The 72089-nt window shown below is 36.8% G+C and overlaps 2 protein-coding genes across 10 annotated transcripts; both read left to right on the top strand.

The window, feature by feature from the left end:
- Window positions 22586-38125, top strand: LOC109223868. Of its 4 annotated transcripts, none has more exons than XM_019388337.1 (17): window positions 22586-22649; window positions 23389-23548; window positions 25643-25846; window positions 26043-26224; window positions 26607-26733; window positions 26820-26987; window positions 27108-28181; window positions 28306-28398; window positions 28576-28668; window positions 28835-28924; window positions 29215-29297; window positions 30489-30540; window positions 30791-30877; window positions 30975-31015; window positions 33337-33388; window positions 36928-36965; window positions 37047-38125. In XM_019388337.1, exons 2-17 carry the CDS (start codon window positions 23426-23428, stop codon window positions 37768-37770), a joined length of 3231 nt encoding a protein of 1076 aa, XP_019243882.1. In that variant the 5' UTR covers window positions 22586-22649; window positions 23389-23425; the 3' UTR covers window positions 37771-38125. The 4 variants fall into 4 exon arrangements, with proteins under 4 accessions (XP_019243882.1, XP_019243879.1, XP_019243881.1 ...); XM_019388334.1 differs by lacking the exon at window positions 22586-22649 and adding an exon at window positions 22660-23090; XM_019388336.1 differs by lacking the exon at window positions 22586-22649 and adding an exon at window positions 22660-23122.
- Window positions 51626-63276, top strand: LOC109223867. Of its 6 annotated transcripts, XM_019388329.1 has the most exons (20): window positions 51626-52213; window positions 52876-53079; window positions 53245-53423; window positions 55050-55176; window positions 55250-55417; window positions 55904-56323; window positions 56455-56544; window positions 56903-56988; window positions 58670-58721; window positions 59252-59335; window positions 59429-59481; window positions 59658-59726; window positions 59821-60037; window positions 60141-60184; window positions 60346-60411; window positions 60505-60721; window positions 60824-60867; window positions 61050-61118; window positions 61185-61499; window positions 63002-63276. In XM_019388329.1, the coding sequence occupies exons 1-19, from the start codon at window positions 52088-52090 to the stop codon at window positions 61462-61464; spliced, it is 2595 nt and encodes an 864-aa protein (XP_019243874.1). In that variant the 5' UTR covers window positions 51626-52087; the 3' UTR covers window positions 61465-61499; window positions 63002-63276. The 6 variants fall into 6 exon arrangements, with proteins under 6 accessions (XP_019243874.1, XP_019243873.1, XP_019243876.1 ...); XM_019388328.1 differs by lacking the exon at window positions 63002-63276 and having other exon boundaries at window positions 61185-61781; XM_019388331.1 differs by lacking the exon at window positions 63002-63276 and having other exon boundaries at window positions 51627-52213; window positions 59438-59481; window positions 61185-61781.

Raw genomic sequence — 72089 nt, 5'->3', positions numbered from 1 at the left:
GTCGAGGGCCCACAACGACCTCAGTTATGATTCAAGCGCACAATGGTCCAAGAAGACCACATGATGATTGTTTGGTCAACACAAGAGTCTCAAGGCCACGACTTTCACCATCCTAACACAACATTATGTCTTTGATCATTGGATCAAAGGCAAATGTGTTAGGCCCAAGTGAAGCTTTGCCTGAGGTACCCTGAACTACGAAATGACAAAAATAAAAGAAAAATTAAAAATGGACTCAAACCCTTACGAAAGTAGTCACTCCATCTATCATCGGGAAGAGCCACCCGGTTCACACTATACTCTACCCTTGGAAAGAACCGTGGCATTAAGAAAATCAAGGGCTTATTGAAAATGCCAAAAATAAAACAAAAGGCTACGAGCCTATCTACTAAGCTAAAAACGAAAAATTTTGCGAAAATAGAAAAATCGAATGAATATGTACAATAGGGGAGTAGAATATACAATGAGGGATGAATATATACCAAAAGTACTTTATATACAGACCAAAAGAGAATAAAAAGTACGAGAAAAGTAGCTAAAATGTGAAGTTACATACAGACCAACTAGAAAATCAAAGCAACAAAACATAAAATAAGAATCCAATATGTACAGTTATCCAGATAATCCAAAAAGTAGGGCGCACCCCCACGAATAAGAGCTGGCATTGTCCCCAATGCCATGTACACAAATAAGCACAAAATAAGATCAAAGGATATAGAAGGGCTCCCTAAGCCTGATCTGTCTGCATGGGCTCCTCAGTGGTCCCCTGGTCCTCTATATGGGCGGGAACCTCAGACTGGCTCCCGATTTGCTGCTGCTCTGCTGCTGGGACAGGGGCCGGGTCATGGACCGGCTAGATAGCAGGTGCAACACTGGAGGGACCCTCCTGAACCTGTGCTATCTCGATCACTACACCCTCTGTGCTAGGAAGCTTCCTCTTCTTCTTTGGATGCCTAGGCTCCTCCTCCTGCTGTGGCTGAGATGCTGCTGGATCTAGGGCTAGATCCCCAAATAGCAAGTCTAAAGGCATCTGGTCTTCCAATAGCTTGTCCACGTCCGCTCTAAGCTTCTTCACCGACTCCCTAGATGCCCTTGACTTTCTCATCTTTTTGTGCTCCTTGGCAAGCTCCTTCAGAGCTTTGCCATGTGAATCTACCGCCTTAGTCAAGGTGGCCTGAGTCTCCAAAATCTTCTCCTGGTTGGCCAGGAGCTTCTGCAATGTAGCCTCAATAGATGGAGGAATCTGAACAGAGACCGGTGCTGACTGGGCCTCAACTGAAGTAGCCAAGGTGGACAACTTGGATGTCGCAGCTGACATCCAGTTGTTCAAACTAGCTAATGACTGACTCAACTGGTGGGCTGTGAACGGATGAGTCTTTAATGATGAGACTGCTGGGTCAGCTGAAGTAGAAGGACCTGGGGGCAAGGGCTCACTGGTAGTAATAGCAGGAATGGTGGATGGCCCGGTAGAAGGCTCTACCGCAACTGGCTCCTTAGACTGGCCAGTTGGGGCAGAGGTGGGTAGCTGGTACTTCTTTGACTTTGGGTTATCCGAACCCAACTGGCCATACCATGAGTAGGGGGCCACCAGCTTGGTTTTGACATCAAAACATTTCCTCTTGACCTTCAGATCCCTAAAGTACATAGACAGGGTGTTGGGGAAGGGGTAGTTTGTGTTCGTCTCCTGTCCTACAGCAGAAATCACCCTCAAGATGATATTACCCACATTTATAGGAAACCCGACCATGATGGATGCCACAAGAACAGCCCGGGCAAGTGGGACGGAATGATCATGGGTAGAAGGGTCAAGCCTACTACAAACAAAGGTCAACCATCCTTTAGCTTCAAAGTTGAATGTGTTCCTTAAAATCTTCTCTCCCGCTTTCGACCATTTTGGAACAGTGCCTGGGGCTGCCAAGTAGTCGGCCAACCAAGGACGCACTTCCTCACCCATTGCCAGCTTAGCTAAGTACTGCGACTCATCCTCCTCCTTGAACCCCAAGTAGTCATTCAAGGACTTCCCATCAAACACCACCATTTTATCTCTCACCTTCGTCACCTTCATATCTTTGACTATGTGAGAAACATTGCAGTAAAACTCTTTCACCATATGTTCATTGGCATCAATACATCTTTCCTTGAAGAAGTCCCAGCCATATCTAGTTCGGAACTGCTTTTGCACGTTCGGGTTGAGGGGTAAAAGGTCTTTGTCAATGAATGTTCTCTCCGGGATCAACTTCCTCAAGGGCCACCACTCTCTAAATTTATGGAATGCCAACTCACTAACAAATCTGTCTGCCCAAGCTTCAGGATTTCTGGTTCGTTCAACTCCCCCGACTTGAGGCTCACCTCCCTCACCATATCCTGCACTCTCCCCAGATAATGAAGCTGTGGGGGAGGTGGAGTATTGTTCACCACTACCTGCTACGGACTCATCAGACGAATCCGAGACTACGTTGACTGGTCTTTTGGATGAGGGTGAAGGTGGAGGAGTGTCATGTAATTGGAGTGGGTCAGTTATGTGAGTGGGAGCCGACTCTGAGGAGATGCTCTGGGAGGGTGCATACTCACTCCCCGAAGAATGAGAGGCAGCTCTGTCAGCTTCCTTTATTAGTTTTCGGGTCTTTTTGATGTTCTCCCTAGCCTGGGGAGTGAGTTTTGCTACTTTCTTTCCTTTACCCCCACGGGAGGCACCACCTCTCCCGGGTTGTTGTACTTGTTTACCTCCTCTTTGTTTAACCATGATCTGCAAAAACACACATCTAACATTGTTAGTTTAAGCACATGCAGTGAAATAGATGAATAACACACGAGGAGGACTCAGTTAATTGCATGAAACAGAAACAGGGCACAACAGAACATAGGAGCGCGGACCGCGCAAAACAGTCACGCGGTCGCGCTTAGCATATGCCTCCAATAACACCTCTCTGAATCTCCCCAACGCGGTCCGCACTGATATGGACCGCAGCCGCGTTGGGCCAGCGCGGATCGCGCAAAAATGCGACGCGGCCGCGCTAGTAAAAGGTTAAGCTCACAAAAAATCCTACGCGGACTGCGCAAAAATGTCACGCGTCCGCGTTCAACTATGGTCAGGGATTGAGTTAGGATTTGACAATTTTGTCCATTTTTGTTCAAGATTTTGGGTCCTAGTTGTCCCTACTCAGTTATCCATATAGAAAGTCATGCTCAACAGTCAAAACTAACAAGAAAACTACCCTAATCATTAACCTAAGAAAAATGGGAAGAAAGAAGAAGCTATACTATTGGGAAGCAAACAAAAAGTAAAAAAAATAAAAACTAATTAATAAAATTTGTAAGAAATGTTACCAGGAATTATGAAGAATGAAGACACTGATGCAAACACACACGTATTGATCACAGTGATGAACAGTAGAAAAGGGCTCAGGATGCCAAAGTGCGAAAAGGATAAAGTGAGGCCTTGGGTCTCTGTTTATGGAAAACAGTGGGGCCCCCTAACTTACCTACCAGCGCGGTCGCGCAAAAGTGGCCGCGGACCGCGCTGGGTTTGTATCCATCAGCAATGAATCAAGCTGCCCACGCGGACCGCACTGTTATGCGACGCGGCCGCGTGGGAAACTTCAGAGAGCCTGAGATATTGGTCCTGCCAGCGCGGACCGCACAAAAGTGCTACGCGGCCGCGCTGGTAACTTCAGAGACTTAGATACCCTTGCACATGCCAGCGCGGACCGCACTGATATGTAGCGCGGCCGCGTTGGCAAACTTCAGAGACCTGTTATTTTGTACTTTTGTTTTGCACTACTTCAACATTATCCCTGCAACATCTCATAAACCATTAGCTCAAAAATCCTAGTCTACAAAGAAAATCAAAGAAATAGAAAAAGACATGGGTTGCCTCCCAAGAAGCGCCTGATTTAACGTCGCGGCACGACGCATGTTACCATCTCATCGTTTCAAATGAAGGAGTGCCACCACGTGGCTGTCATCAAACTTCCCCAAGTAATGCTTCACACGATGCCCATTGACCCAGAATACTTCACCATTCTTGTTTTTGAGATCAAGAGCACCAAAAGGAGTCACAAATACCACTTCAAAAGGGCCACTCCACTTTGACTTGAGCTTTCCCAGAAATAACCTCAACCGGGAGTTGAAAAGAAGAACCATATCGCCCACCTTGAATTCCTTTCCCCGAGCATATTTGTCATGAAGGTACTTCATCTTGTCCTTGTACAAGGACGAGCTGGAGTAGGCATGAAATCTAAACTCATCAAGCTCATTCAATTGCTCAACACGGAGATTGGCTGCAACATCCCATTCCAAATTCAACTTTCTCAACGCCCACATAGCCTTGTGTTCCAATTCCACTGGAAGATGACAAGCTTTACCAAACACCAACCAATACGGAGACATACCAATTGGGGTCTTGCAAGCCGTCTGATAAGCCCAAAGAGCATCATCCAATTTCTTCGACCAATCGGTCCTAGTAGCATTTACCGTCTTGGACAAGATACTCTTTATTTCTCGGTTGGACACTTCCACTTGACCACTGGATTGAGGATGATAGGGAGTGGTCACTTTGTGATTTACACCATACTTAGCAAGCAATGAATCAAAAGCCTTGTTGCAAAAGTGAGACCTCCCATCACTAATGATAGCACGAGGGGTACCAACCCTTGTGAAGATACTCTTTTTCAAGAAAGCTACTACACTTCGGGCTTCATTGTTGGGTAAAGCTACGGCTTCCACCCACTTTGAAACATAATCCACCGCCACGAGAATATAAGTGTTGCCACAAGAACTCACAAACGGACCCATGAAATCGATGCCCCAAACATCAAAAATATCCACCTCGAGGATCGTGTTGAGAGGCATCTCATCCCTTTTTGAAATTCCGCCGGCCCTTTGGCATGCATCACATCTCTTCACCAAATCACTAGAATCTTAAAACAAAGTTGGACAATAAAAACCGCAACTCAAAACCTTTGAAGCCGTCCTCACCCCTCTGTGATGGCCACCATAGGGGGATGAGTGACAAGCCTCCAATATGCTCAATTGATCACCTTCCGGGACACATCTTCTTATTACTCCATCCATGCAAATTTTGAACAAGTACGGATCATCCCAATAAAAATCCAAACTATCCCATTTGAGTTTCTTCTTTTGGTTGGAAGAGAGCTCAGACGGGGCAGTTCCAGTCACAATGAAGTTGGCGATGTCCGCAAACCATGGCATGTCCCACATTGACACAGAAAGAAGTTGCTCGTCGGGGAATGCATCATTTATCACGAGATCGTCACATGGCCTCCCTTCTTCCTCTAGCCGGGACAAATGGTCCACAACTTGGTTCTCACTTCCCTTCCGATCCACTATCTCTAAGTCAAATTCTTGCAGAAGCAACACCCATCTCATCAATCTTGCTTTGGAATCCTTTTAGGTCATTAGATATTGAAGGGCTGCATGGTCCGTGTGCACAATCACCTTGGCCCCCATAAGATAGGGCCGAAATTTCTCCATGGCAAATACAATGGTCAATAGCTCCTTCTCCGTCACCGTGTAGTTCTGTTGAGCCTCATTCATAGTCTTACTTGCATAATACGCGGGATGGAACATTTTGTTAACCCGTTGACCCAACACCGCCCACAATGAAACATCACAAGCATCACACATTAATTCAAAGGGCAAACTCCAATTAGGCGCGGTTATGATAGGGGTTTAAGAGCTCAAAAGCCTCCATGCATTTTTCATCAAAAACGAACTTGGCATCTTTCTCTAGTATCTTGCACAATGGATTCACAACCCTCGAGAAGTCTTTGATAAACCGCCGGTAGAACCCGGCGTGACCAAGAAAACTCCTCACCCCTTTGACAGAAGTAGGGGGAGGGAGTCTAGAAATCACCTCGATTTTTTCCTTATCAACCTCAATCCCATTTTTTGAAATCTTGTGGCCCAGCACTACACCTTCTTCCACCATAAAATGGCATTTCTCCCAATTGAGAACTAGGTTAGTTTCATCACATCGAGCCAAAACTCTATCCAGAATCACCAAACATGCATCAAAAGAGTCACCAACCACACTAAAGTCATCCATAAAGATCTCCAATCTGTCTTCCACCATATCGATGAAAATAGCCGTCATGCATCGTTGGAAGGTCGCCGGAGCATTGCACAATCCGAACTGCATCCGGGAGAAAGCAAATGTTCCATAGGGGCATGTAAAAGTAGTCTTCTCTTGGTCCTCCGGGGCTATTAAAATTTGATTGTAGCCCGAGTACCCATCCAAGAAACAATAGAATGCTCTCCCCGCGAGACGATTAAGCATTTGGTCGAGGAATGGCAAAGGAAAATGATCCTTGCGGGTCACCTTGTTGAGCTTCCGGTAGTCCATACAAACTCTCCACCCGGTAATGGTTCGAGTGGGAATAAGCTCATTGTTGTCATTGGGCACCACCGTCATCCCTCCTTTCTTTGGCACACATTGGACTGGAGAAGTCCACGAACTATCAGAGATTGGATAAACCACACCGGCGTCAAGCCACTTGATAACCTTTTTCTTTACCACTTCTTGCATTGCCTCGTTGAGTCTCCTTTGATGTTCAAGAGATGGCCTTGCATCCTCCTCCAAGATGATCTTTTGCATGCAAAATGCGGGGCTTATTCCCCTAATGTCCGCCAAAGTCCATCCTATTACCCTTTTCCGCTTTTGAAGTACCTCCAAAGTGGCCTCAACCTGCAAGTTAGTAAGGCAAGAAGAAAGAATAACTCGGATTTCATTTACTCCTTTAGATTTTATAAATGATATTTGAGCCGAGTACCTATTTTACTGTTAGCCCGAGGGGCTTGATTGAGTTCTGACTGAGTGAGGTCGAGTGCCTGTGTTGTGAGGATATCATAGGATCGGGCTGCGCGCCGCAGCAGGTTGTACTGATTTGTGATAAATGAGAGGCCGAGGGCCTGATTTATTATACCACGAGATGGCTTATGTTAGCGCTTGGGCTGTAGGAGCCCCTCCGGAGTCTGTACACTCCCAGTGAGCGCGGGTACCCAGTGTGAGTGATGTGATATTGCCCGAGGGGCTGTTGTTGTTTCATGTTGTTGCTCGAGGGGCTGATTACGAGTGATTGTGAGGTAGCCCGAGGGGCTGGTTCTGTTGATATTTGGCCCAAGGGGCAGTTTATGGTATATGTTTTGCCCGAGAGGCTATTTACGTTTCTATCCTTTTACTCACTATTTTCATAACTCGTTTGAAACTATTGAAAGATGATTTAAAAAGGTTTTTACTGAACTGAGTTGTTTTTAAGAGTTAATTGATTTATTGTATTGTTCTGGACATATAGTATTTTGCTGTATTGCTATGACGTGGAATTACCCGTTTTCTTACTGCTCGGCTGCTTTTACTTTTATTACTTACTGAGTTGGCGTACTCACATTACTCCCTGCACCTTGTGTGCAGATCCAGGAGTCTCGGGACGCGATAGTGAGTGCTAATTAGTCTTCCAGCAGGTCTCCGAAGTTGACTAGGTAGCTGCTTGGCGTTCGCAACCCTATGCTTCTCCTTCTTATCTTACTCGGATTGTCTTAGTATTTTATTTTCGAACTATGTTGTCCTTTTCTTGTTCCTAGACGAGTTTGTAGTTGCTCATGACTGGTGACACCCCGATGTCGGGCTAGTGTTATTTTTCTTCCGCACTGGTTATTTGAACTTACACTATGAGATTTTAGATAATTAATGACTTAAATTGACTTTTCATGATTTTCTGGTTGGTTTTTGGTTTGTGTCGGCTGGCCTAGTTTCACGATAGGCGCCATCACCACCGGGTCCGTTTTAGGGTCGTGATAAGTTGGTATTAGAGCCTAGGTTACATAGGTCTCATGAGTCATGAGTGGGTTTAGTAGAGTCTCGCGGATCGGTACGGAGACGTCTGTACTTATCCTTGGGAGGCTGTAGAATCTTTTAGGAAAAACTTCATATTCTAGAATTCATGTCGTGCGGATCTGTTGATTCTAGTACTAATCTTTTGTTATTCTATTCTCTAACAAATGGTGAGGACACGTGCTACCGGTCAGGATGGACGACCACTAGTACCACCAGTTGGGGCCACTAGAGGCCGAGGCCGTGGTAGGGGCAGGGGTGCAGCCCGCACAGCAGCTAGGGCGGCACCTGCAGATCCACCAGCCGCCCTAGTTCAGGATCAGGTCCCAGTGGCGGACGCTCCAGCAGTACCAGCTCAGGCACCGGTTATGCCTATTGTCATCCTAGGCCTTCAGGAGGCCCTGGCCCAGACTCAGTGTACACTGGCCTGGCTCAGGCGGTCTTAGTTACTACAGCCGCAACTACTTCTCAGGCCGGGGGAGGCACTTAGACTCCCGCCGCTCGCATACCTGAGCAGGTCGTGCAGGGACTTCAGACACTAGGGGAACCTCCAGCCCAGCCGGTTGCAGCTGCTTAGGACAATGTAGCTCCTGTCATGCCAGAGGACGAGCAGCGCAGGTTGGAGAGGTTTGGTAGACTTCAGCCTCTGACTTTTAGTGGTGCAGAGGGCGAGGATGCCCAGGGTTTCTTGGACAAGTGTCAGAGGATGCTTCGGACCGCGAGTATTTGGAGACCAGTGGGATCTCGTTCACTACCTTCAAGTTCTCTAGGTTGCACTTAGTTGGTGGGAGGCTTACGAGAGGCATAGGCCGGTTAGAGCAACGCCCCTTTCTTGGCAGCAGTTCTCTGTTCTCTTTCTGGAGAAATTTGTACCTGAGTCTCGTCGGGAGGAGCTGCGCAGGCAGTTTGAGCAGCTTCGTCAGGGCGACAGATCTGTTTTATAGTATGAGATGCTGTTCTCCGAGCTGGCTCGTCATACGGTATGGTTAGTTCCCACAGATCGAGAGAGGATCAGGAGGTTTATAGATGGCCTCGGTTATCAGCTTCGATTGCTTATGACCAGAGAGAGAGTGCCTGGTGCTACCTTCGATGAGGTTGTGGACATAGCTCGGCAGATTGAGATGGTTCGTGGTCAGGAGAGGTTCGAGAGGGAGTCTAAGAGGTCTCGTGGCCAGGGTGGATTCAGTGGTACTCATCACGGGGGTCAGTTTCAGCACGGCAGGGGCCGTCCTTTCAGGCATGCTCAGTCAGCTCGCCCAGGTTATCGTGGGGCATCATCGGGTCATGGTTCTCACAGTTCTCATCAGGGCCATTCATCACTCAGTGCCCTTCCAGCCCAGAGTTCATCCCGTGCTCCATCAGTTCAGGGCTCTTCTGTGCCAGGTTCTTCTGCTAGTCATCCCGGTGCTAGGGGTTCTCTTCAGTCCCTGTCTCCAGCACCATAGAGTTGTTACGAGTGTAGAGAGTTGGGGCATATGTGGAAGCAGTGTCCTCGTCGTCTTGGGGGTCCATCTCAGCAGAGGGGCCAGCCATCGACTTCAGTACCAATTACTTCACCACCCACCCACCCAGCTGGGGGTGGAGGACAGTCAGCTAGGGGTCGCCCTAGAGGGGGAGGTCGATCAGGCGGTGGTCAGGCCCGTTTCTATGCACTTCTAGCTAGACCCGATGCTATTGCTTCAGATGTTGTGATTACAGGTATCGTCTCGATTTGTCACAGAGATGCCTCTGTGTTATTTGATCCTGGCTCCACTTTTTACTATGTGTCATCATATTTTGCTCGTTATTTGGATATGCCCCGTGAGTCTCTTATTTCATCTGTTCATGTATCTACTCCGGTGGGCGATACTGTTATTGTAGACCGTGTATATCGGTCGTGTGTGGTGACTACTGGGGGTTTAGAGACTCGAGTGGACCTTCTAATGCTTTGTATGGTCGATTTTGATGTGATATTGGGCATGGATTGGTTATCTTCGTGTCGTGCTATTTTGGACTGTCATGCTAAGACAGTAACGTTAGCTATGCCGGGTGTGCCACGGATCGAGTGGAAAGGTTCGACTAACTTTGTCCCCGGTAGGGTGATTTTATTTTTGAAGGCCCAGCGGATGGTTGGGAAAGGTTATCTTTCATACTTAGCTGTCGTGAGGGATGTCAGTGCAGAGACTCCTACAATTGATTCAGTCCCGATAGTGAGGGACTTTCCGGATGTGTTTCCTGCAGACCTGCCAGGAATGCCACCGGACAGGGGTATTGATTTTGGTATTGATTTGGTATTGGGCACTCAGCCCATTTCTATCCCACCGTATCGTATGGCTCCAGCGAAGTTGAAGGAGCAACTTCAGGAACTCCTTGATAAGGGGTTTATTCGGCCTAGTGTGTCACCTTAGGGTGCGCCAGTTCTATTTATGAAGAAGAAGGATGGCACGATGAGGATGTGCATGCAGTTGAACAATGTTATAATCAAGAACAAGTACCCTTTGCCTCGCATTGATGATGTATTTGACCAGCTTCAGGGGGCGAGAGTGTTCTCCAAGATTGATATCCATTCAGGGTATCACCAGTTGAAGATCAGGGACTCGGATATTCTTAAGACATCTTTCAGGACCCGATATGGTCACTATGAGTTCCTTGTGATGTCTTTTGGGCTGACCAATGCCCCAACAATGTTCATGCATTTGATGAACAACGTGTTCCGGCCTTATCTCGACTCGTTCATTATTGTATTCATTGATGATATTCTGGTATACTCGCGTAGTCTGGAGGAGCACGCAGAGCATTTGAGAGTTGTGTTGCAGAGATTGAGGGAGGAGAAACTTTATGCAAAGTTCTCCAAGTGTGAGTTTTGGCTCAGTTCAGTGGCTTTCTTGGGGCACGTGGTGTCCAGCAAGGGTATTCAGGTTGATCCAAAGAAGATAGAGGCGGTTCAGAGTTAGCCCAGGCCGTCCTCAGCCACAGAGATTCGCAGCTTTCTTGGTTTGGCGGGTTATTAACGTCGGTTCGTTCAGGGATTTTCATCTATTGCATCACCCTTGACCAAGTTGACTCAAAAGGGTGCGTCTTTCATGTGGTCGGATGAGTGTGAGGCGAGCTTCCAGAAGCTTAAGACTGCCTTGACCACAACTCCAGTGTTAGTTTTGCCATCAGCTTCAGGTTCATATATAGTGTATTGTGATGCTTCGAGAGTTGGTATCGGGTGTGTGTTGATGCAGGAGGGTAGAGTGATTGATTATGCTTCTCGTCAGTTAAAGCCCCATGAGAAGAACTACCCTGTTCATGATCTAGAGTTGGCTGCCATTATTCAGGCGCTGAAGATTTGGAGGCATTATCTGTATGGTGTGTCTTGTGAGGTATTTATTGATCATTGTAGCCTCCAGCACTTGTTCAAGCAGAAGGATCTCAATTTGTGGCCGCGAAGATGGTTGGAGATGCTAAAGGACTATGATATCACTATCTTGTATCATCCGGGGAAGGCCAATGTAGTGGCCGATGCTTTGAGTAGGAAGGCGATGAGTATGGGAAGTTTGGCGTATATTCCTGTTGGGGAGAGACCTCTTGCAGTTGATGTTCAGGCGTTAGCCAATCGGTTCGTGAGGTTGGATATTTCGGAGCCCAGTCGGGTCTTAGCTTGTGTGGTTTCTCAGTCTTCCTTGTTTGATCGCATCAGAGAGTGCCAGTATGATGATCCTCATTTTCCTGTCCTTAAGGACAGAGTTCAGCATGACGATGCCAGAGATGTGACTATTGGTGATGATGGGGTGTTGAGGATGTGGGGCCGGTTATGCGTGCCCAATGTAGATGGGCTTCGGGAGTTGATTCTGGAGGAGGCCATAGCTCGCGGTATTCCATCCATCCGGGTGCCGCGAAGATGCACCAGGATCTGAGACAGCATTATTGGTGGAGAAGGATGAAGAAGGATATTGTGGAATTTGTAGCTCGGTGTCTCAATTGTCAACAGGTGAAATACGAGCATCAGAGACCGGGTGGATTGCTTCAGCAGATAGATATTCCAGAGTGGAAGTGGGAGTGGATCACCATGGACTTTGTAGTTGGACTCCCACGGACTTTGAAGAAGTTCGATGCTATTGGGGTGATTGTGGATCAGCTGACCAAGTCTGTGCACTTCATTCCTGTATGTGCTACCTATTCTTCGGAGCAGTTAGAAGAGATTTATATTTGAGAGATTGTTCGCCTGCATGGGGTTCCAGTATCCATCATTTCAGACAGAGGTACTCAGTTCACATCACAATTTTGGAGGGTCGTGCAGAGATAGTTGGGTACTCAGGTTGAGTTGAGCATAGCTTTTCACCCTCAGACGGACGGGCAATTCGAGCGCACTATTCAGATATTGGAGGACATGTTGCGCTCTTGTGTCATTGATTTTGAGGGTTCGTGGGATCAGTATCTACCGCTTGCGGAGTTTGCATATAACAACAGTTACCAGTCGAGTATTCAGATGGCTCCATATGAGGCTTTATATGGGAGATGGTGTAGATCTCCAGTTGGGTGGTTTGAGCCAAGTGAGGCTAGACTTTTGGGTACAGACTTGGTGCAGGATGCCTTGGACAAGGTGAAGGTGATTCAGGAGCGGCTTCGTACATCGCAGACAAGACAGAAGAGTTGTGCTGACAGGAAGGTTCGTGATTTGTCCTACATGGTTGGGGAGAAGGTTCTATTAAAGGTTTCACCCATGAAGGGTGTTATGAGATTTGGGAAGAAGGGTAAATTGAGTCCTCGATTCATTGGGCCTTTCGAGGTGCTTCAGAGGATTGGGGAGGTGGCTTATGAGCTGGCTTTGCCCCCTAGCTTGTCGAGTGTGCATCCGGTATTTCATGTTTCTATGCTCCGGAAGTATATTGGCGATCCGTCTCATGTTTTGGATTTCAGCACAGTTCAGTTACACAGTGATTTGACTTATGATGTGGAGCCAGTGGCCATTTTGGAGCGGCAGGTCCGAAAGTTGAGATCAAAGAATATAGCTTCAATGAAAGTGCAGTGGAGAGGTCGGCCCGTGGAGAGGCTACCTGGGAGACCGAGCGGGAGATGCGGAGAAGATATCCTAACCTATTTGAGGCTTTAGGTATGTTTCTTGACTCGTTCGAGGATGAATGTTTGTTTAAGAGGGGGAGGATGTAACGACCCGGCAGGTCGTTTCATGAGTTACCTCTCTGTTTTTCCCATTTCTGCTTCTTAATGTGTTGTTCAGTTGTATTATGTGGTATCAGATTGGTTGGTTCGGGTTCGGAGTGGTTTAGTAGAAAAATGAGACACTTAGTCTCTTTTGAGTAAGCTTAAGTTAGAAAAGTCAACCGGATGTTGACTTATGTGAAAAAGGTCTCGGATGTGAATTCCGATGGTTAAGATAGCTTCGTTAGGTGATTTAGGACTTAAGAGCCTGATCAGAATTTATTTTGGAGGTCCGTGGTAGATTTAGGCTTGAATTTGCGAAATTGGAATTTTGGCGTTTTCCGGTTGGTAGTGAAAATTTTGATATCAGGGTCGGAATGGAATTCCAAAAATTTGAGTAGGTCCATTGTGTCATTTGTGATATGTATGCAAAATTTTAGGTCATTCGGATGAGGTTTGATAGACTTTTTGATCGTTTGCGGAATTCGGAAGTTTTGGAATCCTTAGGCTTGACTCCGAGGGTGTTTTGATGATTCGATGTTGTTTTGCGTGTTCCGAAGATTGGTACGAGTTTGAATAGTGGTATAGGACTTATTCAATTTTTTGGTTGAGGTCCCGGGGGCCTCGGGATGAATTTGGATGGTTGATGGAGAGTTTGGGTTTTGGAGTTGTGCTGCAGATTTTTTGCTTCTGTTATTTCCGCACCTGCGGATTGGGGACCGCAGGTGCGATGTCCCAGACGCGCAGAGGAGGTCGCAGAATCAGTCTGATATCAACTGGAGTTTGACCGCAGGTGCGGAGCATCTAGCGCACCTGCGGGGCCGCATGAGCGAAGTTCTAACGGCAGATACGGAGATTGGCCTTTAAGTGAAAACCGCAGGTGCAATAATTGGTCCGCAGGTGCGGGAATACCTGGGCAGAAACTATATAAGCCTTCTTTCGCGAATTTCAGCTTTGTTCCACCATTTTTGAGACGGGTTGAGGCTTTTTGAGGGGATTTGAAGAGGAATTAAAGGGACAACACTTGGAGGTAAGATTTTTGAACTCAATACTTGATTCTATGGCATTATTTTACTGATTAGGCCTGAAATTATTGGAAATTAAGGGTTAAAATTTGAGAGTTAGGGCTTGGTATTGGAGAGTTTCAATTGGGGACTTGAGGGGCCATTTGGGGTCCGATTTTGATGTTCTTGATATGTATAGACTCGTGGGAGGATAAGGATTCTAGTGGTGTGATTTTTATAGAATTCTGAGATGTGGGCATGGGGGTCGGGTTTGGCCAATTTCGGGATTTTCGATGTAATTTGAATATTTTCACGTGGGCTTTGTTCCTTTAGCCTATTTTGATGTTATGATTCTGATTTTGGATAGATTCGAGGCGAGTTGAGGCCGATTCGAGAGGCAAAGGCATCACGAGCTAGAGTTTGGACCGGTTTGAGATAAGTAATGATTGTAAATGTTGTCCTAAGTGTATGAAACCCCGGATTTCACATCGTTGTGCTATTTTAAGGTGACGCACACGCTAGTTGACGAGCATGGGGTCGTGCACCGTTGGGGATTGTGACTTGGTCCATCCCGTACGACTATTAAGTCGAGTATTTGATTGAAAATTATTTGATATTGTTGTATTTTGGAAAGTATTACTATGTTAGGGGATTTTTAATACTGTTTCCTCACCGGTTTTGATAATATTTACTCTCAGTCATGCTATGCTTTCACTGATTTCATAACTCGGATTTCATTTACTCCTTTTGATTTTATAAATGATATTTGAGCCGAGTACCTATTTTACTGTTAGCCCGAGGGGCTTGAGTGAGTTCTGACTGAGTGAGGTCGAGGGCTTGTGTTGTGAGGATATCATGGGATCGGGCTGTGCGCCGCAGCAGGTTGTACTGATTTGTGATATATGAGAGGCGAGGGCCTGATTTGTTATGCCACGAGATGGCTTATGTTAGCGCTTGGGCTGTAGAAGCCCCTCTGGAGTTTGTACACCCCCAGTGAGCGCGGGTACCCAGTGTGAGTGATGTGATATTGTCCGAGGGGCTGTTGTTGTTTCATGTTGTTGCCCGAGGGGCTGATTACGAGTGATTGTGAGGTAGCCCGAGGGGCTGGTTCTGTTGATATTTTGCCGGAGGGGCGGTTTATGGTATATATTTTGCCAGAGGGTCTGTTTACGTTTCTATCCTTTTACTCACTGTTTTCGTCACTCGTTTGAAACTATTGAAAGATGATTTAAAAAGGTTTTTTCTGAACTGAGTTGTTTTTAAGAGTTAATTGATTTACTGTATTGTTCTGGACATATACTGTTTTGCTGTAGTGCTATGACGTGGAATTACCTGTGTTTCTTACTGCTCAGCTGCTTTTACTTTTATTACTTACTGAGTTGGCGTACTCATATTACTCCCTGCACCCTGTGTGCAGATCCAGGAGTCTCGGGACGCGATAGTGAGTGCTGATCAGTCTTCCAGCAGGTCTCCGGAGTTGACTAGGTAGCTGCTTGGCGTTCGCAACCCTGTGCTTCTCCTTCTTATCTTACTCATATTGTCTTAGTATTTTATTTTCGGACTATGTTGTCCTTTTCTTACTCCTAGACGAGTTTGTAGTTGCTCATGACTGGTGACACCCCGATTTCGGGCTTGTGTTATTTTTCTTCCGCACTGGTTATTTGAACTTACACTATGGGATTTTAGATAATTAATGACTTACATTGACTTTTCATGATTTTCTAATTGGTTTTGGGTTTGTGTCGGCTGGCCTAACTTCACGATAGGCGCCATCACGATCGGGTCCATTTTAGGGTTGTGACACTACATTACAACCCGTAAAGGCCTAATTGATCTTAGACTTCACAAGCTTCGATTAGTAGAGATATACACTACGTGCAAGCCTATGGTACGACCTCGGGATATATGTGAATTTTCTTGTGAGAGCGAGCGATTGATTTTTGTTCATGATGTCCTTGACTTACATTTGAAATCCTTGATTTGAATGTGTGGACTAAATACTCTCTTGCTCTTTGGTGAGGGTACATGGTTGCATGACGGATAGGTTATTAAACTTTTCTCGTTGGGGTGAGTGTGCAAGTCGAGAGTGCTTATTGACAACGAGTCGGCCTTTGAGGCTGGGCGGTTATGGGCAAGTTGTTTGAGTGTTTTAAATTAGTCACTAATATTCAGGCATGTGAAATTATAAGAAACGTAGCGGGGAGAATTTCGACAATTGAAAAAATCATTACTCTATGCCTCCTTAATCTTGTCTCCAACTCTTAGTATCTTTAGTTAATAATTTACTACTTTAATTAGTTAGAAATAAAGTCTCAATTTTTATAGTTTCAGAATTTATTTAAACTTGTCTTCTTAGTGTTAGTAAACAATTGTAGCAAAACCTTAGTTCTCTATGGGATTCGACTCCGGACTCTTAAACCAGATTATATTTACAACGATCGCTTAATACTTTTTATAATGCATAGTTGGGCGTGATCACTTTTACTTTGTTCAAATTTTAGAGAAGTTAGAAGTTTTTGTGTCATACAATCATTTGAGTATAAGGATTTTATGTAGCAACATGCTTTTTAAAGTTGGTAATATATTAGGACTATACAAGTGACAAAAGAAAAGGTGAATCATATAACTATATGTGGGTGATGGATTGATGCACATTGGCGTTTTGTACGTTGCTATCCACAAAATGATTTGTTGAATTTTATTTCGATTCAATGTATATATGGAAGACATAATATTGATTGCAATTCAATTCAAGTACGATATTGCTCAAAAGTACAAATGAAACTTCATACTATTGGTCTAAAGTTAAGATTGTAATAGTTTTAAAAAATTTCAAAATATTGCAATATAGCACAACAATTAGTTTTTGGACGGGGAAGGGGGAAGTAAATTTGAAATATACACCGTTGTTTATCTTTAAAAGCTAATTTTATTTATTGGAAAAAGTATTTAAAAAAAAGGGAAGTAATCTAAATATCTCAAACTAAGAGGCTGATTTATAACCATCAAATGTAGAGCTTATTTTAGACAGTTCGATTAAGAACCCGTTTGACAAAGCTGTCAAAATCTACTTATTTTGAAAAGTACTTTTGAAAAATAATAATTTGTGTTTGGCCAATTTATTTAAGAAGTACTTTTTGCAACATTTGGTAAACAAATTATGTTTGGCCAATCTTTCTAAAAAGTACTTTTGAGTGTCAAATTACCAAAAAGGATAGTACTAAGGTCATATAATTCTTTTAAAGAGAAAAATAAACTCAAATATTTATCGTAAGAAACTATTATTTTATTTAATTAAAATATAAAACATAAAGTAAACAACATATTAAAGATTTAAATCAATTTTACACATATAGTTATACCAAAGCATATATTATTATCTAGTATAATTACTTATTGTTACACGATGATTTGGATGATCAAAATACATCATTCAGTATGAATTAGAAGTCTATTCCACAAATTACTATATATTAATAATCTACCATGAAATAATAAGTAAAGTCACTCACACATGATATTATTTCTCAACAATTTCATCTTTATGTCTATCACACAACGCATCCATATTAGTAGAAGGCTTGCCTTGCATTTCTAAAGGAATATCAGAAGGTCCATCTCCTTCCTCAATCTCTGCAGTAATGTCTTCATTAGCATAATAATTGAATTTCTTATCGGTAGATAAATATCGTCGGATGCAATGTATAGCCATGATAATTGTAACTAGATGATTATGAGTGTCAAACTTGAAAGATGGCATTGAACGTAAAATAGAAATAATTTTAAATATATAAAAATAATTTTTTTTTTGTAAAAAAAATAGTTAAGTATGTACAAATTCAAATTCAAAAAGAGTAACGAATTATTAACAACACATAATGTATAATTTGTTTAAAAAAATTTTAAATTCAAAAAGGAACTACTTAGTATTACCTAACCTTACTAACTTTGTCCTAAATTGTCAAGTGGCCTATTGTTAGCCTGCCACTTGGCTTTATGTGTGATGTTTTTTCTTCTTCTTTTTACAATATATAGATAGATTATGCGATGGAATTGTAAATTTATTGCCTATTTGTAGGTAATTTTCACAAATTAGATTTGATAACTGTTTTAAAAATTCGAGAACTAATAGCATATAATAAAAGAAATTATTAATGATTATTTGTAGGAAGAGATTTGATAATCCAAAGGATGTAGATAATTTGCTTTAGTGTCAAAAAAGAAAAAGAAAATTTGGAAAGTTACAAGACATTACACAAAGAACAAATCAAAAACAAGAAAAGTCAATAAAGAATTTGAAAAGTTACAATATGATTCATGTATATGATATCTTTAATTTTAAAAGAATGGTAAAAACTAGAAACAAAAATGACAAGAAAAAACTTAAATTAGTAAGGGATAATTCGGAAAATATAAATTTATGGTGAGGTTAGTTTTGTCTTGAATAAATTAATTTTTCACTTCTGCTTCTGCTTCTTGGAAGAAGCTAGAATTTTCTGCTTCTTCTCAAAAGCAGAAAAACTGCTTCTGCTGCTGGCCAAAAGTACTTCTCTATATTGGCCAAACAACTTAAATTTTTTTAAAAGTACTTCTTTGAAGGAAAAAAGTACTTTTGGCCTCCAAGAAGCTTGGCCAAACAGGCTCTAAATCTATCAATAAGAGTTCATTAAATATCCGATGGAACCAAAAATACCGATTATGAGCAAACTTAAAGGACCGAAACTGTTGAAAGACATATTTAACGGACCATTTTGAACATACCTCAAACATAAGGGACCGTTATTGTCATTTTCTATAGTTATTTTACCGAATCCAAGTAGGGCTGGGCATAATTTGGTAAATACCGAATTACCGTACCGAAACCGAAAATTTTGGTATTTGGTATGGTATTTGGTTTAAGTTTTTTAAAAAATTGGTATTAGGTATGGTATTTGTTATTTTAAGATAAAATATCGAAATACCGATACCGTACCGAAATATATATTATATTACACAAAACGCATATTATCAATTATAACATAAATATAAAAAATCTAAAATCTTACTTTCCTTTATTCTCAAAGTTCATCAATTAACTCTAAACAAGTAACAAGACATTTCTAATGATCAAATATTCTTTTATGTACAATTTTTTCTATTTGGGTCGATATTTGCTAGTTTTTGACAAAATTTTTGTCAACATACATTTTCAGTTTTGTATTATTTTTGAGTACTTTAATTAATAATATTAGAGTGTATGACTCTATGCACTAGTTAGTATTCAAACCGAATAAACCGAAGTTACCGAACCGAATAAACCGAACCATGCCGAATTTTAGGTACGGTATTGGTATAAGATTTTAAGAAACCGAATACCGATAATACCGAACCGAAATATCTAAATATCGTACCGTACCGACCGGCGAACACCCTAAATCCAAGTTTCATATTTACTTAAAAAAATTAATTTGCATAAAGTCGGTGAGAAAGGGATCTAACGAGTCGCTTCCCGCCCTTCAATCCTTTCCAACCTGGGTGAGGAGACTGGAAAGTTTTTCTATATAAAGCACTACTCCTGAAAGCTTTCATCATTTTCATATCAGGTACGCTCTAAATCGTTCTTACTTCTAACTCGTCCAGAGAATATGTATATTCGCCATTGCTCGCAAGTCACTGCTAGGGTTCCGCGAGCATCACGCACCAAGGGCTTACTATATTGTAATGTCGAGCAGGGCAACCCCTAATAGAGTTCCTAATTAATCAAATAACGCTGATGATATCCTCTGTATTGCATAATTACATGTTGATTGTTGCGATGATATTTCTTGTAATCTAAAGAACGACGGGAAGATAACTGAAGATTTTCAGTTGATATTGAAGATTCGCACAACTTCTAATGCACGGTATTGGTTCTGTTGATGTAGTTTTCATGCAGCTACTTAGTTGTATGTGTTACTTTGCTGAATTATTGCCATCAATTAATCGCCACAATTACTGCTTTTTACTTGTGCTACAAGGATGACTCGCCCGGACAAAGATCGCGGTAACAAATTTCTTTTTCTGTCCTTATCTTATGCGGCGTTTATAGGTTAGTAGCTAATTAAGGAGTACTTTTGTTGCAGATTTCATACTTTAGGTAATTTTATTGATGTCTCATGAATTTTTTTAGGAGACAGTTTAAATTGGACGAATGTGTATATGGTTCTCCACTTCTCTTTCTTATCACATTCGTCAAAGATCAAACATCTTCTTATTCGGTATGTACTATGTACACATACTTTAGTTGTCTTTTACAATAGCATCCTTCAATAGGTGAACCCGTTACCGATCTTGAATCTTGATAAGTAGGTATCTCAAAAACTTCTATGTGGCCCTCCAATTAAAGACGCGGGGAAACGTTTGCTCTGTCTGATTCTTGTTTGATGGTAATGTCTAGCCCTCCTTTCTGTATGTATATTCTTAAGATTATGTTTGCTCGTCTGAGCGCTAAATCATTTGAGGTTTCTGCACTCTTAGTCAAGCTCATCCGTCTTTCCCCTTAACTCTCATATTCGAGCCTTAGTTTAGGCTAGGTGTAATGTTTGAGTGCTTTTGAGTAAAGGCGTAATGTTTGAGATCTTTTGAGTATCTGCCCCGTTACTTGTTATTACCACTGAAATTAAAACATTGTACGGATGCAATGGCATATGCAGGTGAAATAGTTCTGGTCTAGACAATTTATCCTTGTAGTGATGCTCATGAAGATCGATGAATTGGCCTTGATTTTAATGTAATTGAAATGATAAATATTGCATGATGCCATGACCATACACAAACAGCGAGCTATTATCAATTATCTAAAGTGACTTGTTCATGACCTTCTTATCTTCCATTGACTTTCTTTGTCTAACTTCAGGAAACGCTCCCTTCTTTTTTGCTCTGCATTTAAAGAAGAAGTGATCTGGAGTCTGGTGTTCTATGTGAGTTTCTACACTGGGCTTTGTTGAACTCTCATATGTACAAGTTTGCCTTTTGTAGAGAAGGTTAAAGTTTTTCAGCTTTAAGGTTTTCTTGATTGTCTTTGCAGGACAAAGATTTGTGATGCTGAAAAGTATAGGAATTGTGATCAATATTGGCATAAGAGTGGATTTTACTCTCAGTATTGTGCTAAATAGAGGCTATAAAGAATTTACATCATTACCTCAGGGATGTCAAATTTAAGAGTTACCTACCTTTCTTTTTCTATTCCTTTGTATATGCTAGATTGGACAAACCAGGTAGGGCAGCCCGATGCACTAAGCTCCCGCTATGCGCGGGGTCCGGTAAAGGGCCGGACCACAAGGGTCTATTGTACGCAGCCTTACCTTGCATTTATGCAAAAGGCTGTTTCCACGGCCTGAACCCGTGACCTCCTGGCCACATGGCGGCAACTTTACCAGTTACGCCAAGGCTCCCCCTTCGGTACAAAGCAGGTAATTGACTGATATAAAGAGGATAGTTCTAACCTATTTACTTGTAAAGCTACCTTCATATTTCAGTATAGGATATTATATCTCGGGACTAATTATTTCTAATAATCTGCTGATCTGCAGAGCCATTGATATGCCAGGGACTCTCCGAACATGCCATGTCTAAACGCTGTCGCTACACGATTAAGGCCGGCACTGCACCTGTGTCTGAGGCCATCTTTACAAGTTACTCCTACATTTGGTTCTACAGCAAACTGTCCATTAAAGTCCTAATCCACGAGAGCTTCCTTGATCAAGGTCATATGTCACAGTGTGATGAGTGTCTACAACAGTATGACCCTAAAGCCCATTGTCTCTGAGCTTAGAGTAATAGAAGAGATCTTAGATGCAGAGGCTGCCACAAGTTTGACGAAATGTCTTCTATTTCTATGAAGCATGGGAAGATAACAACACGATCATTAAGCGGATAACCTCCAGAGGGAACACAGGCTGGCACCTCAACGAATTGGAGAGGCTGAAAAGCTGGTGAATGCCTCAAAAATAGTTTGTCGAGAAATTGATTCATTGATTGGTCTTTCCACCTGTTCGTGGAAACATTGTTTACAAGAAGGCAACTGATGTATATATATATATATATATATATATATATTGGTGAGTGAAATATTTTGCGACCTCTATCAGTAAGTTTATAGTACTATATGTGTATGTATTTTAAAAATAATTTTGTGAATTAAACTTTAAGCAGTGGTTTTGTTTTTGACCCGCCTCCCTAAAATTGTCTCTGAACAGGACCCGAGGCTCTGTTCCGTAACCTTTTTAGACCTTTTAATTAGTGGAGTCCTCCTATGTTCCAGGTGGCAACAGAATTGGTTTACTCATTTTTCTCTATGGAATAACTTTAGGGGTCGTTTGGTTGTAAATTATTCCGGGATAAGTTGTCCCGGAATTAGTTATTTCACCTTTTCATGGGAATAAAAAACACTATAATCCTGAGATAACTAATTCCGGGATTAATTATACCGCACTTTTCTACCAAGCAAACATGGAATAAACTCTTAAATTTAGTCATGGGATTAATTATTACTTATCCCTCGTACCAAACGAGTCCTTAGTAAGTATGTTTTTTTTTGTTCTTTTTCTCATTTTACTCACATATTATTTTATTTCAAATGGAGTAATGGTTTCGATGACATGGACAACCACTGCATTCCAAATTTCCAGTACTAAATCCATATGCAAGAACCGGTATCTGTATTTCTGATATTCAGAGAAAGAGTACAGAATAGAATCTAATTTTCTTCTTTGATTACTCCTCCTATAAGTCCTAAAGTTGATAGTAATTGCTAGCTTGAACATTACTTGCAGTTTCACTAAGACATTTAGAATACATTAACAAAAAGGAATAAAATCTAGGACTGATAGCTTCTAATTATTATTGTTATTCTTATTTATTATCATCTTACCTATAGTAATTCTTTTTGATATTTGGTTGTGGCTGTATTTGTTCATAGCAGAAGCGCCAGGAAAATTAGGGAGGAAAATGAAATTAAACAACCAAAGGGGCAGAGGAGAAGTGAGAAGATGTACAGATTACTGTAATCTAAGCTCAGTATTTACTATACCCTCGGGAGCAAAATTTCGATGAAACCCAACTTTTTAAGAGGGCAAACCAGGAAAATCTATGCGGTTAAGACAACCTCAGTCCTACTCACACACACGTTGAATTTGTTTTACATCTTCTCAACAGCACAAAAAGTTAATTTTGTTTTTGAAACGGTGCTGATGTAGTAAGTGGGTTTTGAAAGACTCATTGACAGATGTGCTCCGCCTCTGCTGCATGCCTTCCATTTTTCATATAACCCTGTTTTCTCTCTGTCTCTTTCTCCTACTTGTCCTTAGTACTGGCGTCACCTTTTGGGGTTCTATTGCACTTCCGTTTTTGCCTTTGCTCTCTGTTGATTTCGTTTGGGTTTCAAAATTGCAGTGCTCTTCTTGTTCTGTATGTGCTGTGAGAAAACGGAATGGGTGCCTTATCTCTTGCTTCTCTTTCTGAAGAGGAACGCAACAAAAGACTTGTTGAAGCTGGGAATGAGCTGCTTCAGCAGCTCCCTTCTTCTAAAGAGGAGCTTCTGGAGAAACTTGATGTGAGACCCTTTTCTTTTCAAATGGCACTGTTTTTTTTTGTGTTTTTTTTTTTGCAATTTTATTCCCACCAAGATCAGAGCTTTTGCGTTTTCTTAAATGATGCTTCTATGCAAATGTATGTTTCTTCAACGCTGCTGTTTTGTTAATAAAAGGTCATGAGATAGTAACTTGTTTAATTTTTTTATTACCGACTTCCTAAAATGATCTGAAATTTGTTTCGGGTAAAAAATTGTTAGTTAATCCTAGGATTAAATGATCCTTTTCTGTGTATGTAGTGGCGATTGGTAATGGTTTACTCTATGAGTCATTGATTGAAGCAGTTGGAATCTTAGGGAGGGGGGCTGGGGGAGGGGGGAGGCGAGGAGGATGGTTTACATCGGGTGAAGATTCTGTTAAGCCTCCTAGCGAAAGATCATCTCCTAATAAGAGATATATTTCTTTTTAAAGATATTCGAAGAATTAAAAGCTCCTTTTTTATGTTTGCTTTGCAAAGCAATAGTGGCGGTTCAAAGTCTGGATAAAGATGGAGCGATGTGGTAGGTTGACATCCAATGAGTTTCTGAATAGGGCGTGAAGAGCAGATTGGATACATAGGATTCGTGTATAGCTGACCCCTTCTAGTTTGGGATTGAGACATAATTGATTGATTTTGTAGGAATTGTTGTAGGAATTATATGATTGCTTGGTGAAGACCACGTCCATGAAGTCGTCATGTGATAACAAGGTGTAAACAGTTTAAGTTTTGTGACTGCATCTCAGCTCTGGGACGAGTTTGTGCTTCACACCTTTAGCTCTAATTTTCCCTGCCTCATGTGGGTATTTTTTTTTTTTTTTGAGAAGGTAATATATAATAAATTGAGATTACACAAAGCAGTGTGGTCCTATATAATTACAAGGAGAGTTGAAGCCTGAGTTCCTAAGTCTTAAACTATCATAAATAATCTAAAATCTCATAAATAGACTCAGCTTCTTGTAAGTACTCCTGTTTACACCAAAATAAAATAGGACTAGACAATTCATCTTCAGCTTCTGAATGGAACTTCTGTTATCTTCAAACATCTCTGGTTTCTCTCTTTCCAGATTGTCCACCAGATGCAAGCTGGGACAATCTTCCATCTCTCTTTGTGTCTTGAAAGGTTACCATCTCTGTTCCAACAAGCTAGGACTTCCTCGATTCTCCTTGGCATGGTCCACCTCGTGTGGGTATATCTCCTCCTTGAGCAAAAGTTAAGTGGAATTGCAGCAGTGTTTAACAAAATCTTTGAATTATCTTATGGTATCCCTGAATTATTTGTTGCTTTGGATGAAAACCAAAGGTGTATGGGATCAGATGTGTATGAACTCATTAGAAGGCTTTGAGATCTCTAAACACCTAATAATCTATGCTTGAACTTTGTGGTGAGACAGGACAAAGCCAGAAAAGTTGTCAACTTGGCTATTCAAAATAGTACAAGAACATTCTTTCACTTGTAAGCTTGAATCGCATGTTGCCTTGTGTAGATTTGGGATAGTGGGGTTAGGTGTTCACCCTAAGGAAGTTTTTAGGCTTGAACAGGAGACAAATGTGATACCTTATCCTTCAATAAATATTATATTATGTTTAACGATTCTTAAGTTTCTAACTCTTCGTTGTTTGTTTAACATAGCAGCTGGACCTAGGATATCTACAGTAATCAACATGTTCCTCGCATAAAATTAGCGAAGAAGGTTTATTTTGCGATACAACATGATCCATTTTGAATCTTTTTTAATGTTAAGGAACTTGGCCAAGCTTTTATCTTGTGCTTATATTAATTTATTTATCACAGAGTAGGATTTTCATTTGGCATTGCTTTTTCACTTTTCCTGGCAGTGTAATCTATTATATGGTCTTATACTTACTGTTGTGTAAAGGACAAAATCAAGCTTCCAGATGGTAAAAGCACGTAAAACTATAGAGCGAGAGAGATATGCTTGACCTTGTGATGTAGTGTGGAACTTTATTTGTTTCTTTATTTTCTGCAAAATCTCATGCTTTAGACTTCATCTGTTATACAGAAAAGCCTTTCCATTGTAATTGATGTGGTTCACCATTTGGTTTTGGTAATTTTCAGAATTTAGAGCATCTTCTGTCAATGGTGGAGCAAGTTCCACCTGCATCGGCGCGAGATGCGTTTCAACCTGCAAGGGAAGCACTAGCTGCAGATGGACTTCTACGGCATCCTGACATAGATGTGAAGGTGTCAGTTGCATCTTGCATCGGTGAGATCATGAGAATTACAGCTCCAGATCAACCTTATGAGGATCACATAATTAAGGCAAATACAACTCTTACAGCCTTTGCTTCAATATAAAGTCAGACTTGTTGCCATTCTCTTTTCTAACTAAGCTGTTTTTCTTTTAACTGATGGTTCAGATTCTGTAATAGTTATGCACCTATGATTTACTTGGTTAGTTGGATGCATGAATAGTATTTAGATTCTCAGTTTTGTTTCTTGCGCGATTGCCGGACAGGAATTTTTTGAGCTTTCAGTATTGGCATTTGAGAAATTGTCTTGCATTGATGGTTGTGGTTATTCAAAGGCTGTTTCAATTATCGAAGTTCTTGCGAAGTACCGAACATGCATTCTGATGTTGGATCTCGAGTTAGACGCATTGGTGGTTCAGATGTTTCAACATTTTCTGAATAGCATAAGGTTTGATCTCCAATTATGTTATTCGTTCATAATTTGTCTAAAGGAAGAGGGGATGAATTGGGACGGAGGGAGTAATTGGATATTTCTTTCTCAGGGTCACTAATTAATGATAAGTCATGTTTGAATATATATTTTGTACCAATCAAACACTGTTATCACAAATGGGAAGGAGGGAGTGTATAACAGAGTTCTAGCATGCATGCGAATTCGCTGTTGTATCTTCATATATTGGATACAGTATAAATGAACTTATATGCTAAGGTACATAGCATGTCAAAAACTACCAGATTATTTATGAAGTTCAAAGACTACCTGTTCCTCATGCCATTCTTTTTTCTGGAAATGGCTGACAATGGGTTTTTATATCTTGCCCCATTTTAAGGCCGGACCACCCTGATCATGTATTCATGGACATCGAGGAAATAATGAGCATGATGATAAAAGAGAGTGATGAAATTTCAATGGAGCTTCTGAACATCCTGATAAGTAGTGTTAAGAAGGAAAACCAGGTATTGCTTCTCCTCTACAACTCCATTCATTTATCTTTGATGCATCTTTCTTATTGAATTTTTAATGAAGTTGTCTTTTGGTTCAGAATGTTTCACCTCGCTCCTATATGCTAGGAGAGAGTGTTCTTCAAATAAGTGCTGTCAAACTTTGTCCATATCTTCCAGAAGCACTGAGGTCCTTGAGCATTGCCATTGATGATCATTCTGAAGTTGTTGAATTGATATGGAGAGAGGCAACTAAAAGTAAAACTACGGTAGGTCTATCTGATAGGATTGTTCAGTTAAAATATGTGGTATTGATGAAATCATGTTTGGTTATTTGTTCTGGATTTATACTAATGATGTGAATGGTTCCTTCGCTTTGCCCTTGTCAGAATGGTAAAAAGTCTCTCCCTAGTTCTAGGCCAGGAGAAATTGATCAATTTGTGGATGGAGCATCAAAATCACAAGTGGAAAATGGTCCTGAAGAGCGTTATCATAAAGCTGCTTGCTTTGACGATGCCTGTCCATCCACGGAAGAAACTTCCAAGTGTCTTCCAGATGCTGACTCTAAAGTTATTTCAGCTGATGACACTGTTGTCTTATTTGAGCGATCTGCAGAGGATTCCTTGAAGGCACCGGTCAATAATGACTCAAAAGAGCTTACCCGCGGAGCTGGTTATGATAGCAAAGTTGGTCCATCCATACCTGGATCTTCCAAGTCACCTACAAATGACGACTCTAACGAGCTTGCACCACATGGTGCACCTGAGAAAGTTACTCCATTCTTAGATCAACCATCTGACTTGCTGGGGAAATATGACCCTGAGCATAAGGAAGATGTCGTCGTTCCAGAGATGGATACATCTTTGAAAGGATCACAATGTGGAGATGCAACAAAGCAGCAGAAAAATACAGATTCAATGACCAATTCTCGACCTGAAAACTTAGGTTTCATACATGCACCCGAAAAAGATCTAGATTCAGAAGCTACTCAAGCTTCAAGGAAAAGAGGTTGGAAACCTAATTTTTTGAAGAAGCCAGAGGAAGGATATGATCATGTTTGGTTAAGTGGAGAAAGGAGATCAAAAGCCTGTATTCGCTGGAAGGATTATGGGAAAGATACTAAAAAGAGAAGTAGCTGTTCACCTAAATGTGCTGTCTCCGATGAATTGTACTTGTCATCTGGTGTGGAGAAGACTCCGAAAATGACTATAAGAAGACGCCAAAAGGAGCAAAATGACATAATAGGTCAGAATAATGGTGCACAAATTTCATCAATTTCAGCAAGAAATTTACCCGGAGTTTTAACAAAGAAGAAAGTCTCACAACCTAAATTGATTGCTTTAGAAGAGTTTGTTGTCTTGGAGGCATTAGAAAAGAAACATGAAAAAGGTGACAAGAAAAATTTACCTGCCAGCTATCGTGATAGAAGACAGCGGTCATCAGTTAAAGAATCAGGGATTGAGGTAGTAAATATAAACAGTTAGCTTCAATTCGCTGAATATGATTTGAAAGTTATGTGAATTTTGGTAAGGTATTTGTTGTGCCCCTTAGTTCTTGACTTATTAATACATAAATTGAGTTTTGCAGGCATTGGCTTCTCTCTCGATCACCAACAAGAGCAACTTTGCCAATACCTCTGAAGGTCAACGTAAGAAGGAGAACTCATCATCACAAGAAGAGGTAAACATTTGTTATCCTTAATTAGAGCTGGCTTTTATAGTTAATGGTATTAGACAACCTTCAATAAGTGATTACTAAAGTGAATGTTCTTGTCTTGGAAGTTATGTGGATTCAAGTAAAGTATTTGTTCTACCTCTCAATTTTGGACTTACTATGTACATAAATTGAGTTGTGCAGGCATTGGGTTCTCTCTCAATCACCAAAGAAAACAACTTTTCCAAAACCTCTAAAGAACAACATAAAAGGAAGAACTCGCCATCACAAGAAGAGGTAAACATTTATTATCACCATCAATTAGACCTGACATATAGTTAATGATATTAAACAACCTCGAATAAGTGATTACTAAAGTGAATGTTCTCAATTTGGAAGTTATGTGGATTTAAATAAACTATTTGTTCTACCCCTTTAGTCTTGGATTTATTATGTTGTGCAGGCATTGGATTCTCTTTCAATAACCAAGAAAAGGACCTTACCGAAAGCCTCTAAAGAACAACGTAAAAGGAAGAATTTGCCATCACAAGAGGTAAACATTTATTATCACTTATTAGAGCTGGCTTATGGTTAATGATATTAGACAACCTTCAATAAGTGATTACTAAAGGGAATGTTAACAGTTAACGAGGTTATTTATGTGCTGAAACTAGTTTTCCATTGTACTTATAAAAAAAAATCTAGTTTTCCTTTGTAACTGAAGAGAAAAGACTTGACCAATTAGAAATTTGAAGTGCATAATGTCCATCCTTCCAGCTCATCTCTGCATTGATTAGTGTTGTTTGCTTTCAAGATTTATAAGCCTCTCTATAATCTTCTCAGGATTCTGCGGATAAGGTTGTCAGAGAGCACGGTGAGGAGCTGATTGGCTGCAGAATAAGGGTTTGGTGGCCACTGGATCAAAGGTATGTGATTTCACTGAATTAATTATTATGCAGTCTAGCTTCTGCGATTCCTGTTAAAAGCTTTTAATGTTTAAGTGCTCTTTCACTGAGTGAGTACAAAGTTTTTCATTTGAACAAGCTCTGAATGAATCACTCTGTCATAATATTCTGAATATGACTAATATTTAAGAATCAGCCTCAATTATGGTGTTATGTGCAGAAGGTAGGTAAAATTATTTTGAATGTTAATGATAAGAAATAGTTGTCTAGAATGCATAAAGAAATACTGGGATCTGTTTGAATCATGAAGGAAATAGTGACTACATCGAACGGCTAATTAGCTGGACGGGGCAGAGAAGATGGATTAGTATGGGCAATTGTATTATTAAAGTTTCTTGTTGTAAAAATTAAATAAAAGTACTTGTTATAGTCCAGCCATCATAACTCATAAGGACTTGTGAGCATCTAAACTCCTGGCATGAAATTCTGAGTTGACTTGTTTTAGAGAAGGGGAGCCTGGTACCCACCTGCATATTAACAATGTACGACTAAAAGCCCACTAGCACAGGTACTGGATAACCTTTTCTACCAACGCTTGGATGGGAAGAAATCACCTAGTGTTTTTGCCTCCGCTCGGATTTGAACCCGAGACCTCATGGTTCTAAACCCACTTCGGTAACCACTAGGTCACACCCTTGGGTGCGGTTGGAGGTCTAACCGGTTATATTTGAGTAAAATAATGGTGAAGCTGATTCTTTTTGTTTTAAACAGAAAATTGGATGCTTACCCCCCTCCTCCCTCCCCGCCCCCCTCAAAAAAAAAAAAAAGAAGAAAAAAACTCACCAAACCCAACTGAAAAGAAAAAGGTTTTCAGTACGGGAATATGTGTTTCAACCTATAGAAGCCTTTCTTATCGAGTAATATGACAACTTTAAGATGCTAAGCAAATGTATCTTGTTGGCGCTTGGTTCAGTAATTGCGTCTTTAGAGATATGGTAGTATCATTGTGCAAAGGACATTTAATTAAAGAGTTGGTAGAATTTTTATGATTCATTTTTCAGAAAAAATTGTTAGGTCTGTAGAGGCAGACTTTTGAGCAATTAGCTGCTTCCTTTTTATCCTCTATTTACTTTGACATATTATTTTGTTTCGTTCTAATGTAGTATATTCTTTAGTTCAAATGTTACATTACATAGAATTCATATTCTGTAGGTTCTATGAAGGACGTATCGCCTTGTTTGACCGTTCAGAGAAGAAGCATATGGTAAAGATTTAGTATGTTTTAATAAGACATTATTTATCTTGTATATTAACTGACGTCAACTGCTATATGTAATCATACTCCCTTGGTCTTCAGCTGGTTGATGCTCCTCATATGTTAATAGGCTGGGTGTCAGTATACATTTTCACAGGCAGAATTATTTTCTGTATCTAATTTGGTGTTAATTTGACGAGCAGCTTCTTGTGTGTCGGTAATGTTTTATCATTTATGTTTTTTCTCATGGTATTGTAAGGTGATCTATGATGATGGTGATGAAGAAACGCTAGATCTTACAAGCGAACGCTGGGAACTGCTTGTAGAGGACAATGCTTCAGATCCTGTGGGTTCCTACCAGTCTTTTCTTTTCCCTTCTCTTCTCTATTCGTCTGTTCTGCACTTGTCTTTAATTGCATAACTTATTGGTGGATGTATTTCAGAGGCGAGAGATTGTTTCTGGTCCCAGTGATTCGTTTGACATGTAAGCTTCCTTCACCCAACTTATTCATTCATGGAAAGTCATTATGATGATTTAGAATGCTGCTTGTAAAGTTGACACAGGGAAACATTTTGTCCCTATTGTCTCGAGATTACAATAGTGAGAATTGAGGGTGCAACTTTTACAGTTGGCATCTCATTGGTTACAACTATGTCTGACAGAGACTGAAATATTAGCGTCAGAGTTAAAACTTAGATCATTGTTACGTGCTGGATAGCTATAGATACTAGAGTGAACCACCTTCATTTAGCTTTTCCTGTACTTCTTGGCGCCCTTTCACTTTCCTCTCAGTACATTGAATCTAAATTCAACAATCCAATTTTATTGTAGTTGTCTCGCATAGACATGGATTTCCCTGGAAGTCTCTCACTGAAAACATGGATTTACCTGCAAGTCTCTCAGTGAAAATGTCACATCCTTTTTTTTTTTTTGGTAAGGTAAAAGTTTTATTCATAAGGTACCAAGATGGTACAAAAAGGTACAGAAAACATCCCAAAACAGTCGTATCCTATAAGCTTCCAAGTAAATCCAGAAACTCTAAAAACTTTTGATGTTCTGTTGATACACTGCTTTTACACCAATAAAACAAGTTGTGAATACATTTGTTTCTAATTCTAAAAACGTGCTCCCTATGTCCTTCAAAACAAGCCTGGTTCCTTTCCAGCCATAAAGTCCAGAAGATGCATAATGGGATGGTTCTCCATATTTGCTTCAGTCTTCTAGGTACTCTTTGACTATGCCACTCTTCCAACAAGCTCCTAACAGTCGGTGGCATCACCCAAGAAATTCCACATATGTTCAAGAATAAATCCCAACATTGTCTAGCAATTCTACAATGAAGCTTAATATGATTCACTGATTCTTGATCTCCTTCACACAAATAGCATCTATTGCTAAGATTAAATCCTCTTTTTTGCAAATTGTCTTGTGTCAAACATGCTTCCCAAGTTGCTATCCAACCAAAGCATGCCACCTTGGCTGGAGCTTTTGTCTTCCATATCATCTTCCATGGCCAATTATCAACCCTGTGTCTTGACTGCTTAATCAGCATATTGTAACAACTTCTGACTGAAAATGTCACATCCTTTTATTTTCCTTTCTTCCTTTTTTTTTCTTTAGCAAAACTTCTCGATAGGTTGGATGTCCATACTTTATACATTTGCCTTCCTTTCCCTATTTCACTAGTTTTCTTCTCTTGCTGTGCTATTGGTGTCCTCATTTTCAGGTAAGCTACCCCTACACATCTATCTTCACCCTTGGTTGGAAGTGTATGTTATATGTTAAATGTTAATTGAATGCATCAGAATAGTGATGGTTGTGTCCAACCATAAACCGTGTTCAAATCTTCTTGCGAAGGTGGATTCTTAAGTAATGCATCCATCACTGAAAGTATCCTAGCAAGCTTCGGAGCTAAAAGTGATGCCCTTAAATGTCCAACCTGTTATAATAGAGCCTTCAGCCATTTACTTAATAGAATCACGTTAAAATCTTTTTTTTGTCTCTGCCCTTTCAACAGAATGAGATCTTTCCTTACTTCTTTTTCCCTTAAAAATGAAACCTTCTTTTTTGCCTCGTGCCTTCTTTAATTTAATTACAGAATTACTGACATACACCCTTCCTAATTTTGTAAGAAAACAAAAAACCTGAAAGGTTGGTTACTTCGTTTTCCAGATAATTAAGCTTATCGAGAGAAGTTCCAGATAATAACAGTGTCTTTCTAGTTTTTTGTGGATAGGCAATTTCTTTCTAGTATATTTGGGATTTAAACAAGATATAAGGCTTTTTTAGAATTTATTCTGAATGTACATGCTAAAAGGAAAGAAGCTAAAAGTCGAGCACTGCTTTAGTATATATTTGATAAGTTGCTGTATGTGAATAATAAACAACAGAATAATGTTATGTTTGTGGCGAAGTTTTTCTGTTATCCATTTTGAAGTATTAATAAACTTCTGAAATAAACCCCAGTAAAGGTAGAATGTGAATTTTTGAAAAGGAAATGTGAATGAACTTTTTTTGAAAAGGAAATGTGTTTACTGATTGCATTCCATGTTATTTGTACAGAGGTGCAGATTTCCATTAAATTCTTTCTAATGAATCAGAAGGACTAGACCAACTACTGGGACACACTGTAATAATGCAAAAATACAGTCGATAGGAGTACTATTTTATCTTATGAACTAGGATAAGATACTATGTTGCATTTTGAAGTTCAAAACTTTCACATTATATTCTTCACAACTCTTGCTTTCTCAAATATGTGTGAAACAATTTAGTGGTTGATAACATAAGTTGTTAATGTGCAGGCGCCTTGGTTGCGTGATTGATTCATATCGTCATTTAAGGAAAAAGAAGAAGGTGAGAGTACTTTTGTGGAAGATTTCTGCCTGTGAGCTACACATATTTTTGTTCAGATCTCTTTCTAAGATTACATTACTCTATTTATTTTTTATTGTTTTCATATTTCATCATCAAATTGTGTATAAGATAAGTTGATTGAAGACGTTTTATTTAATTAATAAAATTTCCTCTCTTTTTTTGTCACGTTGGAAGAATTTGATTGGAACATGCAACATTTTTATGTTTATACTGCAAAGCTTACCTAGTTGTAGTTACCGCATCTCCTTTTACACAATACCTTTTGTTTCTCTGGTGGTATAAGCGCATAACTGAATTTATTATGTGTCATTGATGGAGTGCAATTCTCTTGGTGCAAAAGTTTGTGTGTTTTCTTGGTTGGAGGTCAGCAAAGGCCTGCTAGGCTTCTGAGATAACTTCTGTCTTGAGTTACATTTTATCAATGGCAGTTATCTTTTATTGGTGATCAATAGTAATTTAAATCTCCAACTTCCTAGGCCTCATTCTTATTCTTTTACCATACTTGGGTCTTGAGAAAAGTCGTTCATGGTTCTGCCGTTTTCTTTAGCCTTTCTTTTGTGAATATATAGCAAACTCGAAACCAAAATAGGCAGAAGGTTCTTTATATACTACAAATCACACTATTGATCAAACTCTTAGATCCCGGGGAGAAAAGATTATAATGACACTCATCTCTTTCTGTTTCTCTGTTGAGCTTTCAAGCTCATGCTCTGCTTCATCTCAGCCGTCCATGTTTTCTCTACAACTACAATAACAACAACTGTGCTTCAATTTTAAGTTGGCTATATGGATCCTCACTATCCATTTCACTCCATTTGGACCCACTTAATCTAATACTCGATTTGGGTTATCACAGATATTCAATAACTTGGGATTCTCTAGATTCAGAGATTCTCTACAATTTCGACTCACATACACATCTCAAAACAGACTAAAAAGACTCCTATCAAACATTACACTGCATACTGTCATGACTAAGTTGTGTTTCCTCTTGTATTTTCTTACAATTTCCACTATAGTAATGTCCTTTACTCAATAAGTGATCCCAGAAGACACCCATTGTCCATATTTCCTTAATTTCTCCCTAGCCGATTATCATTAAAGCAGATATATGGTCCATTTGTGAATGACCGCTAATGAAGATCCAAGGAGCATTGAATGCTTGTCATATACGTTAACTTGACCAAGGTGCTGTATTGTGCTGCCGTGTATGACAGCAAAGAGATATGAAAGGATGTACAACTTTTCACACCTCTTCCCTCTTGGCTGCCAGATCCCCAAATAACGTTCCATCTAGATGATTCCTGGATCATTATCCACGTAATACCTTCTTATGGTTGGTCAGTAGTGCTATTATTGTTCTCTACTGCATTTCCATCATTAGTCTATGTGCCTTTTCATTCCTAGTAAGGGTGAAGGCAATGTCATGTTGCTGAGGTGCGATTCAACAATTATTTTATTTTCGCTAAAATCCATTTACCTCTTTGGGGAAGTTGTCATACCTTCAAATGCATTAACATGTTTCCATAACAAGGCTTCTCCTTTGACCGTCCAAACCCAACGAGATTTTCCTGCAATTTCTTTAACCCTGTATTTTGGAATAACATCCAACTTTTCCCCCTTTAGTGAAATCAGTGAAATCACGGGAAGACCGCCCTAGCTGTCAAATGCACTAGCATTTTCCTATCTGATAAGACTATCGTTCATAAATTCCGATTCAAATTATTGTCCCTCATTTTGTAGTTCTCTTCATGCTATAGGATTATTAAAGTAATTATCTTTAATCTTTGAGTTCAAGTAAAAATGTAGAGATTAAAAAAATCAGCGACAGTTCTCATTTGCTACTGGATAATGTTAGGTTATAGTGTTATGACAAATTTCACGGAAAAGAGGCAGAAAAGTTGCCTTTATATAATGTCGAGGGAGAGGCAGAAAAAGTTATTTAACGTTGACAGAGAGGCAGAAAAGTGTCTTCATATAATGTTGAGAGGGGCAGAAAAAGCCGTCCTTGTGTCACTGTTGCAATAGACGGTCTGCTCATGGGATTCTTAAGAGTTATGGAATAAGCAATCAGTGGCTGTTTTTAGTAAAAACTTGTTCCACCACTGCACTCAACTATTTAACTGTGGCAGTTCAATTTGTAAGTATTAATTAGCTTACTTTCCGATTCATTCCCATCTAATCTTATGGATAGGTCTTTTTATATTCATCCTTTGACTTAAACTAGAGTTAAGACAATCTAATTGTGCGTGTCTTTAATGCTTCAGCAAATAGTCTTTGAGGTTCTCTAAGGATAAAGAGAGAAAATTAAACTGTGGAAGTTCAATTTGTAGGTGTCAATCAGCTTGCTTTCCTATTCAGTTCAAGCATCTAATGAAGGGGTCTAGTTATGGTTATCTTGGTTTTAACTTGAGTTAACACAACATAGTCGTACGTGGCTTTACTATGATTGACAGAATGCTTCAACAAACAATCTTTGATGTTCTCTTAAGATAAAGGAGAAAATTCAAGTCAGGGCAGAGTTTGCTGCTAGTCCACATTAGTTTACGATTTCGTATACTCCCATGCTTTAAATTAGAGTTTGAGACAACCTTTGATATTTGTAGTGAGAATTTAGAGTTTAAAAGCTCTTAGATTATTTACGCACGTTTAGAAAATAGATATAGACATTCCATGGGTACATCGCATTCTGAGACATATTGAGCTCAAGTAATGCTAATGTCCAATGTATCAAACATTATTTGACATTTTGCCTTGGGATGTACAGACCTTAGATATCAATGTTATTAAAGGCTCGATTAAGGCACCCTTAAATCCTGAAACTTGATGACACCTAGGTTGTGCGCTTCGCGTCGCTTAATTGGCGCTAATGTCGATTTCTAGATAGTAGATTCTTTTCATACTGAGGTCGAGGTTGTAGGCCCCTGTGTATACACTTCTTCCACATCGGGACGAGAAGGAGCCCTCTTTGGTAGGCGACAAGCGGCGAGCGTGCCCCTCTCATCGATGAACTATGTCTTTAAAAGCACGACGCTAGACAATGAATTTAGTTGACAAAGTTATACACTAAGTGTTAATAAAATGCTATGACTAAACTTTTAATGATTAGGAAAAGATAATTGGAAATTTAGTATAAGAAATCTAGCCACTAAAAAGTTAAAACATCTTGTCATCTGAATAAAAATAATGGTTTTTTACTTGATTGACATGATTTTCATTTTACTTCAAATATATGGCTTAATTATTTTATTTTTTTTCATTCTTTTGTCAAAATATTTATTGTCTGTGTCTATAGGTACATCTTCTTGCATTACTTGTATATATTTCACTGTTTTCAGTAGCGCTTATCTTCGTTAAAACCTACATTTTAATTGTGCATTGCTCTTACAGCCCCAATTGACTTTGGCGCTTTTCTGCACTTTCCACTTTTGACTACTCTGTTAGATACCTTAATAGAAATTCGAAAGCCCATTTTTAATTTATTTCATAACACCTGTCTATGCTTGAAAAATTGGCAGGGGAAAGCAACTGATGATCGGACTCCTCGTCCAACAAAGTAAGTTATTTATATGGCATTTAACCCCCTCTGCATAATAATTAATGGAATTGGAGCTGAATGAAGTATTTCTATATTAAGGACCATGCAAGGTGATTTAAAAGGAATGCACCAAATTAAAAGGATCAAAGTTGAAGTTTCAGAATCTGAGATAGAGGGAAATCCAATGAGCTTGACAACACCTAGAAAGGTTTCCCCAGGTTCTCCTATTGAAGATGGTGATGAATGCTGTGAATTGGTTGATGTGCATGGCTATAAAGTAAAAGTGAGCAGTGCTCCTACACTTGCTGCCATTTTTAGCAAGTATGGTGACATTACAGCCAACTGTCAGTATAAATCACCGACCGTCAAAGCTTCCCTTCTTGAGGTGGTTAGTGATGTTGTCAGGCGGCTGAAAACCAGTGATATTGATGCTAATTTTTCTGCCATTCAAGATATGAAATCTGTAGTCTCTGATGCTGCAGATGCAAAGCTTGATGTTTCTTGGCTGCAGCAGTATCTTGAGGAGATATCCGAAGAGGAAGATGTGAAGAAAAAATCTTCCAATCTAATGGAGTTAAGGGTGACAACAATGCTTGTCACTAAAGCAGCTAAAAAGGACTTGGTAGAAAGGAATGGGGAGGTCTTAGCAGCAGAGAAACGGCTCAAAAAGGCTGAAAGGCGCTTGCAAGAGGCGCAAAGCCGAGCAGGAGAGGCAGAAAGGTATGTCAAAGTATTTGAAATACTGGGCAAAAAGATTCATCAGGACATCGAGCAGTGTAAGGATGCACTATATTGGCAGAGTAGGTCGAATGACCTTCTGTAGCCTGGATGAAGCTGGGAAGATGGCAGATGGTTGAGACTTGTTTTGTACATGATGGTGACATTTATCTCATTGCAAACTTTCGCATTTTGTGCAGTTTCAAGTTTGTCATATAACAAAAAACTGGACTTGGTTTTTGTATGTAATGCGATATGTGCATGATTGGAAAAGATTATTAGGTTACTGTGTACTGTCTCAAGGAAGACTAATACCATGGCCTCTACAACACCATGAACAATTGTGGTGATGTGCTCAGTGTCTTTAGTGTTTTTTTTTTTTTTTTTTTTGAAAAGGAGCTGCTTAATGTACACTTGAACGAATCCGCTTCAAATTTGATAACTTTCTGTTACAGAACCTGCACTGATGTGTCTCTTAAATATTGAGTTCTCTTCATATGCATTATGAAGTTAGTCTGATCAGGAACAAGGAAGATATTTTCTTCCCCCTAGCTGTGGGCAGATGTTGAAGGGGAGCCTTGGTGTAACTGGTAAAATTGTTGCCATGTGACTAGGATGTCACGGGTTCGAGCCGTGAAAACAGCCTCTTGCAGAAATGCAGGGTAAGGCTGCATACAATAAATCCTTGTGGTCGAGCCCTTCTCCGGACCCCGCCATAGCGGGAGTTCAGTGCACTGGGCTGTCCTTTAGCTGTGGGCAGATCATTTGAAATAGTAGGTTTTAGTTGTAGTCATTTACTCTTTGGATGAGTGTTGGTTACTTAATTTCAAGGTGTCCTAAACTGAAATGAGAATTTACATCTTTTCTCAAGAACCAGGACATTTGAATAAAATCTCTTGCTCTGGTAGAATTTTATCTATTGGGTTGAGATGATGATTCGTCAGCAATTGAGACCGAAATGAATACTCAATGAAATTAGTGTTGGAGGTGAAGATTAGATTTAAATTTCATGTCGGAATGGAATATTTGTCCTATGAGAAAAGGAAAACACGTCCTTCACTTTTTCCAAACATTCATCAGGATTAATTTCATTGTTTAGATTTTATTTTTGATCAGCAGTTGTATCTTGGTATCCAGTCTAGTAAATATAAGATACCAAGATATATACTAGTAAAACTACTAGAATATATGTAAAACCATAGTACCTAATCAAAATGGCTGTTACTTGACTGAACCCCTTGTCAGGTTATGATTCCCTCGAAATTTTGGAGTAAGATATTGATTTTTCTGCAAAATAAATTCTTCAAAACTCTTTTCTGTCAGATATGATTCTTTACTCTGATATCTTACAAGTGTATTCGTGAATTGGCATATACTCCTATGTACATTGCGTAGTTATACTCACAAAATCATTTACGCACATTGACCACATGAAAATTCTTCTACATTTAATGCGAGTGATCCTCAAGTACTAAATCTTTGATATGTCTATATAGAAAGGTAAAGAATAAATGATTAAAAAAATATACATAAAGGGGCAAACATGAGATCCCTTACAAGATTATATACTCAATTGATCCTCAAGTACATGATTGTCTCTGAGAGGGGATGTTTATATTCATGGCGATGAATTCCACCATGAACTAGGAGAAAGCAAAGATGTGCAACTTCAGACACTTGTACTTATTCACTTTGGAGATTTGAGAACAAGAATTGAGTAATTTGTAAAGGAGAAGCAATATACATAAAACGTAACGGATATTTTTTGAGTTAAGGGTGCTTTAGTCTTTTGATTTTGCATCGAACAATCCGCCAAGGTTATATCGGCTTTTTTTCTTGACGGATTATTCGATGTTTCAAAGTGAGTAAGTCAATCAAATATGTTAAAAACTTGAGGAAAAATTAAGTACCATAAAGAACACCAATTAGGTTTCTTTCAAACCAATAGATAGGAGTATCTCTTTTCTCATCTCTTAACATCTTAATTTTCTAGCGTTACACGACATATTTTTATTTTTTGTACTTCTTATTCCAGATTTTATGCAAGATATACTCACCAGCAATTGTTTGTTCGTGATGAATTTGACATATATCTCTCTCAGTTTTATGTCGTCAAAAAAGAGTTTCAATTTTGGAAGAGTTTCAAAGATTCGATCCGAATCGATATAAGTATTTCTATGCACTTCTTTAATCAGTTATTTCACAACTTTTGTGAGGTTAAGCGATTCGGTAATTAAAGCTTCGCGACTCCATTTTAGTTCTTAAAGTCCCCTTGACTAATAAGAAAGATATAAAACATCCCAATTCTCCCTGCTTTCTCCCATAATTGTATAGAAATCTCATGTCAGGACTGTTTTGTTAAATAATAGTAACCTATTAGAGGGAAAAAAAAAAGTCTAGATGTTTGGAGATTAGGAGAAATGATTAACTTTTGATTCATCAAAGTCCAACAATTCATACTTGCAAGTGACATAAGTGTCCAGCACCTTTATATCTCATTATTTTTTGTCAGTGAAGTGCTACTTTATTTCTCTTTCTAGTCTTATTACTTTCACTGGATAAATTTTACAAATGGTTATATAATTATAACATTTTTTTTTTTACCAAAATCATATAATTTTATTTTTTCACACATAAATTATAAAAAATTCACAAATTCACATAAAAATTATAGTGACCCAAAAATACAATTTTTCGGTCGTATTTTCTTATTCCACGTTTTATCATTTTTTATTTTCAGTATAATAAATAATAATCCAATTAAAATAGGAGAAATATATATTTTTTGCCGCTTCAAAAAAATAGCCGATAAAATAAATATTTATATATGTATATATGTGTGTATTATATACCATATAATATATTCTTTTTATTTTTTGTCTAGTGAATGCAATTAGTTTCGGCCAACCGATCATTTTTGTATTTTTTTTTCTTAAAATAGGAATGACCCGACCCAACCCCACTCAATACCCATATACATACGTTAAAATACTACTAAAAATTGAATCCTTCCTCCACAAAAAACTTAATTTGGAATGCAAGAGATTCTGACAAAAAAAAAAGGTATAATTATAGAGAACTGAAAACAAAAAATGCTATAAATTTGAACGAAAATCTTGAAAAGAAAATAAAAGATAGAAGTATAGTGTTTGAAGGATTCACTTACTATTATTTTAATTTATATATATGGGTATTAGGTCCAGTGAATCGGATCAGGTTGGGTCATTCCTAATTTAATTGGATTGTTATTATTTATTAGACAGAAAATAAAAAAATAAAAAACTGTGGAATAAGAAAATAATACTGAAAAGTTGAATTTTCGGTCACTATGATTTTTATGTGAGTTAGTAAAAAATTTATGATTTTTGTGTGAGAAAACAAAGCTATATGACTTTGGTGAAAAAAAGTTATAATTATATGATCATTTGTGAAATTTACCCTGCTTTAAGTTAATCAAATTATCTCTACGATATTGAGGTAGAAAATGAAAATGAAATACGTTGGAAATTTTCAGTTTTATTTACTCTTTTTAGACATCGTTTCTTCATATATACTTGAAGGGCTACTCATGGTCCCGAGTTCCAATCTCTGTGTGTGTGTGTGTGTTTTGTGAAAAAAAGATAATTAGAATTCTTGTATTGGAGGCTCGCCATTTTTCCTTTTGTTTTTCTATTAGCTTGTTTAGAATTACAGTGCAAATTAACTTTAAATATGTCCCTTTTCAAAGATTAAAATTTTTAATTTAACGTTTTGCTTCTTCATTAATGTTTAATCTGAAAAAGACTCAACAACTAGATGCATGGAATACTTTAAGAGCACGTTTGGCAAATTTTCACTTTTTTCGAAAGCAGTGTTTGGCCATATTTTCACTTAAAAATGAAGTTTGGAATTATTCGAAATTGTGAAAAACTCCAAAAAGCTATTTTCCAAAATTTTCACTCAGATCACTCACGAAAATTCAAAAAAAAAAACTCAAAATTATATTAATATCCAAACATAACTCTAATTTTCAAATACTATTTTTATTTGAAATTATTTTTTCACTTTGTTTTCGAAATTTTACAATTCTATGTCCAAACGCCCACTTATTAGGCCACTTGTTTCTGAAGTGCAAAAGTGGTAAATATATCTATTTTCTTAACGCTATAATTTTCCCAGAATTTCTAACCACCAAATCTACTTTTTTTTCTTGTCATATACTTAGTACACAGAAATCTTGAAGCTTAAATCCTACAAAATCCAGCAGCAGCACACAGGCCTTGACATCTGCAGCAGTTTCAAGAATATGCACAGCCTTATAATAACAACAGCCTGATATTGGAAAATACCCTTACTGTAAGTTGGAGAATTCCCTTATGAAATGAGCTAAACTAGTTCAGTCTATGTGTCTCTCCATGTGTATTAGGAAAAGAGAACAACAAATTAAAATGTTATAAAGATTACACTTTCTAAAAGACACACGTAAGGTGGAAAGGAGTAAACTTGCAACGTTTACATAAATTACCAAAATATGAGAAAACAACTTCAAGAAAATATAGAGTCAGTTTATAAGATTAAGCCACGAACATGAAGAAATTGCTCTTTGGTGGAATTCATGTTATTTCATCCATTAAATAATGGATATATTGTCCTTTTCATTGTAATTTCAATATCTTTACACTAAAATTGCAATTACCACTTTTGTCCCTCTCAATAAGATTTGCCATTATCAACATCAAATCAATCTACAATGATAACAAATAAAGGAAGAAATAAAATACGGATAAATTAAAGCTGATACATAGTTTGTATGTAGTGAAGATGAAATAAATAAAAATTAAATCTTTACATGAAGAAGATTGGGAAAGAAAATGCAAGCTCAGACATAGTCAATGCTGATTATATAGTTTGTATTGGGGGTGAATTTGAGACCAAATAGGACATGCAGAGTCTCTCCAAAGTGTAATCTCCACTCGACTTATTCACATTGATTGCGTTTTTAAAGCTAATTTTGGCTTGAGGTTCATAACCTTTTTTAGGGTTTCTCTGCTTTTGTTGTGTGCTTAATTTCATATGCTATTTGGCATAGAATTAGACCAAGTTTCTATGCTATGCAGCAAATTAAACGGAGATAGGAAGATTTACTTAGTTGAGAGGATGTTATGTATTCAACTATTTATATTTGAGGAATATCCTTTCATTCAAAATTTCTTTTTTCTTTAGCCATGAAGTTCCAACTTTGTGTAGAAGATTTTAAATTCTCCACTTTTTAGGTATATTGCTTGTATAAAACAATTTTTTTAAATTATTAATCCTAATAAATAGTAATACAAAATATTATATAAATATTTCAGAAAAAGTAAAAGCCTTTATATATATAGGGATAGATGGCAAAGAGGGCCATTATATCATAAATCTAACATATTGCAACAAAGAAAATAAAATGAAAATGTGCAATTGCGTCAACATTTATAAAAAAGTGAACCGACATGATAAACTACGTTAAATAATTTAATTTAATTAAATTGAGAATTACAAGGGAACATAAAACAAGAAACAACATTGATAAACTAAATTGTATAGTCTACTCAAATTATTGGACTTTTTTTTTCAGGAGAAAGATAATTTCTATAATAAAAAGTTTCCCCATTTAATTTGTTAAAATTGAACATTATGAGAATCAAATCATGTAAAATATGTTCATATTGACAAATATTCTGTGTGGGATATGTTGCATCGTTTCACTATTCTAAAAGCTTCTAGAAATAAATGTATACATGACATATCAAAATAAACAAAATCACTTTTAAATTATAAATGAATCAATGATAGAGGTACAACAAAACGTTAATATCACTTTAAAATAGAAAATTCTCAGTCTAAAGTGAGCCCTTTTGTAAGCATAAAACTTAAGGCGCACGTTAAGCAGGATTGCTAACGTACGCCAACAACCATGAACAGCCATCAACGACAATCTTCGATGACGAAAAACTCTACAGACCAAATTGAGGAATCCGTTAGTAGATTGGTTACACCAGAATAAGAAATTTAACAACAACTATGTCCTCGACAACTTATTAATTGGATGTCGGGGATGGGAAGTGCGCCGGCAATCATGCAAACGGCGGCAATGAGTGAATCGCTACCACTAGTGACAAGAGCTACCATAATTCCACCTGAAGCCTCTATCCCACCGAAATTAGGAATTACAACAGCAGCGCGTAAATTGACTTACTCAGCAGAGCCAGCTAGATCTATGGCGGACATAGTCAAAGGAAACCGAATGAAGGATCAAGGCATGCAATTGAAATTCTATCCATCGGTGATAAAAGATGGAGTTAAGCTGGTTCAATTGAATCTAAATGAAGTGGAGAAGAAATGTCAACAATGGAAAAATACTCTAATTGGATATGTAATTGGGAAAAATCCAGCTTTTAAAGAGATGCTCAAGTTTGTATATGGAGTATGGAGCTCAGTGAATACGCCAAAGGTATTGTTACATGATGATGATTACTTCATCTTTAAATTTGATTCAATAGATGATAAAAACTTGATACTACAAAATGGTCCTTATACGTTCAACAACAGACCCTTGGTTATGAAGGAGTGGAATCCAGACTTTAGTATTAAAAATGAATCGATGAGAGTGGTTCCTATATGGGTGATGTTCCCAGGACTACCAATACAGTTCTAGGCTGAGGAAAACTTAGGAATTGACAAGCTGTATTGGGAAACCACTGTGTACAGATAAGCTTACAACTCATGTTGACAGAATTTCCTATGCTAGAGTTCTCATAGAGGTGGATATCACTCAAAATCTACCAGATGTTCTTCTTGTAATTGTGGCAGAAGGGAAAATTTGGGAACAAAATATGGAGTATGAATGGAAGCCTATATTCTGCCAGGATTGTAATCATTTTGGACATATGACTGAGAAATGTCAACAAAAACAATCCCAACAGGAACAGAAAGGAAAGAAACAGAACAAGAGGAAGAAGAAGGAGAAATGGGAATGGAAGATGAAGGCAGAAGAAGTGGAACCACCAGCTGCAACAGATCCTGAAACTAACAAGCCAGATGTAAACTCAGAAGTGGCACCACCATCTGCAACAGATCCTGAAACCAACAAACCTGAGGTACCCCCAGATGCAAACTCAGAAGTGGCACCACCAATACAGGTGCAATTATTCAGCAAAGGGCAGCAGGTTGTAGTCCACCATGGCTCTAAGAAGAAAGATAGAAAACATATTGATGCACAAGAGATAGCTAGAAGAAACCAGTTTGCTCCTTTAAGGATCGTTGAGAGAGAATTAACTGACCAAGATAGAATGGAGGACCAATTGGTAGACAAAGGAACCAAGACAAGCAAACCACCCCCACCATGATTTTTAGCTCTTAGAATATAAGGGGGCTGAACAAGCCTCACAAGCAAAAAGAGTTTAAACTGTTTTTGCTTACTAATAAGATAGATATGGTGGGTATCTTTGAAGCCAAAGTAAGACAGTCAAAAGCTGAAGTGATTCAGAAGAAGTTTGGCACAGGGTGGAAATTTGTAGATAATTACTCAAAGGCACCTATATATATATATATATATATATATATATATATATATATATATATATATATATATAAGGGAGAATTTGGATTGGGTGGAAGACAATGAATGTGACAGTCTCAGTAATTCAAAATTCTAGTCAACTCATCCATTGTCATATTCAGGACAGAACTACAAACTTCTACTGTTATGGGACTTTTATATATGGTTTGCATACTGTCGCTGATAGGGACATACATACCAAGACAAAATGGGCCATGGATCATACTTGGAGATTTCAATAATATACTATCTGTTGGGGACAGAATTAATGGAGAACCAGTACATTATCAGGAGCTGGCAGACTTCCAAAGTTGTATTGATGATATTGGAGTAGGGCGAATAACCAAAAGAGGATGTCAATTCTTTTGGAGCAATAAGAGGGATGCAGAGGACAAAATCTATAGTCACATTGACTGGGCATTTGGCAATCCAGATTGGTTCCAGACTGGGGCAGGAATTGAAGCTGTTTATATGCTCCCGGGAGTATCAGATCATTCTCCTATAGTGTTAAATACAGAGGTGAACAGACGAAAAGTCAGAAGACCTTTTAGACTCCTAACAGTACTTTTACAACAAGAAGAATATAGAGAAGCAGTCAATGCAGTTTGGAGAAAACAAATTCAGGGGATTGCTATGTTTAGAATATGCAAAAGATTAAAGATGCTAGAAATCCAAACAAAGAACTTTCACAAAGAGTACTCTTCCATCGACAAAAATCTAGAGATCTTAAGGAAAAAGTTGGAGACAATCCAAAGGGCATTAAATGATGACTACTTCAATCCAGTACTTATTGAGGAGGAGAAGCAAACTATTAAGTTGATAGAAAACTGGGATGCAGTTCAGGAAAGGGTACTTAAACAAAAATCAAGAGCTACTTGGATTGCACAAAGTGACTCAAATTCCAAGTACTTTCATGACTATCTGAAAGCTAGACAAGCAATGAATAGAGTATCATGTATTTACAATGAACACAATAATAGAATAACTGAGCCAGAACAGATTCAGCAAGAATTCATCAATTTTTTCAAAAAGTTACTGGGGAACCAGCTCATACACTTCCTGGAATAGATAGCAACATTGCTAGGAATGGTCCTACATTGACTCTAGTACAACAAAAATCAATGCTGAATCCAGTGACACAAGAAGAAGTTAAGCAGACAGTAATGGAGATACCAGATGACAAAGCTCTAGGATTGGATGGATATCCGGCTGAGTTTTATAAGACCTTATGGGCAAGCATAGGGAAAGAAGTGACAGAAGCTATTCAACAATTCTTTGAAACAGGCAGATTACTCAGAGAGGTAAATTGCACCACAGTCAAACTGATTCCTAAGGTGGATCATCCAACTTATGTGAAAGAATTCAGGCCAATTGCATGTTGCTCAACTCTATACAAGATTATTGCCAGGATCATAACAAAGAGGTTAAAAGCAGCTGTGGACTACCTTGTAGGACCAACTCAATATGCATTCATAGAGGGGAGAAATATTTTAGACAATGTCATTCTGGCTCATGAGTTGGTGAATGGGTACACAAGAAAAACAGTCTCTCCAAGATGCATCATTAAAGTTGATATTAGGAAAGTTTATGACTCGGTTGAATGGAGTTTCCTAAAACAACTACTGATTGAACTAGGGATTCCTCACAAGATGGTGACTCTGATAATGGAGTGTGTAACCACAGTAAGTTACTCTCTGTTGATCAATGGTGGTATAACAACTAGATTCCCAGCAAAGAAAGGCCTAAGACAGGGGGACCCTATGTCACCATATCTATTTGTACTTGTGATGGAGTACCTAAACAGAGCATTGAAGTAGCTACAGACTAACCCATGCTTTAACTATCACCCTAAGTGCTCTAAACAACACATCACTCACATATGTTTTGCTGATGACCTGCTTTTGTGTTGTAGAGCATATAAGATTTCAATGCAGCTTCTAATGAAATACTTTGAGCACTTCTATTCTGTTTTTGGACTTAAAGATAATATGGAGAAGAGCTCCTTGTACATTGCTGGTGTCACTCCTGAGTTTAGAAAACACATCCTAGATGAACTACATTTCTCTCTTGGAAGCTTGCCTTTCAAATACCTAGGAGTTCCTTTGTCTGCCACAAAATTGACTATCAATCAGTGTATGCCCTTAGTGGAAAAAATGGTGGCTAGGGTGAGATGCTGGTACTCAAAGTTCTTGTCATATGCAGGTAGACTTCAGCTGATAAAGAGTGTACTGTTTGAGATTCAAACCTACTGGGCCCAAATTTTTTTGCTTCTAAAAAAAGCGTTGAAGTTAGTCACAACAATCTGCAGGAATTTTCTCTGGCATGGATCGAAGGAGAATGTCAACAGAACACCAATTGATTGGGAAACAGTTTGTCAACCAAGATCAACTGGTGGGCTAAATATTCTCAACTTCACTTTATGGAAAAAAGCAACAATACTGAAATTATTATGGACAATATCGCAGAAAAAAGACACTCTTTGGGTCCAATGGATACAACACCAATACATAAAGGAGAAAGACCTAAAGGATATGAAAACACCAGGGCAAGCATGCTGGGTGGTTAGAAAGATCTTTGAAGCTAGACAGTGGGTAACTCCTAATATGGACAGGCTACATCAATATCCAATTCAAAGAAAATTCAGCATTAAGAAAGCTTACATGGACAGTCTTCCTCAATATCCCAAAGTTACCTGGAAAAGCTTGATTCTAAGTAAAGGTTTGATCCCAAAACATCAATTCACCCTGTGGATGGCCCTTCAGCAAAAACTGGCTACAGTGGATAAAATTCGAAAATGGGGGATTCAAGTGCAAAGTGAATGTGATCTTTGCTCAACAAGTTCAGAAGAGACATTCAACCACCTATTCTTTGAATGCCAATATTCCAAGAGCATTTGGCAGAAGCTACTACTATGGATAGAAAAGCAGCGACAATTGAATCATGGAATGAAGAAGTTACTGAACTGGCAAGCATGACGAGGAGTAAGCAGCCCAGATATGCTATCTATGCTTTTCTATTTGCAGCTACAGTTTGTCACATCTGGATGGAAAGGAACAGTAGAAGATTTAGACAAATGCAGAAGCCTCTTATAGAAATACTGAAGGACATAGCCTTGCAATCTATATATTATTAAAAGGAAGGAAGTTTGGCATAGAATTGTGACAAGTGGCGAATAAGAAAATGACATGTGTTAGTTTTTAGGACAAAAAGTAGTTATTAGGAGTAATATTAGTTATTAGTTGATTTTTTATTAAAATTAAATTTTAAAATAATTAAATAACTTTTTTAAAGTAACAACGTAGAATAGGAAGAAAATTATAACAATTTGTAAGTGGTGTTGTCCTAACTGCTTGCAAAATAAAAACCGTATTTTTTTGGCAAGTGGTTGTACTGTTTACGCAATAATAAAATAGAACAATTAGTTTTAAATTATTGGTCTTCATAGAGCACATTTTATTTAAAATAATTAAATATTCAATTTAAGATCTTACAAAAATATACAAATTATTTATAAGGTAAAAACAATTAAATAATCAGTAAAAAATATTTTGTTAACAAGAATAGTAAAGTCATATTAATATTGATGAATCATGCAAACGAATATTTTATACGTATAGATTACTACAACATTTAGATATAATGTGTTCAAATAATTAAGAAAATATTTTTCTATGATTAATATTTGAATTGAGTGCAGTTAGTTTAAATTTGAAAGCACAACATACTTTTTTGAAAATGCGGTCCAAATTAGAAAATAGAATGACAAAAATTATTTGAATTTGAGATGAGAAAGTTTTTAAATTTTTATCTATATTATATTAGAATGAGTGTGGTAGAAATAGATATTAAATTCAAACAAGCTAATAGAAATTCACATGACAATGTAATAATATTAGTTATTGAATAATATAATATTAAAAATAAAGAATAAATAGAGAAAAAACAAAAATTCAAATTTTTTATCATAGAAAAAAGGGTAAAACTTATTTAAATTTGAGATGAGAAAGTTTTTTATATTATGATAAGAAAAGTCATAATATGGATAAATCCACATAATTCAAGTCTAATAGATAAAATCAAAAACTAAAATATTGAATAATAAAAATAAATTAAAGATAATGTGAGGAAATTTGTAAATAATAAGTTTAGAAAATAAAATAAATGTAAATATACAATACTTAGAAATATTATTAAAATTTAAAAAATTTAAAATTTTCGAGAAATATTTAAAACAAAATAAATATTTATTTTATGATTACAAAAATTATATAGTTATCTATATTATATAAAGAATAGTAGTGATAATAATATGAAATAATGTTACAAGTTAATGAAAAGCCACAAACATAATAAAACTATATATTAGATTAAAAAATAGCAAATTATGTTAAATTATTAAAAATTTAATATTAGAAATGAAAGGGAAAGACTACTTGAATTTGATATTAAAAATTTCTTAAAACTATGATGAGAATGCTCAAACTATGGAGAATACCACGAAATTGAAGTCTTATTTATGAAAAATAAATAAATAAATATTTAAAAATACATAATATAGGTACTAATGAAAATTTAAATTTAAATTTGTATCTTAAAACTAAAAAAGAAAAAATTACGTAAAGAAATAAAATGACAGTGAAAATATTACTACAACATTTAGATATAATGTGTTCAAACAATTAAGAAAATATTTTTCTATGATTAATATATGAATTGAGTGCAGTTAGTTTAAGTTTGAAAGCATAACATAGTATTTCGAAATTGCGGTCCAATTTACAACATAGAATGATAAGAATTATTTGAATTTGAGATGAGATTTTTTTATTTCATAAATTTTTTATTTTTGAAAATATCATGCAAAGAAATACAACAGCAAAAATATTACTACAATATTTAGATATAATGTGTTCAAACAATTAAGAAATATTTTTTCTATGATTAAAATAAAATTAAAAATATAAAATTAATTTCTAATATAGGTAATTTTACTAATTATAATTAAAAATTAACTGCATTTGATACAAAATAATTATAAGATAATTCAATAAATTGGAAAGTAATGATAAAATAACTTATGTATTAATATTTTTGACTAATTAAAAGTTAAAATTTAAAATATAATATGATATTATTTTGGTTATAGGTAAAATATTAATATAAAAATTAATTAAAATTTATAGTAGGGAAGAGATGTATAAAAAAAATAAAGGCAGTGTTAGGATATTTATACTTTAAATTAATTGAAAAATAAATAAATCAAAATAATTGAACTATATTTTTGAAAATATTACTGATAAATTAAAATGATTAAGAAATTCTGAATAAGAGGCTACAAGCATATAAATATACCAAATTTCAAGAATAAAATATTTATATTTATTAAAGACTATTAAAAGGATAATAAGTAAAATATTAATTTAATTATTAATCTAATAAAAATTATATGACAGTATAACAATATTAAATAATTAAATAATAAATAATACAATAACTACAAGAAAAGAACAAAAATAAAAAAGAATTTATATAAAATGATGTGATGAATAAGACATATTTGACTTTGAGTGAAAAACAAAGTGATAGTAAGAATTTTATTAAAATGATGTGATATAATATGCTCAAACAAGATAGATCACAACATGACATATTTAGTATTTTTTTAATATTGACACCGAAACGAAATGCAAGTACTAAAATCAAGGGGTTAGGTTACTACAAATAAAAAAAAAGTTGTCTACTACGAGATTTGAATAATAATTTCATATCCTGCTTTATAATTAATATCTAATGTTATATAATTTTTATCTGAAAGGTTTATATTTTAAGGTTATTTGCACATGACTCAAACAACCTACATCACAATTTGATATGATTTGTGTTCGCGCATCGCGCGGGTACTAATACTAGTTACACATTGTAGGACAAAGACATTCCAATTGGTAGAATGAATTAGATAGATTGATAGAATATCCAAGCTAGAAGCGACTAGTTTTATGGTTCTATAACTGATATCCTTCCTAGAAGGTGAGCAGATATAGAACCTAGTACTGATAGCAGATAGATTAGGAAGTTTTTTCATAGGCTATTTTTTGCAAGGATCCTATCTCTATAGTCCAATGAGCAAGTGTGCTTGTAAATATTATACTTGGTTGAAATAAAATTTTCCTTTTGACAAAAAAAAAAGCATAAAACTTATAGGTAAGTTTTCCAATTTAATATTTGAAATTCGCATATCCAAAAAAAGAGACAAAATATAAAAATAAAAACATAGTTTGAGCTTCGAAAAAGATCACCTTTGCCCGCTAATAAGCGCGCTAGTAAAGTGTAGACATTATAGTATTTTCCCAATATTAGACAGCTAAAAGACCTATGCTCAAGTGCTCAACTTCAATTTTCCAGGGGCAAAACGGTCCAATAATGTGGCTCTATTTCTTTGTCTCAAGATCCTTTCTTGAATAGTTGAAACACACAAATTTGGTCTCTTTGCAGTTTTGCATAGCCACGTAGAATTCAATGCTATATATAGCATAGAGCTTACGCACACAAGAAAAGCAGAAAATAGGATACGGATTTCAACCCCAAAATTGGGCAATAAACCAATTCAATGTGAATGAATCTATTGGAGATTACACTTTAAAGAGGCTCTGCATGTCAGTAATTTTTTTCTTTTTAAATTTAGTCCCAATTTTACTCCCAACACAAATCCCACCTGTCCCTCTCCTCTTATATAATCAGCATTTGCTGTGTCTGAGCTTGCATTTTGTTCTATTGAATGTTTTTTTGGGGCAATTGATACGAGTTTGTTGGGGGTTTTGAGAGTGAGAGTGAGAGTAAATGCTGCTGTGAAATGGCTGCTTCTGCTTCCTCTACTTTGGACTCTTCCCAAAAAGAAATTGAGGATGAGCTCAAAGATTGTGGGATTAGGCTCATCATTCCTCCTCCTTCCACTGAAGAGCTCCTCAATCTACTCGATGTAAAGTTTCAATTTTTATCTATTTTTTTCATGTTCTTCACATACAAATTACTAGCTTTATCTGTGTTTTATTTCCTCTTTTTTGTGTTATCAATTTAGGTTGGTTTGATGTTGAAAACGATAAGACTTTTTGAGGGGAATGGCTGTTTGTCAATTGGATAAATTTGGTGCCTAATTTTGACTCCAGATAAAAATCTTTTCTTCTTCCTATTATAAATGACATGGTGTTGAATCAGAATTGGAGGAATAGAAGTGGCAATTGCAGTTTTGGTCGAATGATTTTGGAATTAAAATGAAAAGGACAATCCCATTATTTAATAGATGAATAGCATGAATGCCACCATAGAGCGAAGGGGAGCCTTGGCGTAACTGGTAAAGTTGCTGCCACGTGACCAGGAGGTTACAGGTTCAAGCCGTGGAAATAGCCTCTTGCAGAAATGCAGGGTAAGGCTGCGTACTATAGACCCTTGTGGTTCGGCCCTTCCCCGGATCCCGAGCTTAGTGCATCGGGCTGCCCTGCCCTTGCCTCCATAGAGCATTTTCTCCATGGTCGTGACTTAATTTTTATGAACTGCCTTTATATTTTCTTGAAGTTGTTTGCTCGTATTTCCGTGTAGTTGTGGCAGCTTCAAGTTGACTACTTTTCTCCTCGTGTCTTTTAGAAAGTAGAATCTCTATTGATAAAGGTAGGTCAAGCCCCTTCTGATTCAATGAAAGATGCACTTCGACCAGTAATGAGAGCTATGGTTGGAAGTGAACTTGTAAAGAATGCTGATGTGGATGTCAAATTCTCTGTTGTATCTTGTCTCTGTGAGCTTTCTAGAATAACTGCCCCTCAGCAACCTTATGATGATGGACTAATGAAGGTATCCAAGATATAACATTCTACTTTGTTGTTCTCTTTTCCTAATACACACACATATTATATATGTGTAGAAAGAACCACACTAACTAGTTTAGCTAGTGTCATTTGCTCAAACTTTATATCCATTACCTTTTTGTTTTCACACTCTTGTATTGAAAACTCTCAGGAAATTTTCCAACTTATAGTAAGGGCATTTGAAGAATTATCTCATTCAGCCCGCCATTATTATAAGGCTGTCCATATCCTTGAAACTGTGGCGGATGTCAAGGCCTGTGTGATGCTGCTGGACCTTGAATGTGATGCTTTAGTTATAGAGATATTCCAGCTGTTTCTCACGATCATCAGGTAACTTAGCAAATTTTCCTTTTGGTGACAAGTATCTTAACCTTTTTCTCTTTTTTGACTGTTACATAGAGTTGTGATTTAATTCTTTCAAGCAATTAATTTAACCTCCTTCAGATTAAATCAGTATGGAACTTTTAGGATTTTACACTGGGAATGTTGGTAAAGTGAGATTAGATAGAACTATGAAAAATGACTAGAGAGAGTACGGATTTAGGATAAGCAAAAGTAAGATAAAATATTGCACTGCAAATTTAGCCTCCAAAGGAAAAATGAAGGTGAATGAGATTAGACACGATTGTATCGTCTACATACACACATTTTCTAATATCTTGGCTCAGTCTTCTGCAAGAATGGCATGATAAATGGAGATGTAGCACATATAAATTATATAGGAAGAATAAAATGGAGGAGTATTATGAGAGTGCATAATGAAGGAGTTTTTGGAATGCTATGTGATAACCTAACAATGTGATAGGAGAGTTTTATCGAACGGTTGTAAAACCAGCAAATTACATGAGATAGGACTCTATAGTCCAACATTGTCAAGATAGAATGTTGTGTAAATTCGGATATTAAGACTAATGTGGACCATCCAAGATTTGTATAATTAGAAATGATAACAATATGATAGAGGGTGTAAGTAGCACACACTGAAGATAAATTAGAGAACATTGCCTGAGATGATTTGGCATATCCTACACAGACCTCCAAATGTTGATGGTTAGCAGGTGAGAAACAGGGACGAGATAGATTTACACTTACACAGAGAAAAGTTGGCTAAAAGGATCTACATTTTCTCTAAATCAATGTAGACTTAGCTAAGAATGGAACACTATGGAATCAAAGGATCCATATAAGTGATCAACTAGTTGAGATTAAGGCTTAGTTATTTCTGTTACGCTTACATTTGGTTAGTGTTCATCAAGAGTTTTTTGCTCTGGTTACAAATTTGTTTATTTGTGTAGGGATAAGTGAAATGTTGAGAATATCTTCTATTAGAGAAACATCAATTGCCTTAAAAAACTAATTATCTGGCATTGGAATGAAATAACCTCTTGCAGAAGTGCAGGGTAAGGCTGCATATAATAGACCGTTATGGTCCGGCCCTTCCCCGGACCCCGCGCATAGTTGGAGCTTAGTGCATCGGGCTGCCATTTTTTTTTGGAATGAAATAACCTGAATAGAGTGGAACAGATTACAGAGGATTATATAGTGGACCCCAGCTAATTCAGGATTGAGGTGCAGATGATTAATTGATATTGCGGTGGGACGCTGAAGTGTTGGCTGCTTGTCTGTAAAGAACGAGCAGCAGGCTCGTCGATGTAATTCAAGTAGTTATGATTTATCTTATCTATTTATGCAACAATACAATTAGCATTTGATGTTTGTTTCGGTATTGACTAGCTTAAAGGCGGTGGACCACATAAATTGCACTTTAAACTGTCCGCTAGCTATTCGTGATACTTAAGTTCTTATTCACCTTCCGAGCACATTTAAGCATGTTGGTGATTGTTTGACTTTGACATCATGCTCCATGCCATTTTACCCCAGGTGAAAGATTATAAGGTTATCTTGTGTAAGTTTTCTCTGATGAATGCTTATGTTTGATGCTGTGATTTTCTCAAGGCCCGACCATCCTAATGTTGTATTCAAAAGCATGGAAGAAATCATGACTCTGCTCATAGAAGAAAGTGATGAAATCTCAATGGAGCTTCTTCAGCCTCTCCTTGATAGCGTCAGAAAGGAAAATCAGGCAATAACCTCATCCTAGTAATTTTGTTAATCATGTTTCTTTAGTGCTTTTCTTGATCTTATATACTGTACAGATTTGTTCACCTATCTCGTCAAAATTGGGAGAGAAAGTCCTGAAAGAATGTGCTTCCACTGTTAGACCCTATCTTGTAGAAGCCCTCAAGTCAAGAAGCATGAATCTTGATGATTATGCTGAAATAGTTGCCTCAATATGCAATGAAATGCCTGAGGGAGAACAAATGGTGCGTCCTAGTCATGACTATTTTTTTTCCAGATAATTTATTCATGACGATCTCTTTTATGCAACTGCTTTTTGCTTTTTCTTGTACTACGAGAAAATGACCTCACGCGATGCAATATTTGTCTAAAACAGTACGAGAATGCCAATGAGACTAAACCCAATGCTTCTATAGTGCTTGATATGTATTTACTACTTTTAATTATGAAAATATGCTATTGAATTACTACTGATTAAAAAAAATGCTCCTTATAAGTAAAAAAAAACTATTGGATTACTTTTCCTTTTTGCTTATATTAATTTTATGATAGTCACATTTTTATTTTCCTTTTTGCTTATATTAATTTTATGATAGTCACATTTTCATTTTCCTTTTTGCTTATATTAATTTTATGATCAGATGGTGTGTATCCTGTAAAAGTTGGTCCATCTGGTGCTGTTATTTGAGACTCCTTTAAATATTAATGGCACCTCTTCGAAAACATTACAGCTTTACAGTCAGACGGAGCAGCTAAAGAATATTGGCATTAGCAATGGTAGTCATGGTTGCCGGGTTAGGGCTAAGAAGAAACAGAGGATGCCAAATAAGGAGGCTCACCTGGGTGTGTTGGTTCCTGAAGGAGATGTCTTGCAATCTCAAGATAAGAGAAATGGCTCACTGCATTCAGTTCTCAACTTTGGGGGTGAACATAAGGGCACAGCATGTAGCAAAAGAAAACCACGTCAGAGCTCAAAGAAGAGCGAGTCTGTTCCGAAAGGTGATGCGGACACCACTTCTGGCCTTAACATTGTAAGAGGAGGAGACCTTACTGATGCTAAGGAGCCATCAGTGCAACAAGTTGATGAAAAGAAACAGAAGAATGACAAAGCTACCATTGAAACTCATGATGTAGAAGAAACAGGAGATGAGGTTAAAAGGAAAACTTCTTAGAAGTTGTTATCGCTAGATCTGTGCTTATAGTTTATTTCAAGCACAAATGTGACGACCACTTTCTTTTTTATTTTTTTTCCTTGTTCCCTTCGCACTTGTGGGTTTTACAGGCGATTAAACTATCTTTTGGGGATGAAAATCTGTCAAGCAAACTTGGCAAAACTAAGCGCCAGAAGAAGCTTGCCATGGGAAAGGATGAGGTACTAATATACTCCTACCATTTTTTGAAGCAAATTGTAACCCTTGTTTATGTAACATCCATATCTGTAAAATTTGCAGATTTTGCTTGTATTTACGTAGTATTGTTGAAATGTAGCAGCTTGTTGCCAAATTCTATGACTTCTTAGCTTTGTCAAAAGAATCCAATCACAGTAAAAATAAGTTATAAGCTGCTATACCCTCCTTGAAGTCAGAGCGAATACTGTTCTTACCGCTTTTCAATAGATTTTAAAGGACTGAAAACTATTTTTTGGTGTAGGGCCCTACTGCTTTCACTTTATCTGTTGTTCTAGAATGTTTTCATGTCTGAAGAGCTTATGTTCGAATTGTTTCATTCAGAATTCTAAAAGGCGTCACATCACCAAAAATTATGGAGAAGAAATGGTTGGTACCAGAATAAGAGTTTGGTGGCCATTGGACAAAGTGTAAGTTCTACAAAATGTTGTGTCAGGACTGTCACGCTATTGTAAATTAGTGGTAGTAATTACAGCTCCACTCTCATTCCAGCACTTTTAATCAACTTGATTGCCTTCTTTGTTAAGTTTATTGTCTATAAAAGTGACCTACCTGCTAGGCTGTCAGGCAAGAATTTGTTTCATTCCCTTATGGCGTGTTCATAGCTTGTGTTAAGAAATACACACATGGTTCTTTTTATTTTTGTTTTTTATATTGGTTTTCTCTAGTTTTTACTACTCGATGCTTTAAGCAGACCTTATACTCGCAGACAATCCGTGTGGAGATAGATTGTAGTGATCAGCAGCCGATGGATTCCTGAGTTTCGAAATTAGCTTGTTAAGCTAATAAACTGTTGTTGTCTTCTTCTTCTTGTTCTTTTTCTTTCTTTTTTCTTTGATGTCTTTTTGGTAGGCTAAAGAAAAAATTGGATATATGTTTGTATCCACCATATATGAGCTTCTTTTCTTTTAATTCTTTTTCTTTCTCGTTCTTCAATTTAAACTATCAGCCATCTCAATCATCACCATCGTCCATATCATGTGACTGGTTATAGTATTAAACCTTTGTAGATTCTTCTGCCTCTACCAGTGAACTGACTCGTATTTCTGTCAAAATTTTCAGCTTCTTTCTATAATAGATTCTGAATTAATACTTTCCAAATGCTCATCCACTCACAATTCCAGCAATGCCAACTCACCTTTAGAACTATCAACTAACAAAGCTCTTATCTATAAATCAACCCATTGCCAGATATTGTCTAACTGCTACATCATTCTTCAATTTTATCATCTCTATGGTTTCAGTTGCTTGAAAAGTTGGAGTCAGTGGCAAATTGTCTAGGCAGTGTTCTTTCAAAAGAAATATGTGTAGCCTTACATGTAGATCATTTCTTGATGTGCTTGGCAGCATGAAATGTTGTGGCTTACTTGCTTACTAGCAATAGTTACTGGTTGTTTCTGGTGTATGGGTTACAAATTTTTGAGCGTGTCTCATCTATTGATTGATATAGCTTGTATTGATATCAATTATTGTGAATATAATTACCAGATAGACAATGAATATAGATGGGCAAAGAGAAATACTCCCCTTGGCCACCTAAAAGAGAAACCATTCCAAGATTTATCTGCAAAGTGATAGGTTTTGATTATTGAGTTGAAAAAAAAACAGACAGTTGACGAATTGCTAGGACCAATGCTCTAAAAAGGGGATGTTGGTTATTTAGAAACAAAAAACAGAAGAGAATGCGGCCATGGGAGTACTGAAGGAGGTAGATGCCTCAGAAGATCACTCTAACGGGCAACAAGGAACACCATTTCCATGAATATAAGGAAGTTTCTTTTGAACCATCGGATAATTTCTTAAGTTGACAAAAAAGATATTTCCAGATTTTTTTTTCTGCTTTATCAATGAAAAAAAAGATTATCAATTAAATCTGTAAGTTCACTCGGAACATTTAGTAATGACATATTGCACACGACTACCAAGTCAATGATGACAGCAAACAGTTTAGTTAATTGTTCACTTGGCTTTTTGACATGTAGAGTATCAGAGCACATCTTCAATTCCTTCTACCAAATTGACTTTTATCATGTCCTGAATATGGAAAAAAGAGTCTGGCTAAAGTTTGTGATCTTAAGTTTCTCTTTGCAGGTTCTATGAGGGTGCAGTTACTGAGTTTGATCCTGTGAAAAAGAGACACAAGGTAGTGATCTTATTATCAAGCTGTCTGCTGTTTTCGAGTTCATTTCTATACAGTTTTCGTTCCAGTTTATTGCTCATATTCTTTTCATTTTGTGATATCCTGATATATATGCACTTAATAATGATGACAAGAATATATACACCATTCCCAAGTCTGTAAAGTTGTACATCGGTAGTCAGTTTGGATCCATGATGTCATTTATTTCCTTCTCAATTTAATTGAGACAAACTCCAAATATTACATTTGCCAAAATATCTGCAATGTCCAATTGACTCCCTGCTCAGTAATGTTGAGGCAAATGGCAATGCTATTTACCGAAAAATATCTGCCTGTCCAATTGACTCCATCTTCCTGCTCAGTAGCATAGAGGCAGAACTGTTTACGGAACCAAATATAGTCATTGCAATAAAAATCCCTTTTACCTGCAAGAAAGGGAAATATATCCTGGAAGTGAAGCGGTAATTTTTGCTAACTTGAACCATCTAGAAGTTTCAAGTTGACTGATGCTATTTGCTTGTTTTCCTTTTGAGATCTTATATTATGATGAACAAGTGGAAACCTTGAATCTGACTAAGGAACGGTGGGAGATGGTTGGAGACAATCCATCTGACAAGGTGCTTTCCTCATTCGATACTGTGTTATCTTAACATATTTTCAAGTTATTATTGGCCTTACATCGCCTTGTGATATGATTCTATTGGATGAAGTATTTACAGAAGCATGAGACAGATCTTCAATGCAATGCTGTTTCATCTGTTCCGTAAGTATTGATTTCTAAATTTTCATTGTACCTTGGATGCATCCTATGCACAGTTTTGAATGTTGTGTTTACTCCTGCCTACTACTTTAATGTTAGAGATTGTATTTCATATCACCTTGATAAGGCAGTACTATTATTGGGATATGATATGGTTATTGGTTGATGAACTTGAGCAGATCCATGAAGAAGAAAGCAAAAAGAACCTCCTCAACAAAAAGGGAACCTGGAGTCTCTTCATCCAAAAGGTTGTTCTTATGTTGCTATACACTTTTTCCTGTAGTATTTCTCTCCGAACTGACTGTTCCGAGAGGGTTTGACAAGTAGGTTCTCTATCTTCAGGTCTAAAAGAAATGCCCAAAAGGGTGAAACTGAATCCATGGATATTCCAGTTCCAGATGAGATGAATGATGCTACTGATGTTGGTTGCGCAACGAGCAGCAGAAAAAAGGATCCTGTGGACAAGGAAGATAACATGATCAATGAGAATCAGATATCCAAGAATTCGAAAGTTGATTTAGAGAGCTCACTGATGCTTGAAGACCATCCATCTGACAAGGTCCTAAACCCATCTGATGTTATTTATCTCTCAACATATTTTCAGATTGTCATTCACATTACATATCTTTGTGATACAATTCTTTTTGACGCAATATGTACAGAAGCATGAAACAGATCTTCAAAGCAGTGATGTTTCATCTATACCGTAAGTATTGATTTCTAAATCCTTGGGTCCTAGTTCGCTATGTATTCTTGACTGTCATCTACTTCTGTCTACTACATTTAAGATAGAGATTGTATTTATAATCACCTTAATATGCGACTACTATATTGGGATATGATATGATTATTGGTTGATGAACTTAGCAGCTCAAAGAAAGCAAAAAGAACCTCCTCAAAGAAAAGGGAACCTGGAATCTCTTCATCCAAAAGGTTGTTCTTTTGTTGCTGTACACTTTTTCTCGTAGTATTGCTCTCTGAACTGGAAGGTACTGAGGGTTTTGACAAGTAGGTTTCTTTCTTCAGGTCAAAAAGGAAGGCCCAAAAGAGTGACATTGAATCCCCGGTTATTCCAATTCCAGATAAGATGAATGATGCTACTGATGTTGGTTGCGAAACGAGCACTGGGCAAAAAGATCTTGTGGATAAGGAAGATAACACGATCGCACAGAAGCAGAGATCTGAGACTTTCATACTTTCCTTAGATAGCTCATTAACGCTTGAAGACCGTCCATCTGACAAGGTCCTTTCTCATCTGATACAGTGTAATCTCTTAATATATTTTAAAATTATCAATGGCATTACATATGTTTGTGATTGATTGTTTTTTATTATTTATGTACAGAAGCATGAAACAGATCCTCAAAGCAATGATGTTTCATCTGTTCTGTAAGTATTGATTCTGAATTTCCTTGTAACCTTGGACATATCTTAGTTCCTTACATATTCTTGACTGTTATCTGTCGTATTCTCTTCTGTTTACTACATTAATGATAGAGATTGTATTTAATATCACCTTAATATGCCACTACTATCTTTTTGTATGGTTAATGGTTGATGAACTTGAGCAGATTGATGAATAAGAAAGCGAAAAGAACCTCCTCAACAAAAAGGGAACCCAGAGTCTCTTCATCCAAAAGGTTGGTCTTTTGTTTTTTTACACTTTCCGCTGTAGTATTGCTCTCCGCACTGACTTTGACAAGCAGGTTTTCTACCTTTAGGTCTGGAAAAAATGCCCAAAAGAGTGACATTGAATCCCTGGATATTCCATATCCAGATAAGATGAATGATGCTACTGATGTTATTTGCGAAACGAGCAGTGGGCAAAAAGATCTTGTGCACAAGGAAGATAACATCATCACAGAAGCAGAGATCCAAGACTTCCAAAGTGGCAACCTAGAGCTCATTAAAGGAAGTGCACTCACAGCATCGTCAAAGCTTTCCAATGGTGCCTTAGAGAGCTCATTGACGAAGGAAGCCAATTAAAGTATAAAGATGCTGAAGTTGAGTTTGGGGAAAAGGTAGTAGTGGTTACTCGTTATTCATTCAAATTTCGAAGTTTTAAATCACATTTGAACCCAATAGTTCGTTTAACTTTAAAAGCTATGAGACCTTGAGTTTGTTACGATAGTTTGCGGAATGGACAGCTGGAGGATTCCATGCTCGACCATATTCATGCAGATTTTTTAAAAAAAATGTTTATTTCTCCTTTGGTTTCGGTATGAAATTTGAGTTAACAAAGCAACTGCATTCGTTGTAGTCCGTTGATATGTCAGAAAGGATTCAAGTCCTTTGCTTGATTATAGATCTCCATAAAAGCAAAGCAATGCGAATTCTATATCTGGTCGATTCTTCCATATAATAGGTGAGAGGAGCTGTGGGATTCTGTTTCTGAATGTATCAATGAAAATTGTGAAGCATTACAGAAGCTGAAGAAGTTACTGATAGGAGTAGTTAGCAAGAGCTGAAGAAGTTACTTAGGATTAGTTACACATCTGTAGATTTGTTTCTCTATGGCTAAAGCTCATGCTCACAGAATCTATTGTCGGGTAGCCGGCACCACAGCACTAGCATTTGCAACTGGATATGGTCGAACATGTACGTAAGTTTTATTATTGGGCTGAGATTTAATTAGTCTTTGTTGGGCATGTTATTGGGCTGAGGTTTAATTAGTCTTTGTTGGACTTGTTATCCCAACTCAAACTTGGGGCATTTGCATCTATACCCGCTTTTTGTGCCACATTTTAACCTGTGCCCGCTTTGCAAAAAAAATTGCAAGCGTACCCGCTTTTTCGCATAACTTCAGCACACGGAGCTGAAGTAGCAAAGGCAATCACACAAAACTTCAGCATCTTAGTAGCCGGGCCTGAAGCTCAGCTCTAGAGCTGAAGTTTTTGTTTTGTAACTCGCGAACTTCTAGTTTATAAGTTTTTGTTTAGTAACCGGGCTAAAGTTTGCCAGTTATAAAATAAAAGTTTTATTTTATAAGTTTTTGTTTAGTAACCGGGCCTGTTATAAAATAAAAATTTCAGCTCTAGGCCAGTTATAAAATAAAAACTTCAGCTCTAGAGCTGAAGTTTTTCTTTTGTACTGGAAAACTTCAGCTCTAGAGCTGAAGTTTCTATGTTGTAACTAGAAAACTTCAGCTCTAGAGCTGAAGTTTTTGTGTTGTAACTGAAAAACTTCAGCTATAGAGCTGAAGTTTTTGTCTAATTAACTTCAGCTCAGGACACCAAGAAGATACAGTTACATCTAATTAACTGTATTGTGATCATCTAATGCATCCGATTTTGCGTTCTGTTTTTATTGCAAAATAAATGCTTTGTTGTTATGTTATTTCGTTTTCGAAAACTTTTCTTTTTAACATTTGAATCTCTGATCGCTGATGATCAGCTTCTCCATTTTCTTTACGGTTTCTATGTTTTATCTATATTACAACATATTTGATTTTCGTGTTGCTGTTTTTGTTGGATAAAAATTGGTGCCTTTTTCTGATCAATGGTATGACCATATCATTCCTCAGTCCTCACGGAGTTGTGTTTCCAGACAATGAGAAAATGAAGAAGGAGAAGGGGAGGAGAAAGGGAAGCTGAAGTTTTTTAAAAAGTGGGTACGGGTGCAAACAGAAAGACAAAGCGGCTACAGGTTATAAAGGGGCGCTGAAATAGGGCGCCCCATCCAATTTTTACCTCAAACTTGTAAGAACATCTAATAATTATCCTTCACTTTGTGAGATGCATAGGATGCAAACTGGGATAATATATTATGCAATGTTGCCCCAAACATCCAAAGAAAAAAAAAGTCATAAAAGGTATTTTTCAGCATTCACCAATTGCTTACCTGGTCCAGTTTCATTTGCCCGCACTCATGTATATATGTGTGTCACAGTGTGTGCGCGCGCACTCAAATGTTGCGCACTCACACTCTTATATATGTGTATCATGCTGAGGTCAGAATCAAGTCATACTAGTAGCTTTTTTGGCCAGGCTTCTAAAATCAGCTTATTTTGAGAAGTGTTTTTTCCAAAAGTACTTTTTAAAAAAGTGCTTTTGGTGAGAAATAGTTTGTGTTTGGCTAATTAATTTGAAAAGTACTTTTGAGTAGTAATTAGTGTTTGACCAAACTTTTGAAAACTGCTTCTAAGTATTTTTTTTCTCAGAAGTTCTTCTCAGAAAAGTGCTTTTGGAGAGAAACTACTTTTTTCTGCTTCTCAAAAACTGCTTTTGCTTCTCCTCAAAAGCGTTTTTTTTCCTTCCAAAAGCTTGGTCGTGCCTCAATTTTTGGCCAAAAATACTTTCGGCAAAAAAAAAAGAAAAAAGCACTGTTGGCTCAAAAAAACTTGGCCAAACAGGTTATAGGTTCTTGTTCCATGGAAACTTCGATCAACCAAACCCCATCTAGAACTTCTGCAATTAAAACGCACTAGGAATTTCTATAACAAAAAAGAAAAAGACAAATCGATAGAGTTGTCAATCGTAGGTTGAAAGCTGTAGCTTTCCCATGCAAAATATTATGGACAAAGTAAGTCCAAACGGTAACGTTCATTTGCCGCCTTACTATGTGTAGTGGCAAACAGGGCAAAAGGTGTTGTCATTGGAACGTAAGTAAAATAAAGTGGAAATCACTAACGAAATGTAGTAGGTTTCAATTAGTCAAATACTGAAACAGTAAAAGACATCAAAGTTCATTATCATTGGGTGGAACTAAAATTGAACAACTGTTAAAAAATACCAACAGTTTTCTCCCTCACGAGTACTTTTATCTATTGCCATTTTTCTTGTTTTCTCAACAGTTAAAGGCTTAATCCATCATCATTTATTTAACTATTGTATTTAACGTCGAAGAAGCCATTTACGCCTTCATTAATTTCTTCTTTTGAGCAATAATCCGATTTTTTTTGTCTAAATAGAAAGAGAGGAAAAAGAAATTTGTACGTACTTCTATTTTATTCGTCCTCCAAACTCGTGATAGATTATCTAATCAAAATTGGTATTGGTATTTCTATCATTTTCAAAAGTTTCTTTTGAGTTTCAGTTTATTAAACATCTACATTAGGAAAAGACACTCATTGCCTTTTACTAGTAATACTTAATCTCCACAAAAAGGAAAATAGAAAGGAAATAAAACGAAGCAAATGTGACGAATTGAAATACTAGATTGCTCTGGTAATTGGTATCTCTTAATAATACAAAATCATGGTTATTCTTTTTAACTCAAACAGCAAGACCAAGGAACACGCTACTTCTGCTTTTTCGCTCAAATCTAGCAAAAAATGACTTAATAATATCAAATAATAAAGAGAAACCAATTTTCCATTAATAAAGTTAAGATCTTTACACAATTTTCAAGAAGTGTCAACCCCGTGTTTGTCCGGTCATGAAAGAGTTTTTAAAATTAAATCCCATGCAGCGAGAGCAATTGCGTCGTCACCTTCTACTTAACTTGACATTATACTATCGAGGATATACGTCGTAATTTCTCTTTTTCTATTAGCAGAGTATCCATCAAAGACAGAGAAACCAACTCCGATATCGCTTGTTATTCAAAGAAATATGTTCCAACTTGCAGCTGATGATTATCAAAGAGTATAAAACGATAATTCATGAATATAGAAATAGCGGCGGCGGCTTTGCTGCAGTTAGTGGCACATTATTGTTTAGCATTTAGCGTTGTTTTAATAAATAAAAAAGTTTGTAATTTAAAAATATCGGCGGCTTTGTTGCATTTAGTGGTACGTTGATTAATAAAATTTATAGAAAAATTAACAAATAATTAACCATTCTAATTAGCTATTAGTTCTATCGCCATCATTTGAAACATCGATATAAAATTGTAATTTGTTTTATATTAATGTAAGGCTAGTTTTCTTTCCTTTTCAGGTATTCAAATACAACACCATAATTGTTATCTAACTTGAGTACTCTAAGGGGTCGTTTGGTTGGAATATGATTTATACCGGTATAAGTTATATTGGGATAAGTTATGCTGGGATTAGTTATGCTGGGATTGTTGTTTATTCATTGTTTGGTATGTTGTATTAAGAATGACAATTGCATAATTTCTAAGAAGAAGGTATAAGTTATACCGGTGTTAATTACCCACCTTTTATAAGGTATAAGTTATCCCGGTGTTAAAATTAACACCGGGATAACTTATACTTGGTTTACTAACCAAACAGAGTATTAAGGTGGTACTAAATTTTTGTACCACCCTTATACCTTCTTATACCTTATACCAAACGACCCCTAAGTTCTTTTAATATCTCCGTCAATCACCAACATGCATGCACATGGTGAATATGGATCAAATGAATCTCAACATCAGTCCAGTCCAAAATTGGGCCCAAAGTAGAGTATTGCAAAATAAATAAGGGAAATTTACCTGGAATAGAACAATCTAAAAGAAATACAACCACTTTTTAAAAATTACTGTATATACAATTTATTACAACTTTTTAACTTTTTAATTAGATTAGATACAACTTTTGATATGCCTAAAATATCTCATTATGGAACTTGAAAATAAGGATTATGCTAACTAACACATAATCCCTTAAATTCAAACTAATTTCACAGTTCTCTCTCACCTAAACGTATAGACTATTAACTTTCCAATATTATATTTTATATCCCATTATTATATATAAAGAACTATATTACATATATTTTAAATAAATATAATGTATTATTATTCTCAAATCAATACCCATATATTATACTAGTATGTTAATATTCCATTATAAATTTAATGGTATATTAAGTATTACATATTTAGTATAACGGTGAATATATTATAAGAGAGAGAGAGAGACTTTTTTCTATATGTATTGCATTTCTTCTATACATTAAAATAATCTATACAAGAAATAAATATACCTCGAATAATATAATATATTAATATAATAAAATACTCATATATTAATATACAATGAATATATAACAGATTTCTTATGTACATTATATAGTATATTGTATAGATTATACAAATATAATATAATAATATAAGATAAATATGCTATAACAAATTTCATAAATTTATAATATTTGATTCCTATATTATATAGATTACATCTCTCACCTATTTTTGAATGGTTGTATTTGAATTGGGGTCGATTTAGTTAGGCTTAATTTTAGAGATGCAAAGATATTTTAGGAAAATTTAATTGTATTTGAATTGTAGTCAATTTGCTTAAGCCTAAATTTAGGGAATGTTAAAAATTCTATTAAATTTTGCTAAAATTTTAGAATCCTTATGTAATATAGGTTGAATAATGTCCACAGAGAGAGATACTTTTAACTTGAATGTATATTAATTATATGCAGTAAAGATAATGATATTTTGTAATATTTAAATTAATAATTAATTGCAAATGATGAAATATACTATCTATACAGTTGTAGTTATGTAAACTAACACATTACTTTTATATGAATCGAACGTTCTTTTACCAACTACTCGAGAAATTATTTTTTCAGAATTGGGATCCTAAGGTCATATATTCATATTAGAGTTGCATATATTCGACCATATAATCAGATATGGATCATAATAAAATATACTAGAAGAATATGATAGATATTCTAATATTTTATTTTAGTTTAGAAATTATATATCCCTAATTAGAATATTTTCACCTTATTTTTGTTTTTCTTTTGATTACATAGTGAAAGAGAAGAAAAAGATTATGAAGGACTTCATAGCAAAATTATTGGGGTTTGGCACTTTTTGATGAACAAGTATAATTCAAGATCCTTAAAACGTGGGATGATGGAGCGTTTTAAGGTATTTATTAAGTTGGAGTGAGAGATAATTTAGTTTCTTAAAATATTGGATTTATTTAATGCCATATCATGATAATAGAAGTTTACAAAGTAATAAACTTTTATAAAGTAGGTATAAAAGGTAAAATAAATATTTCAAAGGTATATTTAGTTAACTAGCATTTTCAGTGGGCATATGATCACACCCAACTATGCCTTATAAAAAGGACTAAGCGGTCGTTGCAAATATAATTCGGTTTATAAGTCCGGAGTCGAATCCCACAGAGAACTAAGGCTTAGCTACAGTTGTTGCCTATTACTAAGAAGACAAGCTCGAACAATTCCTAAGTTATAAATATTAAGATTCTTGTATCTAATTAACTAACAAATTAAATTAGTAGATTAACAACTAAAGATACTACGGGTTGGAGAAAAGATTAAGGAGGTCTAGAGTTATGATTTTCCCAATTGTCGGAATCCTTCCCACTACGTCTTCTATAATTTCGCCTAAGTATTCTCTACCGATTATGAGCGCTCTGAGTGTTGTAACTCTCTCCCGAGTAATTACCACAATTTACTAAACATATTCTCCCGAATTACACTAGCTGACATTAAGTACGGCTCGGATCGCACCCAAGGTTTCGTTATCCCTAATCCCACCTTTAAATCCTTCGTATTGATCCCTCATATACGTTAGGAGTGATGTTGTTCAACAACTACCTAAATATGCACTCTATCCCGAGTAATACACACTAAACAGGGGCAGATCTAGCGTGTAGTATACGGGTTCCCGGGAACCTAGTAACTTTTGCGTAGACTAAGGCTGTATGTGGTCCCGGGCCCGGGCCTAAATGGGCCGGGCTAAACGGGCCTGGGCTTAGCGGTCCCGGGCTCTGGCGGCCCGGGCTTCGCGGTCCCGGGCTTCGTGGGCTCAACGGGTAGGACCAGCCCGTGACGGGCCTAAGCCCATATGGTCCTGGGCTAATGGGTCGGGCTCGTGGGCTTAGCGGGCCTAACGGGATTTTTTTATTTTCGGGCTTTTTTTTTTAATTTTTTTTATTTAGGGCAATTTCTTGTAAACCATATGTGTATGTATATATATAAATTGCTCTTATGCATGGCTATATAAATATATGTGGTATATATAATATAGAAATCTAATTATTAAAGTGTTTGACGAAAATGTAAAATAACAAATCAATAGTAAAACTAAATTGGCATGCATAATAAATTAATAACAAAGTACAACATGAAGCATAAATACGTCTAATAATTTTAAAATAACACAAATTGTTGAAAAATCTTAAAGACGAATTTGCGGATAAATACCCTCAACACAATACTTTATATGCCTCCTTAAAATGCCTGTGGTACACCCTGAACGAAAATTTAAGACTCTTCCACAGTTCTTGCACTTTAATATTTGGCCTTCTTCATTTTCTTCAAGCACTTCATAGTATTGCGACACAAATAAGCGCACTCTTTCCGAACGAGGCATGATTTAACTTGAAAATTGAGATTGAGACTTGAAGTCTTGAAAATTGGAGATTGAGAGATTGAGAGAAATTTAGATTGAGAAATGAGTATTGAGTATTGAAATGAAGAAGAGGGAGGGGGGAAAAAGAGAAGAGATCTGGGATTGTTGTTTATTCATTGTTTGGTATGTTGTATTAAGAATGACAATTGCATAATTTCTAAAGAAGGGTATAAGTTATACCGGTGTTAATTACCCACCTTTTATAAGGTATAAGTTATCCCGGTGTTAAAATTAACACCGGGATAACTTATACTTGGTTTACTAACCAAACAGAGTATTAAGTGGTACTAAATTTTTGTACCACCCTTATACCTTCTTATACCTTATACCAAACGACCCTAAGTTCTTTTAATATCTCCGTCAATCACCAACATGCATGCACATGGTGAATATGGATCAAATGAATCTCAACATCAGTCCAGTCCAAAATTGGGCCCAAAGTAGAGTATTGCAAAATAAATAAGGGAAATTTACCTGGAATAGAACAATCTAAAAGAAATACAACCACTTTTTAAAATTACTGTATATACAATTTATTACAACTTTTTAACTTTTTAATTAGATTAGATACAACTTTTGATATGCCTAAAATATCTCATTATGGAACTTGAAAATAAGGATTATGCTAACTAACACATAATCCCTTAAATTCAAACTAATTTCACAGTTCTCTCTCACCTAAACGTATAGACTATTAAACTTTCCAATATTATATTTTATATCCCATTATTATATATAAAGAACTATATTACATATATTTTAAATAAATATAATGTATTATTATTCTCAAATCAATACCCATATATTATACTAGTATGTTAATATTCCATTATAAATTTAATGGTATATTAAGTATTACATATTTAGTAAACGGTGAATATATTATAAGAGAGAGAGAGAGATTTTTTTCTATATGTATTGCATTTTTCTCTATACATTAAAATAACCTATACAAGAAATAAATATACCTCGAATAATATAATATATTAATATAATAAATATCTCAATATATTAATATACAATGAATATATAACAGATTTCTTATGTACTTTATATAGTATATTGTATAGATTATACAATATATTAATAAATATAAGATAAATATGCTATAACAAATTTCATAAATTTATAATATTTGATCTATATTAATTAGATTACATCTCTCACCTATTTTGAATGGTTGTATTTGAATTGGGGTCGATTTAGTTAGGCTTAATTTTAGAGATGCAAAGATATTTTTAGGAAAATTTAATTGTATTTGAATTGTAGTCAATTTGCTTAAGCCTAAATTTAGGGAATGTTAAAAATTCTATTAAATTTTGCTAAAATTTTAGAATCCTTATGTAATATAGGTTGAATAATGTCCACAGAGAGAGATACTTTAACTTGAATGTATATTAATTATATGCAGTAAAAGATAATGATATTTTGTAATATTTAAATTAATAATTAATTGCAAATGATGAAATATACATCTATACAGTTGTAGTTATGTAAACTAACACATTACTTTTATATGAATCGAACGTTCTTTTACCAATACTCGAGAAATTATTTTTTTCAGAATTGGGATCCTAAGGTCATATATTCATATTAGAGTTGCATATATTCGACCTATAATCAGATATGGATCATAATAAAAATATACTAGAAGAATATGATAGATATTCTAATATTTTATTTTAGTTTAGAAATTATATATCCTAATTAGAAATATTTTCACCTTATTTTTGTTTTTCTTTTGATTACATAGTGAAAAGAGAAGAAAAAAGATTATGAAGGACTTCATAGCAAAATTATTGGGGTTTGGCACTTTTTGATGAACAAGTATAATTCAAGATCCTTAAAACGTGGGATGATGGAGCGTTTTAAGGTATTTATTAAGTTGGAGTGAGAGATAATTTAGTTTCTTAAAATATTGGATTTATTTAATGCCATATCATGATAATAGAAGTTTACAAAAGTAATAAACTTTTATAAAGTAGGTATAAAAGGTAAAATAAATATTTCAAAGGTATATTTAGTTAACTAGCATTTTCAGTGGGCATATGATCACACCCAACTATGCCTTATAAAAAGGACTAAGCGGTCGTTGCAAATATAATTCGGTTTATAAGTCCGGAGTCGAATCCCACAGAGAACTAAGGCTTAGCTACAGTTGTTGCCTATTACTAAGAAGACAAGCTCGAACAATTCCTAAGTTATAAATATTAAGATTCTTGTATCTAATTAACTAACAAATTAAATTAGTAGATTAACAACTAAAGATACTACGGGTTGGAGAAAAAGATTAAGGAGGTCTAGAGTTATGATTTTCCAATTGTCGGAATCCTTCCCACTACGTCTTCATAATTTCGCCTAAGTATCTCTACCGATTATGAGCGCTCTGAGTGTTGTAACTCTCTCCCGAGTAATTACCACAATTTACTAAACATATTCTCCGAATTACACTAGCTGACATTAAGTACGGCTCGGATCGCACCCAAGGTTTCGTTATCCCTAATCCCACCTTTAAATCCTTCGTATTGATCCCTCATATACGTTAGGAGTGATGTTGTTCAACAACTACCTAAATATGCACTCTATCCCGAGTAATACACACTAAACAGGGGCAGATCTAGCGTGTAGTATACGGGTTCCCGGGAACCTAGTAACTTTTGCGTAGACTAAGGCTGTATGTGGTCCCGGGCCCGGGCCTAAATGGGCCGGGCTAAACGGGCCTGGGCTTAGCGGTCCCGGGCTCTGGCGGCCCGGGCTTCGCGGTCCCGGGCTTCGTGGGCTCAACGGGTAGGACCAGCCCGTGACGGGCCTAAGCCCATATGGTCCTGGGCTAATGGGTCGGGCTCGTGGGCTTAGCGGCCTAACGGGATTTTTTATTTTCGGGCTTTTTTTTTAATTTTTTTTATTTAGGGCAATTTCTTGTAAACCATATGTGTATGTATATATATAAATTGCTCTTATGCATGCTATATAAATATATGTGGTATATATAATATAGAAATTAATTATTAAAGTGTTTGACGAAAATGTAAAATAACAAATCAATAGTAAAACTAAATTGGCATGCATAATAAATTAATAACAAAGTACAACATGAAGCATAAATACGTCTAATAATTTTAAAATAACACAAATTGTTGAAAAATCTTAAAGACGAATTTGCGGATAAATACCCTCAACACAAATAATTATATTGTATATATAATTATTTGTAGTATATATTGTATGTTATGTATATATATTTATAGCTTATAAATAATTGCAAGTTAAAGACAAAAAAATATTGCGAAGAGATATTCAAGGCCAAGGGTATG

Source organism: Nicotiana attenuata, chromosome 3 (assembly GCF_001879085.1).
Source record: "Nicotiana attenuata strain UT chromosome 3, NIATTr2, whole genome shotgun sequence".
NCBI lineage: Eukaryota > Viridiplantae > Streptophyta > Magnoliopsida > Solanales > Solanaceae > Nicotiana > Nicotiana attenuata.
The sequence above is the reverse complement of the archived record's forward strand: the minus strand, read 5'-3'. Positions and strand labels throughout refer to the sequence as shown.

Coding starts and splice junctions, on each gene's coding strand:
- LOC109223867 (XM_019388329.1), top strand. CDS start 52,088: ATGGCTGCTTCTGCTTCCTCTACTTTGGACTCTTCCCAAAAAGAAATT. Junction 58,722..59,251: donor CTGTGAAAAAGAGACACAAG/GTAGTGATCTTA, acceptor TTTCCTTTTGAG/ATCTTATATTATGATGAACA. Junction 59,482..59,657: donor AATGCTGTTTCATCTGTTCC/GTAAGTATTGAT, acceptor GAACTTGAGCAG/ATCCATGAAGAAGAAAGCAA.
- LOC109223868 (XM_019388337.1), top strand. CDS start 23,426: ATGGGTGCCTTATCTCTTGCTTCTCTTTCTGAAGAGGAACGCAACAAA. Junction 26,734..26,819: donor GTGTTAAGAAGGAAAACCAG/GTATTGCTTCTC, acceptor CTTTTGGTTCAG/AATGTTTCACCTCGCTCCTA. Junction 28,925..29,214: donor AGAATTTGCCATCACAAGAG/GTAAACATTTAT, acceptor TAATCTTCTCAG/GATTCTGCGGATAAGGTTGT.